This window comes from Hyperoodon ampullatus (assembly GCF_949752795.1).
Source record: "Hyperoodon ampullatus genome assembly, chromosome: 2".
NCBI lineage: Eukaryota > Metazoa > Chordata > Mammalia > Artiodactyla > Ziphiidae > Hyperoodon > Hyperoodon ampullatus.
The window spans coordinates 19,125,534-19,197,622 of record NC_136915.1 but is presented as its reverse complement, the minus strand read 5'-3'; the positions used below and the strand labels follow the sequence as shown (position 1 = coordinate 19,197,622).

Genomic DNA, 72,089 nt, shown 5'->3' with positions numbered 1-72,089 from the left:
CCTTGAGCCCGAGATGGCAGCCACCCTGCTCATGGCTGGGTCCCAGGTAAGCCGGGGGTGGCTTCTCGGACCCTGCCTGTGCTTACCCACCTCGTCCCTGCGTTTCTTTGCTCCGCGAATCTCTGTGGGAAATTCCCTGAGATTAGTAATTCGCTTGCTTCGGTATTCTGCTTCCAGAGACCCAGTATCAGGACAGTATAGCCACAAACAAGCATTTATTGAACACCTGCTGTTTGCCTTTAAATACTGGGGAGACAAAACATGCATGAGGCATGCCCTCCCTGCCTGCTCACAATCAGTAGGAAGACAGATGCATCCGGTTAACCGTGAAACTACATGATAAGAGCACTATTTTCTGTAGGAGCAACATGCTGTGGGAACCAAGAAGTGGGAGTATTAATTCTATCTGAGGTGTGGGAGGGAGGGAGGAGTGGAGCAGAGCAGCGAGATGGGGCGCATTGAAGAACGTCGGTGCTGGAACAGGGCCTTAAGGAACAGTAGGATTTCACTACCCTGAGAAAGATATTCCAAGAAAATAGGAACAGTGTGGGTAAAGGTATGGAATGATGTAGGTGCTAGTTGTATTCTGAGAAAAGTACTGCTAGAGGGTAAGGTTCGGAGTGGGGCAGGGATATCTGGCCATGGGACCAAAGCAATCAGCTCATAAATTGCTCTCTCCTTTGCCACATCTCTTTGTTGCTTGTTTATATCTCCTTTGGACTCTACATATCAGACCTAATACCTTTTGCCTCCTCAACAATTCTAGCCATGTCTCTAATTTCGAGAAGAAAAACTGGTACTAACCTCCTAGATACCAAGTATTGAGGAAGCAATGTGTGATTTCAGGCACCTGTGACATTTGAAGATATGGCCATGTATCTCACCCGGGAAGAATGGAGACCTCTGGACCCTACACAGAGGGACCTTTACAGGGATGTTATGCAGGAGAATTATGGAAATGTTGTCTCATTAGGTAAGGATTCTCTATCTTTCTCCACCCCACGTTTTTGAGACTGTCAAAAATGCCTTAGCTCTTTCAACACAACCTAGTTAGTTGATTCTTAAAGCTTTAATTGGATTTTGGCTTGAGTTGAGTCCTCAGGCAGATCTTTGAATGCGGGAATATCAAGGTCATATGGTCTAAAATGAAAAATCGTTCCTGCACATTTTAGAAACACTCAGATTTCTTGCGCCCTGAGTCATTTGCCATTCTCCAGCCTGTCTGTACAGATCACTGACCAAACAGGTCTGACATAATGGTGCTTGCCAGGATATAAATGCCCCTGTAAATGGTGCTTTTACTAGAAGATAAAGGGGTTCTGACCCAGGTTCATGGGAAGGCAAAAGCCACCTTTTTGTGTTTGCTTTGGCTTCAGAGCTGTAGCTTTGACTTAGGTCCTTTATTTATCCAGAGCAGGTACTTGTCTAGAGACGTTTCAGAGTTGATCATAGATTTTGAGTGTGTCAGATGATGTTGTTCCAGAAGAATCCTGAACTAAATGAGATCACAAATTCTATTAGAGAGGGAAGCTAATTTTTTTGATGGTCTGCAAACCTCTCTTTTCTCTTAGATATCCTTTGGTCTGGGTGTAACTAGAATAAACGATGTATTCTTGAGCTGAAAGTCTTTTGACTCACTTTGTCTCCTGTTAGGACTTGACAGAAGTTAGCAATCATGTATGGTTGACTAGGTCATCTGCCATTCATTAGGATTATTCCTTTTTATGAAATCTTTATTCCTATAGCTTTTAACAGACAAAAGGCAAACTGTGAAGGGTTTCCTCTTTAAATTGGGCTCCCTCTGATGTCCCAACTTTCTTGGATCCCTCCTTTCAAAATGCAGCCAGAAGTGAAGTTATCTACCCAGATCTATTGTAGTCAGTAACCCAAATATTCCATTCAATCCAACAAAAGCAAGAAATGAGAATCTTAAAGAAATGTGAATTTATATGTCAGTAGTCCAACCCAAGGAGCACATTTTGGAAGGATGGAAGCATGGAAGCACACACACACACACACACACACACACACACACAAAAATATATATATATATATATATATATATATATATATATATATATATATATATATATATTTCTTGCCCATATAAGTTTGGGAGTGAGTTAGATAATGTTTACAAGGCTTCTTTACCTCAAGACTCTTCAGAACCTTTAATGTGATATCAGGCATTTTTAATTTCTAAGAAGATGATGTTGTATGCACCATTTACCAAACTAATTTATCCCTGGACCCTTTTCTCCCAGCATACCTAGTAATCTCTTTCTGAAGAGTGTACCAAGAAACACAACTTGGAAAAAGCAGTGTCTGTTAGAAAGTTTCTTGTAGACAGTGACTTTGTATATTTTGATTTTCATTTAAAGTCTTTACCTAGTCAATGCCAAGAATATTCTGAGCCAGCCATCTCTTTTGCCTTCTCCAACCTTCCCACCTCTATTTTCATTAAAAGGCCACTGAGGGAATTCCCTGGCGGTCCCGTGGTTAGAACTCCGCACTTCCACTGCGCTGGGCCTGGGTTTGATCCCTGGTGGAGTTCCCCGCAAGCCACATAGCGCAGCCAAAAAAAAAAAAAAAGCCACTGAAAAGTAGCAAGTAACATTTGGCTGTCATTTTTCCTGTCAACCGAGACTTGATATAGATTGATAAAAATTTGTTTTTCTCCATGCTAACCCAGTAGGTTCTTAATAAATATTATATAATGGTAATGAAGAAGGCTTGACAAGTTAAGAACATACACATACACACACATTCATTCACATATAAAATATTTAGGCTCTTGGCTTTTAGAAATTCTAATTTAGAGTCTTTTATATTTTCTGTTTATGGTTTTCTTCTTTTGAAACACCAGGAACGTATACAATATTCATAAGGAACCATTAACTGTAGTGATACAGAGCATGAACTTTTATCAGACAGAACTGGATTTGAATCTTAGCTTCACCATTTATTACTGTATGACCTTTTGTGAGTCACTTCTGTGGGTCTTGAATCTCTCATTCATAAAGTAGAAATCATCATAATGCCTGGCTCTCAGGGTGGCTGAGGTAATTCACGTAAAGAACTTAGCACATGGGGCTTCCCTGGTGGAGCAGTGGTTGAGAATCTGCCTGCTAATGCAGGGGACACGGGTTCGCGCCCAGGTCTGGGATGATCCCACGTGCCGTGGAGCAACTAGGCCCGTGAGCCACAACTACTGAGCCTGCGCGTCTGGAGCCTGTGCTCCGCAACAAGAGAGGCCGTGATAGTGAGGCCTGCGCATCACGATGAAGAGTGGCCCCCGCTTGCCGCAACTAGAGAAAGCCCTTGCACAGAAACGAAGACCCAACACAGCCCAAAATAAATAAAAAAAGAACTTAGCATAGTGCCCAGCACACAGTAGATAATTTTTGTGTATGTTTACCAGTATTATTCTTCACCTTTTATTACAGATTTTGAAATCAGGAGTGAAAACGAGGTGAATCCAAAGCAAGAGATTAGTGAAGATGTGGAATTTGGGACTGCATCTGAAAGACCTGTTGGTAATACTGAGGACAGTCCTGAAAGTGAAGAGGCCTTTGAAAACAGGGATAGATCAGAAAGACAATGGGGAGATCTAACAGCAGAAGAGTGGGTAAGCTATCCTCTGCAACAAGTCACTGATCTGCTTGTCAACAAAGAAGTCCATACAAGCATCCGATATCATATATGTTCTCATTGTGGAAAGGCCTTTAGTCAGATCTCAGACCTTAATCGACATCAGAAAACCCACACCGGTGACAGACCCTATAAGTGTTATGAATGTGGAAAGGGCTTCAGTCGGAGTTCCCACCTTATTCAGCATCAAAGAACACACACTGGAGAGAGGCCCTATGACTGTAATGAGTGCGGGAAAAGTTTTGGAAGAAGCTCTCACCTCATTCAGCATCAGACAATCCACACTGGAGAAAAGCCCCACAAATGTAACGAGTGTGGAAAAAGTTTCTGCCGTCTCTCTCACTTAATCCAGCACCAAAGGACCCACAGTGGGGAAAAACCCTATGAATGTGAGGAGTGTGGGAAAAGCTTCAGCCGGAGCTCTCACCTAGCTCAGCACCAGAGGACCCACACAGGTGAGAAGCCTTACGAATGTAACGAATGTGGGAGAGGCTTCAGTGAGAGATCTGATCTGATCAAACACTATCGTGTCCACACGGGGGAAAGGCCCTACAAGTGTGATGAGTGTGGGAAGAATTTCAGTCAGAACTCCGACCTTGTGCGCCATCGCAGAGCCCACACAGGGGAAAAGCCGTACCACTGTAATGAATGTGGGGAGAATTTCAGCCGCATCTCACACTTGGTTCAGCACCAGAGAACCCATACTGGGGAAAAGCCATATGAATGTAACGCCTGTGGGAAAAGCTTCAGCCGGAGCTCTCATCTTATCACACACCAGAAAATTCACACTGGAGAGAAGCCCTATGAGTGCAACGAGTGTTGGCGAAGCTTTGGTGAAAGGTCAGACCTAATTAAACACCAGAGAACCCACACAGGAGAGAAACCCTATGAGTGTGTGCAGTGTGGAAAAGGTTTCACCCAGAGCTCCAACCTCATCACACATCAAAGAGTTCATACGGGAGAGAAGCCTTATGAATGTACCGAATGTGAGAAGAGTTTCAGCCGGAGCTCAGCTCTCATTAAACATAAGAGAGTTCACACTGACTAAGTCCTGTAATTACGACTGAGAAATGATTCATTTGAAGGTACAATTTTATTTGATATCAAAGAGCTCTCTCAAGACTGAGCTGCTTTTACTTTACTGAATTTCCGTGTTGTGGGCCACAGTTTAAAACATCAAAGAAGACAAGCCACTTGAAATTCTGATCCATGGCTTTGGGAATGGTATTCCTTCCTCCAAAATAGTGATTTTTATTCACCCAATATTAATGATTATTTCATCAAAATCAGCCCCACAAGTAACTGGAAATCTGAAGACCAGGTGCTAAATGCTGGTAAATGCTCAGGCCTGGAATTGGAGTAAATCTTTAAAAGTAATTTCTCCCATCCTTGGCCCAAAGAACTATGCTAGGGGAAATATTGACCTGTGATAGGGTGGTCACAGCTGCTTTGGTAAAAGACAACCAGAGACTTTGCCTGAATTGCCACACCTATTCACTCACCATGGTAGTTGGGCACACACATCTTCCCTTCAAAGGGCTTTCTCCTCGAGTTGCTCATGCGTTTGTATCTTTCTGTCTTCCTAAGAGCAGGATTCTGCATGATGAAGGCAATGATCATACCTTTTTGCCTCATTGTTTCTAATTAACTTTTTTAAAGCTTTCATGTTTGTGGAAGCTAACTGAAGATACAGATTAAAAGGAAAAATGAGACACAGGTTTGGGGACCAAGGACTCATCAACAGTGGTGACTTTAGCAAGAGATGCCCACTGTTATTGCCATTAATCAGAATTTATTAATATTCTTTGGGGATCACTGTAGGGAATATTGTAGGGAAAATATCTTCAAGGAAAGATAGGACCATAAGTGATGGTGGAGTGTAAGGAGCAAGTCGAATTGACCACTTCAGGGAAGGAAACACAGAGTCCCTTCCCAAGGAATGCAGGTCATTTCTCTGTTCTTTCCCCTCTACCCTTTAAGATCAATTCTCCCTATACTGCTAACTCTAGGATTTGATAAGGGCCACATCCCAGTGTTTATCTTAGCTTGCATAAGGGCATGTGTATGTACATGTAAAACGTGTAATCCTATTGTTTTTCCAATAGCAGAAACTGAATTCACACGGAATTAGCATGTTCTTGGGTGATATTGATCATGTGACAGAACTACAGACATAACTCCAATGTGAGAAATGTCCTTTTTTTCATTCTTTATGAAAAAAAATTGAAACACTAGTGCTGTAATGTGTACTGTCCTGTAAGATCTGTCTTTGTACAGAACCAAGCACTTGTTTATATGTATCAGTCAGTTGGAGATTATTACCAGACAAATAGGTTGATTGTCCTGTTCTCAGACTGAATTATCTTCTCTTTGGCCTAGTCACAGGGAATTAATAAAACTAGATAGGAATATGTTTCCATTCTCCCAGCCTACAGATTTAAGTGGTTAATGTAAGAGTTGACCCAATTTATGCCCAGTAGTGTCAGTTCTCCTTATCTCAGCCCAAATAGGAATTAAGGAATATCCCAAATGTTGATGCTTATCCAAGCATTTGGGGGTGGGAGTGGGAGGGAACTGATGCCCAGGAGATGGGACTAGAGTGAGGAATATATATTTTTTGAGCCTGCCCCACGTTTTTTCTACTGTATTGTGAGTGTTGTAACGTTTGAAAAACTTTTGCCATAGCTCTTTGGGACTTGGCGTTAAAGGAGCCAGTGGTCTCCCTTAGGTAGTGTACTATAGTGATTTATTATGACCCACAACCATGTGGGTCTGCATCCCTTGCAAATGACACAACCTCAAAAGTAACAATGAAAAACCACTCCACCAAGTAGGTGTCTTTATGTTGTCACTCTTATTTAAATACAAACTTGGGCAGGGAGCATGTTTTTTGTTCTATACAAAATCTAGCTGACTTTGGATATTCATATTTTAATTGTTGAATGACTTACATGTTCTTGATGACTAAACTCAAATGTCTTTTTCCCATATCAGTGTTGCTGGTGGTTTTAAAGAATATCAAAGTTCTCCTGTTGTTTCTGTGAGCCACTAGGGGCATCAGCTTCGGAGTGGCTGTAGAAGAAGACAGCATCTCCATGACCTAACTATTTCACCCCCTTTTCCTTCCCTACTCCCCTGCCCCGCCCCCAAGCTGTTCCTTCTGCTGCTTTTGGCTTCTGAGTGCCCCAGCCATCTCTCCAGACATGTACACTTCAGTTGGGAAGTTAAAAGGGCAAGGGCCGGACCAGCTCTGTCTCCTCTCTTCCTGCCAATTGTTGCCCATTTGCTGTGTTGAACTCTGTGTAAAGTTATGCCTCAGTCTCTCTTTGCTAAAGCTTTTTGCATGCCTTCTGCTCCCAAGTCTCTGGCTGCTTCTGCACACACCCTGGACACACTGTGCCTGTTTTCTATGGTTGTGGAGAGTGAGTGAACAAGTAAGTATGTACAGCAGTTTTCCTTATGGTATTTGTCACAGTTACCTTGTGTCTATCTATATCTGTATTATTCTAACAATATCCTGTAATTAAAAGTATAATTTTTAAAATCAAAAAGCTGAGAATTATTTTAGTAATCCAGCACCAATTCATAAAACGGCTTTTCATCAGATTTATTAAAATTGGGCACAATTGTTTTTATATTGATGCATTTGTACAGATGTTCTTGTGGGAATTTGGGAATACCGTGTCTTCACATTATTGGTGAACCCTCTGGATATTGCCATATTTTGGCAAGTGCAAAAACCTGGACAGTTCCCTATGAAGATTAGGCTGGTGGCAAAGCAACATGGAAATATTTGATATGGGTAACTCATTAGCTTTGGAGAAGGGAAACAGAAGCAAAAAAAAAAAATCCTAACGGAAAAATGAGAGGAGGCCATATTGCTTTAAGGAGATATTTTTGAGTATCTGTTAAGGATACTAAAACAATTTCTATTAAATTAGTATTAGGATCCCAGAACAGAGATACGTCTTAGAAACAAAGGCTCTATATTCATGACATGATTGTGCAGTCTGCCTAAGGCAGTGATTTTGTTCTACTAGGGTGTGGCCATGATTTTCAAATTACTTACATGTAATTTTATCTTACAAAAACATTTTTTTAAATGGAAGGCCAGTCTAGGCAGAGGTAGGGAGTGGAAGTGCTTTAAATCGGGGAAAAATACAAATACGAAAGAAAAGTTTTAATTAACCCTATGGCCAAGACTAGAAAAAGAAAGAGATTTTATCAAACCTTTTTTTTTTTTTTGGCTGCACCGCAAGGCTTGCGGGATCTTAGTTCCCCGACCAGGGATCGAACCCGTGCCCTCGGCAGTGAAAGCATGGAGTCCAAACCACTGGACCTCCAGAGAGTTCCTGTAAACATTTTTTAAAACTCCTTTTCTCCTTTCTACATGTTCAGCATTTTTTATTTCTGGGTAGGAAAGTAAGGAAAATGCTGGAGAAGGTCACCTGGAACCACTCCTTCAGGGCATTTAACATGTTAATGTTTCGCCATGATTGTAGTAGAGGCAGATTTCCTTCTTTGAATTTTCTCCAGGAGGCTAGCCCTTTGTTATGGCTGTGCTTCCAACCCATTAGAACCCCACTGAGTCTACTGAAATGATAATTTGTTAAATGGTTCCCTAGTGTTTCAAAGGTTAGTGTTCCTGCTGAAAAAGGAGTTCCTACGCCCTGGGAGAAATGCACCTCTTTGAAGCATTGGTTAGATACCTAACTCTGTGATGGAGTAGCCGACTGGGACCTGCTTATCTATAGGAGACTTCAAGATAAAAAGTTGTTAGTGTGGGACTTCCCTGGTGGTCCCATGGTTAAGACTTTGCCTTCCAATGCAGGGGGTGTGGGCCCGAGCCCTGGTCGGGGAACTAAGATCCCACGTGCCTCGTGGCCAAAACACCAAAACATAAAACAGGAGCAATATTGTAACAAATTCAATAAAGATTTTTAAAAATGGTCCACATCAAAAAGAAAAAAATCTTTAAAAAAAACATTGTAGAGCAGTTATACTCCAATAAAGATGTAAAAAAAAAATAGATGGAAGATAAGGAATCAGGAGCAGCCAGTTGAAATTACTTCAAACTTTTGGTGAAGATGAGAGATAAGACTGTATGAAAAGAAGTAAGGAATAAGTCCTGGAAATAAAGCAATGGAAAAGGTTTTCATTTAAGGACAGAGAACACTGTGATATGTGAATAGGCAAAGGGGAGAAAATTAGTGGAGAGGAAAGGACTGGAGAAAATAAAAAGTTGTTAGTGAAAAATGAGTAAAATGAATAGAAGAAAATTACCCTGTAATGACCTAAAACGGTTTCATGGTGAATCCCATTGTATGATCTGTTTTCCTAAATGCTTCATATTCGAAGTTTGTATCATTTTCAGCTTCTTCAAAGGTGCTTTTTTTCCCTCTGGCAGAGACTGAGGCTGATAACATCAAAATCTCACTTTGACTCTCACACCAGCCCCTGCGGCTGCCCTGTAGACGTCTCCACTTGGAAATTACCCAGGCAGACCCCAAACTGAATTTACCACTTTGTTCTATCACCGTCCCCCCTCACCTGCTTCTCATGTTATTTCCTAACTCAGTCATGGCCTAGTCATCCAAGCTAGAAACTTGCATATCATACTTGAAACCTTCTCCTTTAGCCACCTTCCCAAAATCAATCATGAAAATTAGTTGAATAATTAGTCTTATGACATACCACTTCCTAAATAGTTCTCAAATCTGTCTACCTGCTCTCTGTTCTGCCACCACTTATCATGTGACCTTGGGCAAGTTACTTAGCTTCTCTGTTCCTTGGATTGCCCATCTGTAAAATGGGGGTAATTATATCCATCTCACAGAGTTGCAAAGATTAAATAATGGGGCTCAGAATATTAACTGCAGTTATTCAGACCATCACCAAGCCACAGCCTGCTTACTGAAACAATCTCTTAATGAGTCTCATCTATTTTCAACCCCCTTCCATCTGTTCTCCCTTGCTGCAGCGAGAATGAGCTTTCTGAAGGGCAAATCCCTTCATGCCACTCTTCTGTGCAAAACTTTCTCATGCTTCCCATTGCCAGCAGCCTACAGTGTGATGTAGGTCATCAAGATCTGGCCTCTGCTGCCCTCGTCAGCTTCAGTTCTCTGCACTTTCCCTGTACTTGCAACGCTCTTCAAGCTGCATCTCTTTCTCTCCACTCTTCTGGTCAACTCCTCCTCATCTTTCAGGTCTCATACTTAACTTGTTCTAGGGATCCTTTCCCGATCCCATGAGACTGGATCAGGTGTTCCTGTTCAGTGTTCCCTGGGATTATCCCACCGAAAGCACTTTATTCATTTTGTAATTGCCTGTTCACTTTTTCATCTCCTCCATTAGACTTTGATATCCTTGAAGAAATCACTGTGTCTTGTTCATCATTGTATCTTCAGCCCCTAGCAAAATATTTGACTTAGAGTAGGCAGGCAACAAATATTTCTTGGATAAATGAGAGGAGAATATGTATAAACTTCATTCCCTTCATCAGGACTGGTGACTTCATTTCTGATTTGTCACTGCACAAGCTATTCGTAAAAGAAATTCTGTAGAAACGGTAGATATTCTCTCATTGCATATCTGGTGAGGCCTAATGAAAGAGGAAAAAGGCACCTAAAGGCAATGTGGCCCAACTAAGACACCCCCTCCCAAGGTAAAGCTGGGATAAAGTCACCGGCCCCTCATGCTCCAGTACTTCAATCATTGTCATCTTTGAAGAGTTATCTAGGATTAGACATCATGGCAACTTTGGTGACATGTTACAAGGCAAGCTCTCAATACAGGAAGCTTGGGCAGGATTCTAAGCTCCCAGCTGCAGGTTTGGCTGTTGGTCAACCTCTGAAATTCTCCAAGCTGAGCACATAAGCCAATAGTTGTTAATATTTTCAGGAGGATTCAGATTCCTTTGAGAATCTAATGAAAGTTTTGGATCTCTTGTTTGAGAGTTCTTTATTTATTTTGCTTAGAAGTCCTTTATCAGATATGATTTGCAAATATTTTTCCTAGTCTTTGGCTTTCCATTCCCTTAACAGTGCCTTTCAAAGAACCAACGTTTTGGGACTTCCCTCATGGCGCAGTGGTTCAGAATCCGCCTGCCAATGCAGGGGACATGGGTTTGAGCCCTGGTCCAGGAAGATCCCACATGCTGCAGAGCAACTAAGCCCGTGCGCCACAACTACGGAGCCTGCGCTCTAGAGCCCGTGAGCCACAACTACTGAGCCCACGTGCCACAGCTACTGAAGCCCGTGCACCTAGAGCCTATGCTCTGCAACAAGAGAAGCCACTGCAATGAGAAGCCTGCGCACCACAACGAAGAGTAGCCCCCACTCCCTGCAACTAGAGGAAGCCCATGCGCAGCAACAAAGACCCAACACAGCCAAAGATAAATAAATAAATACATTTATATTAAAAAAAACCCAAAGAACCAAAGTTTTAAATTTTGATGAAGTCCTGTTTTCTAATAGGATTTTTACCCAAGATTTCCTTTTCTAAATCTCCATATTGATAGTTCTTGAGTTACAAGACTTCAATCTTTGGTTTTTAGGCAAGGGAGGGAAGAAGAATGCTTTCTAGATTTCACCCTCATTTGGTTATGTCCACTCTATTGGAGTTTGGATTTTAGCCCAGGTAGTACTGCCATTATACCAGAGCAACAGGGCCACCTCCCTGAGCCCTGCACTTTAAAGTTGCACCTTTCCCCACTAGGCCAAGGGGATGTGCCCATCTAGAGCTCATACTCCCCCCCACTCCCCTTCTAGATCACAAACCTCAACTCTCTAGGACCTTGGAATTCTTTGCCCGGACAGCCCACTTCAAGCCTCTTCCCCAAGTTTGTTCTCTTGAGGGCAAACCAATCTCCATGTGTGTACCCATAGCCCTTGGTTTGGGAGGATGGACAGAGACTGGACCTGCAGCCACACGTGGACCTGAGGGCCCTCCTGGAATAGGACAAAGCCAGAACAGGAAAAGAAGGGGGCAAGCTTTCATCTGTTCCTGTTTTTTGTTTTTTGTTTTTGGCCATGCTGCATGTGGGATGTTAGTCTCCAGACCAGGGATCAAACCTGCACCCCTGCATTGGAAGCGTGGAGTCTTAAACACTGTACCACCAGGGAAGTCCCTTATTTGTACTCTTGCTCAACTCCTAGTCCTAGCCTCCAGGCATACTATCAACTGTTTTTTCGATTTTTTGTTTGTTTTTTTGGTTTTGTTTTTGGTTTTTTTGCGGTACGTGGGCCTCTCACTGTTGTGGCCTCTCCCGTTGCGGAGCACAGGCTCCGGACACACAGGCTCAGCGGCCATGGCTCACGGGCCCAGCCGCTCTGCGGCATGTGGGATCCTCCCGGACCGGGGCATGAACCCATGTCCCCTGTATTAGCAGGCGGACTCTCAAACACTGCGCCACCAGGGAAGCCCCTATCAACTGTTTTTACCAGTGACTTATAAGGAGTCAGAACCTATGATATCCAGATTCCTGAGGTGAGTAATTTGTTGGATGGACGAGTATGCTATGGATGGAACCAGAACACACAAAGAGGAGGAATCTGGGGTGGGTATAGAGAATAGAAGTTAATTAAGTCATTTAACAAAAATGTGTTGAGCACCAACAATGTACCTGGCATAGGAATTAATGAGGCAAAGACTCTGCCCTTGTTGAACTTGTATTCTGTGGGGGAGATGGACAATCCACAAAGGTATACATAACATCAGGTGGTAACAAGTACAATAAAGAAAAATAGAGTAAGGGAAGGGGAGTGAAGGGGGACTGCTATTTTAGACAGGATGGTCAAGACTCTCTAAAGGGGTGACATTAGAGCAGATTTCTGAAGAAGCTGTCAGGATATCTGGAGGAAAGTGTTCTAAGTACTTAATTTACCAAAGAGCAAATGTAAGGTGCTAGGCAGCGGTTGGCATACTGGAGGAACCAGACGGGTGGGTGGAGGTCAGGGAGGAAGGGGGCAAATGGTGGGAGATAAAAACCATCTTTAGAGACTTGTTGAGGAGTTTGAAGCACCTGTTACGTCCAAACACATGTTCATATGCCCAGCAGGTAGTTGAAAATATGAGTCCAGAGCTCAGGACCCCAAATGGGCTTGTAGATAAAGAAATGGGAATAGTGAATATGGAAATGAGCAGTGAAAACCATGCAAGTGAATGGAGTGGCCCTGATTGAGTGTGAGAACAGCATCAAGGTTGGAATCCTGGGAGCACCAATAGGTAATGATGGGCAGAGGAGAGGAGTATTACAGAACCCAGAGAAAAATCCGGAGAGGAGGGTCAGAGGGCAAAGGACGTGACACATTTCAAGATGTCCAAATGTAGCAGATGTCTAGTGAGATACTGTATTTGAAACTCTTTGTAAATGGAAAAACTCCATGCAAGCATAGGTATTATATTACTGTTAGTATTAATGATAATTAGAGAGGACTTTCCCCCTTCCTCTAATGGTTATTTTAACTTAAAGGTAATGAAGGTTTAGTTATACACACGTAGTCTATTTATAATCAATTCTTACTATTTTATTGCACTTTCAAAACAAACATAAGTAAGTTATACTGAGGGAGCAAGACTCACAATCCCTGTTAAATCTGATTTGTGTAACAGTATAACATGTATATTGGTATATGGGTAATAATCGTAGAATTCTACTGGATTTTGTTTAAAAGCTTACAGTAACACTTCCTAAGGTTTGTCACACATAACTCTTCTGTCTGCCTATAGGGAAGCCTTAAAATAATTAAAACTCAATGGACCAAATATTATGTTCAACAGTCTCCTAGAATTTGATTTCTGGAATTTAGGTGGCAGCTACTGCCACCGCCTGTGCCAGTCTCTTTAATGGCTGCAGAGTTCAGTGTTAGCGGGTAGATGCGCCAAGGTGCCGATGGTGAGTCTCCAGGGAATCCTGCTGTTGCTAAGTGGGAAAATGTGGTGTTAAATTCTTCCAAAAACCAAGTGTTCATCACTCTTAAATTGGACTTAACAAACCTAATTGAACTTGAAAGTTGATTTTTTTTTTTTTTTGCCACACCACGTGGTATGCGGGATCTTAGTTCCCCAACCAGGGATCAAACCCGTGCCCCCTGCAGTGGAAGCGCGGAGTCCTAATCACTGGACCACCAGGGAATTCCTGATTCTTGTTTTCTTTCTTTCTTTTTTAAAAAAATAAATTTGTTTGTTTTTGGCTGCATTGGGTCTCCTTTGCTGCGCGTGGGCTTTCTCTAGTTGCAGTGAGCGGGGGCTACTCTTCGTTCTGGTGGGCGGGCTTCTCATTTCGGTGGCTTCTCATTGTGGAGCACGGGCTCTAGGCTTGCAGGCTTCAGTTGTTGTGGCACATGGGCTCTAGAGCGCAGGCTCAGTAGTTGTGGCGCACGGGCTTAGTTGCTCCTCAGCATGTGGGATCTTCCCGTACCAGGGCTCGAACGCCTGTCCCCTGCATTGGCAGGCGGATTCTTAACCACTGCGCCACCAGGGAAGTCCAATTCTTGTTTTCCTGAGTTTGATTGAGGAAATGGAAGGTTGGAAAGGAGAGCTCATTTTGCTAAATTTCTTTTTCAGTTTCCCCCCACACACACACTTTTTCTGTATTCCCTCAACAGAACCCAAGGAGAGCAGAGAACTCATTTAAAAAAGAAGGACAAAAATAATTTCAAAATCAGAGACTACCAACTTCAGGTTTGGAAATATGAAGGCTTAAAAAGACAAAGGTTTAACTTTATTGGGTTTCATTCATCTCTTCTGGCTGTGTACCATGATTATGAGACTGGAATTTGGAGTTACATCAGAGTCTGAGTCTCAACTCTGACCTGGGAATTAGTTTCTTCATCTGCAAAAGGGAGATGATACCTTTTGGTACCTGCCTCATATATTGTGAGCATTAAATGAGATAGCATGGCAAATGCTTTAAAACGCTAACTAGTATCATGAAGTCTATGTAGGTATAATCTCCATGGGATGTTTTCTTTTCTAGCAAAGCTACCCAAACGGTTGTTGCTCCTCAATATTGAGACCTTGTGAGGCCACAGTTTTGTTCTTAGATACTGTCATTTCTCAGAACATGTTCAAACTGCATTGCAAAGCCAATTTGCAAAGCACATAAGGAAAATGTTCTCATTATCTTATATCACAGTTTGCTTTGGGCTCTAAATAGTATTTTCTAACTTATTCATCAGATTGACAATGATGGGTTTTTGACTGATAAAAATGTCTACCTCTACAAATGAAGAATCTGCCAACAATAAGACTTTAATTGAAAAGGAGCTTGATGAAGTAGCTCAAAACTCGGTTTGAGTCTTTGTTCACCTGTGTGGCTTTGAGCAAATGTTTTAACCTCCCTGAGCCTTGTTTCTTCAATAAAATGGGATAATATTACAAGCCTTTAACATTTCATGAGAGGATCAGCAACAGCATTTGTAAAACACTGGACACATAGTAAGAGCTCCATAAATGGTAGTGACTATTGTTTAAAACGTTGTGTCACTAAGATAAAGAAACACTCTTTCCATTTTAAAGCAGCTTGATGAATTTGAGAATTAGAAGGGAACTCATTGGGCCAGCTAGGATAATCTTCAAAAGAAAAAATGCAAAAATGATGATAAAGCAGGCACACAAAAATGATGATAAAGCAGGCCTTGGGGTAAGTTGACTACAAGCTATTGCAAGCCACCCATATGGCAATTTATTTTTTAAAAGAAGCATAATCCTAGGAGGTAAAAATGAGAGACAGTGTTCAGCTCTGGCCAGTCTTGATTGGAGCACTACCATTTTGGAAAATGGTAAATAAAGACATTTATTATTTATTTATTTATTTTATTTTTGGCTGCGTTGGGTCTTAGTTGCAGCATGCGGGATCTTTGCTGAGGCATGCAGGATCTTTCCTTGCAGCGCGGGCTTCTCTCTAGTTGTGGTGTGCAGGTTTCCTCTTCTCTAGTTGTGGCGCATGGGTTCCAGACCACGTGGGCTCTGTAGTTTACCTCACGCGGGCTCTAGTTGAGGCGTGTGAGCTCAGTAGTTGTCGCGTGCAAGCTTAATTGGCCCGCAGCATGTGGAATCTTAGTTCCCTGACCAGGGATCGAACCCACGTCCCCTGCATTGTAAGGCAGATCCTTTACCACTGGACCACCAGGGAAGTCCCTCTGTATTATTTCTTTTTTCCTTTCCCCTGTGTGTGACTTCGAACTGTGTCTGGGATGGCTTAACCTTGTTAGTAGCAAGTGAAGGCATTTTAAAGAGGCTGAATTGATGTAATCTTGTTTGGACTCTGAGGAACAGACTGTTTCTTTTAGAATCATGAAACAGACAAGCAAGATGAAGATTAATCTAAGGATCCAATAAAAAGGTTTGGTAATTTTAAACATTCTTTGTTAGTTCAGATTGTAAGTGGTAAAAGTCAAAGCTTCAGTTTGAATATTCTGGTGCCCTGTAATTGTTTTAAGAAGCAAAAGCATGTTGTTCATTGACATACCAGTCAGACCACAGATTTGGTCTGTCACGGTGCAGGGCTGTGGACTCGTCTTGCTGTGCTGTGTTACCTCATCTTAAAAGGTTAGAGATAGCTACCCACCACCAGTCCCTGCCATCAGGAAACCTGCACAAGCCTCTTAGATAGACTCATCCACCAGAGGGCAGACAGCAGAAGCAAGAAGAACTACAATCCTGCAGGCTGTGGAACAAAAACCACATTCACGAAAGATAGACAAGATGAAAAGGCAGAGGGCTATGTACCAGATGAAGGAACAAGATAAAACCCCAGAAAAACAACTAAATGAAGTGGAGATAGGCAACCTTCCAGAAAAAGAATTCAGAATAATGATAGTGAAAATAATCCAGAACCTCGGAAAAACAATGGAGGCAAAGATCAAGAAGGTGCAAGAAATGTTTAACAAAGACCTAGAAGAATTAAAGAACAAACAAACAGAGATGAACAATACAATAACTGAAATGAAAACTACACTAGAAGGAATCAATAGCAGAATAACTGAGACAGAAGAACGGATAAGTGACCTGGAAGACAGAATGGTGGAATTCACTGCTGCAGAACAGAATAAAGAAAAAAAAAATGAAAAGAAATGAAGGCAGCCTAAGAGACCTCTGGGACAACATCAAAACGCAACAACATTCACATTATAGGGGTCCCAGAAGGAGAAGAGAGAGAGAAAGGATCCGAGAAAATATTTGAAGAGATAATAGTCAAAAACTTCCCTAACATGGGAAAGGAAATAGCCACCCAAGTCCAGGAAGCACAGCGAGTCCCATACAGGATAAACCCAAGGAGAAACACGCTGAGACACATAGTAATCAAATTGGCAAAAATTAAAGACAAAGAAAAATTATTGAAAGCAGCAAGGGAAGAATGACAAATAACATACAAGGGAACTCCCATAAGGTTAACAGCTGATTTCTCAGCAGAAACTCTACAAGCCAGAAGGGAGTGGCATGACATATTTAAAGTGATGAAAGGGAAGAATCTACAACCAAGATTACTCTACCTGGCAAGGATCTCATTCAGATTCGATGGAGAAATCAAAAGCTTTACAGACAAGCAAAAGCTAAGAGAATTCAGCACCACCAAACCAGCTCTACAACAAATGCTAAAGGAACTTCTCTAAGTGGGAAACACAAGAGAAGAAAAGGACCTACAACAACAAACCCAAAACAATTAAGAAAATGGTCATAGGAACATACATATCCATAATTACCTTAAACGTCAATGGATTAAATGCTCCAACCAAAAGACACAGGCTTGCTGAATGGATACAAAAACAAGACCCATATATATACTGTCTACAAGAGACCCACTTCAGACCTAGGGACACATAGAGACTGAAAGTGAGGGGATGGAAAAAGATATTCCATGCAAATGGAAATCAAAAGAAAGCTGGAGTAGCAATACTCATATCAGATAAAATAGACTTTAAAATAAAGAATGTTACAAGAGACAAGGAAGGACAGTACATAATGATCAAGGGATCAATCCAAGAAGAAGATATAACAATTATAAATATACATGCACCCAACATAGGAACACCTCAATACATAAGGCAACTGCTAACAGCTGTAAAAGAGGAAATCAACAGTAACACAATAATAGTGGGGGACTTTAACACCTCACTTACACAAATGGACAGATCATCCAAAATGAAAATAAATAAGGAAACAGAGCTTTAAATGACACAATAGACCAGATAGATTTAGTTGATATTTATAGGACATTTCATCCAAAAACAGCAGATTACACTTTCTTCTCAAGTGCACATGGAACATTCTCCTGGATAGATCACATCTTGGGTCACAAATCAAGCCTCAGTAAATTTAAGAAAATTGAAATCATATCAAAAATCTTTTCTGACCACAACGCTATGAGATTAGAAATGAATTACAGGGGAAAAAAACATAAAAAACACAAACACACGGAGGCTAAACACTATGTTACTAAATAACCAAGAGATCACTGAAGAAATCAAAGAGGAAATCAAAAAATACCTAGCGACAAATGACAACAAAAACTATAAGACACTGATGAAAGAAATTAAAGATGATACCAACAGATGGAGAGATATACGATGTTCTTGGATTGGAAGAATCAATATTGTGAAAATGACTCTACTACCCAAAGCAATCTACAGATTCAATGCAATCCCTATCAAATTACCAATGGCACTTTTTACGGATCTAGAAAAAAAAATCTTAAAATCTGTATGGAGACACAAAAGACCCCGAATAGCCAAAGCAGTCTTGAGGGAAAAAAACGGAGCTGGAGGAATCAGACTCCCTGACTTCAGACTATACTACAGAGCTACAGTAATCAAGACAATATGGTACTGGCACAAAAACAGAAACATAGATCAATGGAACAAGATAGAAAGCCCAGAGGTAAATCCACGCACCTATTGTCAACTAATCTATGACAAAGGAGGCAAGGATATACAATGGAGAAAAGACAATCTCTTCAATAAGTGGTGCTGGGAAAACTGGACAGCTACATGTAAAAGAATGAAATTAGCATACTCCCTAACACCATACACAAAAATGAACTCAAAATGGATTAGAGACCTAAATGTAAGACTGGACACTATAAAACTCTTAGAGGAAAACATAGGAAGAACACTCTTTGACATAAATCACAGCAAGATCTTTTTTGATCCACCTGCTAGAGTAGTGGAAATAAAAACAAAAATAAACAAATGGGACCTAATGAAACTTAAAAGCTTTTGCACAGCAAAGGAAACCATAAACAAGATGAAAAGACAACCCTCAGAATGGGAGAAAATATTTGCAAACAAATCAACGGACAAAGGATTAATCTCCAAAATATATAAACAGCTCATGCAGCTCAATATTAAAAAAACAAACAACCCAATCCAAAAATGGGCAGAAGACCTAAATAGATATTTCTCCAAAGAAGACATACAGATGGCCAAGAAGCACATGAAAAGCTACTCAACATCACTAATTATTAGAGAACTGCAAATCAAAACTACAATGAGGTATCACCTCACCCCAGTTAGAATGGGCTTCATCAGAAAATCTACAAACAACAAATGCTGGAGAGGGTGTGGAGAAAAGGGAACCCTCTTGCACTCTTGGTGGGAATGTAAACTGATACAGCCACTATGGAGAACGGTATGGAGGTTCCTTAAAAAACTAAGAATAGAATTACCAGATGATCCAGCAATCCCACTACTGGGCATATACCCAGAGAAAACCACAATTCAAAAAGACACACGCACCCCAATGTTCACTGCAGCACTATTTACAATAGCCAGGTCATGGAAGCAGCCTAAATGCCCATCAACAGACGAATGGATAAAGAAGATGTGATACATATATACAATGGAATATTACTCAGCCATAAAAAGGAATGAAATTGGGTCATTTGTTGAGACGTGGATGGATCTAGATACTGTCATACAGAGTGAAGTAAGTCAGAAAGAGAAAAACAAATATCGTATATTAACGCATATATGTGGAAACTAGAAAAATGGTACAGATGAACCGGTTTGCAGGGCAGAAATTGAGACACAGATGTAGAGAATAAACGTATGGACACCAAGGGGGGAAAGCTGCAGGGGTGGTGGTGGTGGTGGTGTGATGAATTGGGCAATTGGGATTGACATGTATACACTGATGTGTATAAAATTGATGACTAATAAGAACCTGCTATATATATAAAAAAAAGAAAGAATGGCCAAAAAAATACCCAGATGAATAGAAAACACTAATCTACACATCTAAGAAGCTCAAAAACAAATTGGATACAAGATTTGTTTAAAATCCAAAATCATTTACTGTACTAATAAAGGGCAAAACCCACATGATCAATAGACAAAAAACATTTGGGAAAATCCAACATCCATTCTAAAAACTCTCAACAAATTAGGAATAAAACGGAACTTCTTCAAAGTAATAACATCTACTGGGACTTCTCTGGTGGTCCAGTGGCTAGGACTGAGCTCCCAATGCAGGGGGCCTGGGTTCAATCCCTGGTCAGGAAACTAGATCCCACATGTCGCAACTAAGACCCAGCACAGCCAAATTTAAAAAAAAAAAAAAAGGTTAAGAGATATAGCTGGAGCTCTCCCTAGCAACTCATTTTTATTATATCTATTTGTATACTTGTCCTGACTTGTCAGCTAGAATGTAAGCTCTCAGAGGACAGAGATTGTTTTATTCATTTTATATTTCCTACTTTCAACACAGTGATTTATATGTAGAGGGCGTACAACAAATATCTGTATAATACTGCATTCACGAATGCACACACACACACAGTTGTTTTTGAAATGCAAAGCTCAGATCACCATATTTTCCAAATCAAAAAAATCAAGATATATGGTCTGGAAAGGTGGAGTATACTTAGGAGGACCATATGGGTGAATATTTGAAATATTATCTCAGAAAATATTGGCTGATAGAGTCACTTTAATTACAGTATCCAGTCCAGGGGTTCTTATCCTGTGTTAAATGGACTTAAAAGAATCTCTGAATGGAATTCACTGGCCCTTCAACTTGGAAGGGAAAGAAATAACAACTTTATTTTCACTAATATACTGCCAAAATTAAGCATTTTTCCCCATTGTTAATGTAGGCAACAAACCAGAGAATTAGCAGTACTTTTCGCTCTGTCACCAATAGGAATCACAGATATTTTCATACACATTATAGTTGTGGGATTTCATGAAATATCTCCTCATTGCTTACATTTCAGTAGTTGTTTGACCTGCTTCACGATCTTGATATTTAATACTTAAAGAAAAAGATTACTATGTCACAAGAGTTTAAAAAATGTATTTCCTGATTGTATTTCAACATTTGTAATGCTATGTATTTTACTTTATTTTATGCATTTAAAAACCTAAAAGATCCATAGCTTTCACCAGACTGTCGAATGGCACAAAATAGGTTAAGAACCCTCGAGCTAGAAGCAGATTTATGTGAAGCTAATAAAGGTTAAGCTTCAAAGTCCCTTTACCATGCCCTTCCAAGACTCTGTTCCTAAATTTGTATTCATCATTTTATATTATTTTTCTAAAGGATCCCAGCATTTGTATAAGTTTCACACCCCATAATACAAAAGTTGGATTCACCGTGACGTTTAGCCCAGTACCGGGCACATAGGTTTTCCATAATTAATTTTTGGTTGATAGCTTCTGGGAAATTTAAACGATCCTCGAAGTTATCTGGAAATCTTGCAGACCACCGCTTGGCTTCCTCCACTTCCCGAGAGGGATGGGGCAGTGGAGATGAGGTCGGAAAGGAAGGGCCGTGGGATGAGATAGGTTTGGACTAAGGCAAGACAGGGAACAAACCAGTAGGGGGTGGAAGGTGAGAAATGTTTAGGAATAACGGGAATTAGTCTCCCTTGGGAATGAGCCCTTTTCCTTGCACGGCTCCTTTGGTTTCGTAGTTCTATGTATCTGACCTATCTACCTTGTGAATATTCATTAGCTCCAAACCCCGTGAGGAAAGGTCTCTGCTCTGTCATTTGTAGGTAACATTGCTCTTGAGAAACGCGATTTCCCTCACATTCTGAGCTGCTCCCAACGATGTGTGGAAGGGAGCCCGGGAGTCAGCTTTCCGAGCGTTCCAAGGGATGATTTTCTACACGAAGAAATTCTCCAACAAAACAGACGAGCCAAATCCTTAAACCGTGTTCTAACTAGAGCCCAAAAGACGACCTAGAGGGAGGCCGGACCGCGTGGCGGTGGGCGTGTCTGGGGCGAACGCCGGCGGCGGCGGCTCCCGGCGGGATTACCGGCGCTGTGGTGCCAGCCAAGGGGCGGGAGGGCCGCGGCAGAACAACCCGGTGCGGACGGTAGGGGGGGGCTCCGGAGGCGGCCTACTTTTTCGGCCTCGCGCCGGCTGCAGACGAAGAGGGAGGAGCCTCGGCACCCTGGGCTTGGAGCACGGCCGTCCGGCCTCCACCCGGGGCTTCGCCACAGACCCCTTTGTGTTCCTTCCCCCGCCCCGGAGGCTCCCCAGCCGGCGGCGCTGAGTTCCCTCATTGGCTCAGCCGACGGCTTCATCGATTGGCTCCCAAGTCGTCCGGCGTGGTGCGCCTCTTCTCGCTACTATTGGTCTTCTGAGCTGTTCCTCAGGCCGCCGCGCGCGGTGATTGCCCGGCCGCTCGGAGTCCCTGGAAGCAGTTCCGGGAAACCCCGCGTGCTGCCGGGATCGCGTCTCTGTCCATGAGGGGGGGAGGGGGTGGCGCGCGCGCCATTTCTACTCGTTTTCAAAGCGCCTCGCGCTGATTCTCACGGGCCCGGCCGTCGGCCCCAGCTCTGCCCTGGTGAGTTTCGCGCCGGCCCGCGGGGGGAGGGGCCGGGAGCCCCGATCCGACCCTACTGGGCCCGGCCGTGGCACTGCGCCTTGTCCCCAGTTTCGTTTTCGCTCCGAGGCCCCGGGGTGGGGGTGGGGATGGGCTGGTGGCGGTTTCAGCCTCGTCCGGCCGCTCAGTTGAGGGCCTGGCCCAGCCGAGGCGCCTCCTCGCCCTCGCTCATCCTCCCCCCGCCCCTCCAACCCCCGGCCCACGGTCCGGCCGGCCCGGCGCCCTCCGCGCAGGCTACCGGGCCGGGCGCGCTTTTCCCGCCTCCGCCCGCTGCTCCACGCGGCCGGGCCGGGCCGGGCCGGCGGCCTGGGACGCCCGCGGCCCCATAGCCTCTCCCCGCCGGAGCCGTCTCGCTCCCGTCTCTTCCGGCCTAGCCACGAGTGGGATGTGTTGCTGATCCGGACCGGCATGGGGAGGGGGTGGGCAGAGGGCGGGATACAAACCCCGGGTGACCTGAGCCGGGAGAAAACTTTTGTGTGAAGCAGAGGCCAAAAGGCTGGTTTGTGTAGGAAGCCTCCCTCCCCTCCCCCATTCTGCATGCTGCGAGTCGAGATTTGAAGGAAAAAATGACTACTAGAGGCCATGAAACTTAGCCTTGGAGCGGCGCCTGAGATACCTAATTCTAAGACTGTCATAGGCGCACTAAATTGGAAAGGCGATTCTTTTTCTTCTGCGGTAGAAACCGTAATTGCCAAAATTTAAAACTTGAAGCCACGGGGCTCTTGAAGGGTTCAGTCCTTTCACACTACCTGTTTCAGATTTTTGCTGTCCTCCGGAGGCTGAATTTATGTCTCATGAGTCAGTCGTAGGTTAAGGGCTTGACACTCCTAAGCCATGAGATAACCGTTAGTCTTCATTTCGTTGGTTCTTTTAAAGCCGGTCTCTTAAATGTGAAGAATTTTCACGAGATGTTCAGAAAAAATCAGGGAGGGGCTAGTGCCAGACTTCCCAAATCTCCCAGCAGCCCTTATTTAAATTTCTACTTTTCGCAAAAAAGTTTAGATCAAATGACTTAAGTCACATTAGTGTATTTGCTGCATCCAGAAATATGGTTTGGCTGTGTGGCATCGTATTGAATATACACAAGAGTTTTAAATGGTCTCATATGACATGAAAGTCTTTTTTTAAATGAGCACATTGTATTTGGCTTGAAGAGAGCTTTTTCCTTGATCCGAAAGATTTTATTTTCTGGACTCTAATAGTTGTACGTTTTTGTTGTTGTTAAAGTTTACAGACTTTTTTTGTAAATGTCAAACAATTTCAGAATCAACTTGTAGAGAGCCTTTGCAGTGAATGGTAGTCATAAATATTTCTGTCTTGTGCTTAATATGCAACTTGTCTTTTTGCTTTACACATACTTAAAAAAATACCACCTTAACAGATGTTCGTTGAACTTTTCTGTTAAAAATTTGCTTTCTTTCGGTGACTAATAGTATTCCAAGGTGCAATACTGCAGGGGTCTTGTGATACGGAGAACTTCTGAGTTCTGATGATCTTATGGTCGTATTTGGGGGTGGGGGAGCATGGAAAACTATGTTCACAAAGATGTTTTGGACTTTAGGATGCATCTTTATAGAAGTAGGTTGTATTAATCAGTAAACTGTTCATCTTAAACTGTAAGTAGTTTCTTGATCAGAAGTGCCAGTTTTGAATGGTTTTGTTTTTGCCAGTTCATCAGAATTTGAGGCTTGCCTTGAGAAGCATTTATCCATCCAGCGATTAACCACGGAGTCTGCGTCTGTATAGACATTAGAGGGCTACTAAGTCTTAATAATGTTTTGTAATCATAAGAAGTCATGATATTGTTTATCCCATTTTCAAAGTAACCCTTTCTGCATTTTCCTCTCTACCCCGTATTACCTCCTTCTTAGTCTTCCTCCCTTTTTCATTAACTTCAACTAAATATCGGTGGACTTTGAAATGAAGTTGTTTTAAGTCGGAAAACTGCACCTGGTGCATTTGCACAGTGTTTTGATAAGCAGTCTGGAGGTGTGGTTATCTTACGTATGGGTTTTAGTGCTTTTTAGGAAACTTGTATTTTCTTTATAGCGGACTAGGTATCTTGAGTTTCATCAAGAAAAGTAGGCTTTTCCTTGAAATCCACCTTCTTGTCCTTTATTTCAGTATTCGTTGCAATGTCTTTATTCTGGTGCTTATTACCTTCATCACATTATAATTCCACCACAGACAAATGCACTTTAACTTTAATTCCATCTTTTGAGGAGGTAGTATAGAGACTGGCCTTGTATGGTTTTATTATTTAATCTCTCTCTTCAGGGAGTTGATCCATTTCAGCATTACGTACAGGTTGAACACCCAAAATGATTTGGGTCGGTTAATCTGAGACATCTGACCTAAGTTTATCCTAATTAGGTAATGTTTGTTGAAACTATTTGGAAGAAATTAGTTATCCGTTCTAAAATATGTTTTTTAGATTTATTTTACTGATATGAAAAATTCAGTATACACTCATGATTTTTTTTTTTAAGAAGCAACCTTAACTATAGCTCACTTTTTATTTTATGTGGACTTAAAACAATCATTTAGCTTTTAAACCTGGTCATTTTTTCTTTTAAATCTGTGAATGGGAATAGCAAATTAATTTTAGAACAAAAATTAATGTCAAGTTGTGTTTTTTGTTTTGTTTTAAGTGAGGCGGAGAAAACCCAAATCACCAGAATGTTGAACTAGAGACAACAGGGCATTTATTTCACACCTATCTTGGATTTGAAGCAGAGCTAGGAAATTTGAAAGTCCTTGAACCTTAAGTTGTCTGTGGGTGTTCATTCTGTTTTTAAACCAAACTTTTTAAAACTGTGTAAGAATTGAGAGCTTGAGGGGCTTTTTAGGATTTTGTGGTGATTTGTTGATAAGCTCATCAGGACACAACAGCTGCTTTTGTTAATCAGTGATTCTACCTTAAGTAAATTCAAGCCTTTATTTAACCTAGTGTACATGAAGTTCCTTAAATAACACTTCCATGTACATTTTCCATGGTTTTACAGAATTATTATGCAAATTTAGGTCAGATACATCAGAAAAGACATCATAAAATAATATTTTGATAGAAGTTATTAGCAGCATGTATACAAATTAGTTTAGATAAATCATGCATTGTCCTACAAACTAGTTATTTCTGGCTTAATGTAATATAGCTCCTGAATTTTTTCCAGCAGCATAATAAAATGGCTAATCAGGTGAATGGTAATGCGGTACAGTTAAAAGAAGAGGAAGAACCAATGGATACTTCCAGTGTAACTCACACAGAACACTACAAGACACTGATAGAGGCAGGCCTCCCACAGAAGGTGGCAGAAAGACTTGATGAAATATTTCAGACAGGTATAATATACATTTCTTGTTTCTGACTGGTTATGAAAGTGAGGGCAAACCACTTTGAATTTTATAGACTTTTTTTAAGGTTAAATATTATTGTTTCTGATCTATATAGAGCTGAATGTTACTTTCCCTTCATTGAGGGCATATTGGGTTTGACTTTGATATCTTATTTCATTATTTCAAAGCCTTCTTAGTGTTGAATATGCAGTCTTAGTTGTTTCAGAACAGTACATCAATTTGTCTTAGATTTACCATCAATTAATATATATGTTTCAGCATATCAAATTTTACATTTTTTCTTAATCTAAATCAGTCATCATTTTGCTTTTACTTTTCTACTTTAGCTTCTTAAAGTGATTGTTAGTTAAAACAGCTTAGGTCTGATTAGGTGGCATAATAAGAGGATTAGTTAGACTGTATTGTCTGAAATGATAATAAATGTCAGACTCGTTGAGAGTTTGTGGCCTGTCTAGTTTCTAACAGACAGACATCCACAACTCTCAGTAATTTGGAAGTGTTTGGTTTGTAACAGCTGACTTTTTTTTTTTCTTTCTTTCTTTTTTTTTTAAATCTAGGAGTCCCATGGTTAAGTGCTTAAGGAAATTTGAACATTTTAATATGGTGGTTGTAAGTGGTTTGAAGTTCTAAAGAGGGAGAGAAATATATCCCCTTAGGAAGTGTTGTTCATAAATAAATGTGTCCTTCCCCTTTGGGGCCATAGATGGAAACTTTCTTCCTCTGTGTTTTGTGTGCCTATCCAGATTCTGGGAGAGAGAATTGAACTGTCTCACAAACGTGTCTTAAGTACCGTAGTAACAAATATCTGGGGTTTTTTTGTCCTTAAAACATTTTTTATTTTTAATCTGAGAAGCTCAAGATAATTTTAGACATTAAAATGACTTCTCAAAATGACTCCTGAGTGATGGTCCCATTTGAAAATCAGTCCTCAGGAACTTTCTGTGACATTCTGCCATAGAGAATTGGCAGTGATCTGCTTTGAGATACTCTCTTGTAGAGTGTTCTGTTACTGATAAGAGGCTGATGGTTTGGGTGTAGGGTTGGATTGACAGAATGGACTGATGGCGATCCTGAGTTGTGGCTTTGGGTGGTGATATGGAATATTCAAGTAAGGAAACTCCAATTATTTAGGCATGCTCATTTTGAGCTCTTAAAACAAATCATGGCAACATTTTTTTAAAAGTAACTTCGCAAGTGATAGTATTTATTATGGAGTAAAGTTCTTTTTGGCTTTACCAAAATGGAGTCACTTTTGATGTTATTTCATATGGATTTGGGGGTTTTAATCTGCCAAATATTTCCATTTTACTTTGGATCAATTCTGAAATATTGAGAAATATAAAATTTAACAGACTTAAGAAATTATACTTAAACTTAGTAAATGTTCTGTGTGCAGTTAAATATACTGTATATATATATAGAATGCAGTGCATATATTTTCTGTATAGTTTGCTTGTTAAGTCCACAGTAAAGTCCTTTTAATGCCATTTGCAAAAATTGTCATTGTTGACAGTGTTGTGAATGCCACAGCATCTTTTAAAATCTCATTGTGACACTTCTGAAGAACAAAAAAATGCCTTAAAATATGACTTTCAGAATTGATTAATCAAGCTGCACTGGCATTTATAGAAAAGTTTAAAATTATGCCTTTCCACATTCTGATTGCAGCAAAGTAGATGTTCAGATGAATTTCATTTTATCTTAGGTGTTAAGGAGGGAAAGCCTGTGACACTTTTTGGAGAGTGGAAAGAATTATTTAGTAAAAGAGGTTCTCTCTTATTTTTTTCCCCACTTCTTGTGTGGTTAGCAGTAACTCCAACAGTGCATGTAATTTGAAGGTTGCTCCTTGGGAAATACAGCGTGTTCTTGTCACCCTAACATAACTTGTTACATTAATGCTTAATCTGTAGTACAATGTGTACATCAGATTTAACTTCCGGAACTTAAACGTTTTGGGGAGTGGGAAATGGGGTTAGGATTTTTTTGGTTTTGGGGGGGATATGGGGATTGAAATTTATGTTTATAGGTGTTGACATTTTATCTTTTGTTTTCATATTTGTACTCTTGACCTTTCTGTATAGTATTTGTATAGCTGCCTATATACATACAGTTAAATGAAAATGTAGTTAGTGATAGTATTGAATATAACAATTCTTGATTAAACACTGATAGCACAGTTTAGATTATCCCCTTTGTTGCAATAATGTTACCCCTTTTCAATTTAATTTTTAGGATTGGTAGCTTATGTCGATCTTGATGAAAGAGCCATTGATGCTCTCAGGGAATTTAATGAAGAAGGAGCTCTGTCTGTACTACAGCAGTTCAAGGAAAGTGACTTATCACATGTTCAGGTAAGGTCATTATTCAGAAATGTCTTTGAACAACTAATGATCTGAGATTATTTTACTGTTACTTTTTTTCCCGTGGAGGAGTGGTATTTTTGTTTCTGACTACCTCTGCTTCTTTTAAAAAATTAGCTTAAAGAAAAAAAGATCTACATGGCAGAGAGTTTTCAGAAACACAGGCATAAAGGAAAAGTCTCTCACTCCTTTGTAATATTTTTGGGTTATGTGATCCTGTTTTATTATCTTGGAGGGAAATAATGTTGGTGGGAGGAATAGATTCAGGACACCTGGCAAAATAGCCCAGATACATTTAAATATCAACCAATGGAAGACTGTTTTGCCAGTGTAGCAGGTAAGCTCCCCGGAGGTCTTGTGTGTCTTAACTGCTGTCTGTTCCAGTCTGGCATGTAACAACCACTCTGCAAATATTTGTTGAGTGAATAAATGAGTAAATATTTTGTTAAAATTCTGGTCTCCTGAAATTTAAATTTAATTATGTATTTGATCCTTCATCAATTCATGGTGATTCTTTTTCATTGAATTACTTGGCTGTTCTAGAACAAAAGTGCATTTTTATGTGGAGTTATGAAGACCTACAGGCAAAGGGAGAAACAGGGGAGCAAGGTGCAAGAGTCTACAAAGGGACCCGATGAAGCAAAGATCAAGGTAAAACTTGACTTGGATAGTTGTAATGAAATTAAATTTAATTATGAGATCAAATGCTTCTTTTCATGTTTCCTAGAAACAGTTTTTTTTTTTTTTTTTTTTTTTTTTGCGATACGCGGGCCTCTCACTGTTCTGGCCTCTCCCGTTGCGGAGCACAGGCTCCGGACGCGCAGGCTCAGCGGCCATGGCTCACGGGCCCAGCCACTCCGCGGCATGTGGAATCTTCCCGGACCGGGGCACGAATCCGTGTCCCCTGCATCGGCAGGTGGACTCTCAACCACTGCCCCACCAGGGAAGCTCTGGAAACAGTTTTTATTGCACGTAAAAAAAAAAGAAAAAGAAAAACTAGTGTTTGGAAATGAGATAATTTAGGGGAAATTACGTAAGAAGAATTTTGGGGGCAGACATTTAATTGTATGTTTGGTGAAAATTCCTAAACATACTCTCCCTTATTCCTTGTTCTTTTGGCTATGAATGACATATTTATTGATACTTCCAATAATAGTTTTTTAGATTGATTCAATCATGTCTTTTCAGTTTCTTTCCAAGTATTTTGTGTCTTTTCTCTTGCTGAAGAGGTGTTTTAATAACTGCTTTCCTCCTTCTCAGTTTTTATTTACTTCAGTTTCTTTGTTTGTAAACTGGGAACAGTAATAGTACCTACCTCATGAAGTGTGAAGGTTAAAGGAATTAAGATACGTAAAGTGCTTAGTGTAATGCCTGGAATATAACGAGAACAGTATAACTATGAGCCATTATTATTATTACTATTATTATTTAGATAAACTGAAAGGTGAATATAGGGCTTTTAGTAAAAGAATTAAATGGGTATTGATGTTTTGCTGCAGTGATAGACTTTTGAGTTTGAAATAGTTAATTTATTTAACGTTGAAGTCTGTACAAGAAATATTTTAGACAAGAAATATAACATAGTTTTTATCATGTAACTAGCATATATAAAGCTCCTTTGTACCTTTTTTCCCTCATCTGTAAAATGGCGTAATCCCATTCTTATATCTTTTAACTAATAGATGAAAACTCTATATGCTGCTGTAATGGTTGTTTTTTTAAAAACTCATTGCTGTTCATTGGATAGATCTGTATTATTTCCCTAAAGCTGGCTATTTGCTCTTGAGAAGGTCCATACTATATATGTAATATGTGTATATTACATATTATACAAGTAATGTATAATATGTAATATGTTTTGTGTGTATTCTATATTACATGTATTTCTGTGGTTAAAATAGTCAAAGGTAGAAGAATGGAGAGTCTAAGGTAACTGGAATCCCGGGGTTCCTCCAGAGATATTTTTGAAAACTATTGAACTTGGTGATGTCTAAAGTCTCTTGCTGCTCTGACATGCTGTGATTTTAAAAACCTGAAGTGTAAAATTCTCCTTTCTAGGTAGATTCCATTTCTTTTTTTCCACGTGTCTTTGTTCTATAGGCCTTTCACACGAACACAAACCCTTAAGGGCAAAAGGACATTATCTTCTTCTCTATGATTCCTCTTAATACCTAATATAATGTTGTGAGGAAGGTTGGAAATCAGGAAACATAGTTTGTTTTTTGAAACCTGAGAGTATATTCATTTGGTAATTGCCAGATGTTTTGAGTCTGTGCCGTATGAGAAATGGTCTGGTTTTTATGGAGCTTATGGTGTAGTAGGAGTACAAAACAACAGGATTAAACAAAATAAAGGTTAAATTATTTGAGTACAGTAGAAAAACTAGGACGATGTGAGAAATAGTAAATTAGAGAAGTTGCATAAAAGAGCTAGGACTTCTGCTTTTTTTAAGGATAGAGAACTTTTTTTTGTTTGTTGTATTATGAATTTATTATTGTCAGTATGATATGGACACTCAAATCACTTTGATATCCTTTAACGCCAGCATCCTCACTGGAATTAATACAACCTTTCCGCAATGTTCTTTAAAGGGGATAGAGAACATTTCATTTGAAAAGAGTCACTGGATGTAAGTATGCTACGTAAAGGGAGGAAATAAGGAAAAAATCTAATTGACATAGAGGGGGTGCAAAATGAGGAATACTGTGGTACATAAGTATGAATAGGTAGCCTGGGGTCAGCTTATGTCGAAGTTTTAGTAATCCTTCCCCCTTTTTTCTGTTCTGATAACAAAAAAGTGATGTGTGCTTGGAGACTTAACTTGCCTGCAACTCTTTCCATTAAATGTATGGAAAGGAGAAGTAAAAGTCAACACGTGTGAGAGGAACCAGTGTGAACTTTGATTTTTTTCCCCAAACTAAAATACATAACCTAAGATGTTAGGGTACCTTTTGGAAAATATTTATATTTTGATTTGTGTGTGTATGATATTTAATATTCAACTATAAATAATTATGTATAATTATCTTTAGGCCTTGCTTGAGAGGACTGGTTATACCCTGGATGTAACCACAGGACAGAGGAAGTATGGTGGTCCTCCACCAGACAGTGTGTACTCTGGCATGCAACCTGGAATTGGAACAGAAGTAAGTGTTCTTCAGCTGTTTGCTGAAATCTTTCCAGTTTGTAAATAATTCTACCTATTGTATGATGGGGGAAAAATTGATGTTTTTCAAAGAGCTATTATTATTTTTTTGGATATCCATCTGTATTTTGCTGCCATCATAAGTAGGGATAATCATGTGACTGGTAGATACCCAAACACTTTGTAAAGGAATGTAGAGTTTTTGGAACTGGCTACTAAAACTGTGCAACTAACAACACACCATTTTAGGTCCTGGGGGTGAGGTTATCAAGGAGAAACAATTGCTTTATTCTGCTTTTGTTTTTGTTTTATGTCAGTAATTTTGAATGGTGCTTGTCCTCCCTCCTTGACCCTCCCCTTCATCACATAGAAGATACTCAGTGTTCACAGAGAGATTTATTGAAGGGAGTGGGTTGCACAAGGGAAGGATGTAGAATCAGATAAAAGGTTGAGCACATTGGTCTATACTTGAACAAAGAAGGAATCCGTCCTCCATCTGTGTTTTCATGAAGGTCTCTTCATGTACCTTTGTGCTAGCCTATTCTAATCCTTTAAATGGAAAAAACTGTGTGCCAAAAGGTAAGCCCTGTTACTGCACGGACCTTTTCTGTTTGGTGTCTATTTAGTGCCTAGCATAGTGCCAGGAGTATAGTAGGCACACAGTATTTGACAAATAATTGGTTATGGTTTTTTTTCTTTGAGTACTGTAATCCTGACTTCGTAACTTAAAATTTAAACTAGGTTAAATGATAATCTTACAGGATTTTCTTTAAAACAAAGTGATGGCAGTAGCTTCCTTAGGTGATGATGTCAGTTAAAATATTTAGGTGGTATTGTTATATATCTCCTACTTATATTAGAATTCTAAGAAATCTTAAAACTTTACTCAAACATTGTCAATGGCACCCTTCTAAAAGCTGAAACTTAACTTTTCAGGTAGCCAGAAGCAAAGATTATTATTTCTGGTTTGTGAATAGATAGATAAAGACATCACCATTTAACATAACACTTTAGATGTATATCAGAGCTAATTCTAATTATGTTCTCTGTATGTAGAATGTTCTCTGTATGTAGAATATTTTCTGTATGTAAATGTTTACAGTTATTGGTTCCCTGAACTTCTTTTATACATTACAATTAATGTTCTGTTTCTTAATATTTAACATTATGAAAAGGGCTCTAAGCATTTTTGTTTTTTGTGATACCTGTATCAGCTACATATGTTTGTTTTGAGTCTCAAAAAACTACTGTAAATTACTTAATGCTATATAATTATTGATAGAGTTGGGATTGGGACTGTAAACCATCTACATTCCTTACAGGAGCAAGTGTCATTGAAACAATATACAAGTGAATGATATCTTTAGCCTTTTACTCACTTTTGTCCTCTCATTAATCCCCCTCCACCATCCTTTATCTTTAATGTTCTATTTATGTTGTGACTCTTTAAAATCTACATTTATATTTTATTTTTAAACAATATGGAAATATAGTTCAGCTTTCTTACAGGGACTCCTACACCATATGTATTTTTTTCTAATGGTTTTAAATTTTGTTCCTGGCATCAGGATTTTTTTTTCTCTTACCTTAAGCCCTCATATAAAATGAATAAAAGTGGAATTGATGCTTTGCCTTTTTTCTTGTTCTTGAGGCAGCTTGAAACACTTCCAAGAGGAGAATACATTTTGAAAAAGTTATCTGTAGTATACCATGTGATATCCTTATCAATTATTGCTACATTTTCTTAGTTTTGTTTCTTTGACTAATTATAAAATCCTTAGGAGTAAAAATTATTTGTATCATATGGTTCTGTTCTTCACAATGTTGAATATAGCCTGGTGTAAAATTAGTTGGTTGTATCTATCTCATAATTATAGAAATAAACTTTTTTTATTAGATTGGTTTCTTTAATGAGCTCTTTAATGGAAACTTGTTTTATCTTTGCTTTATGTAGATAAGGAAGGAGTTTGCTAGTACTTTAAGATTTTACTGGAAGTATTTGAACAATTTAATAGAGTAAACTTTTGAGTATCCGATTAGAAACAAATAGTATGCTAATTGTAAAATATGTATACATTCTCTTATATTGCACTCCCTCTTTAGCAGAAAGATGCATTTTTCTGTATGTTAGATATCATTACATACAGCAGAAAGATGCATTTTTCTGTATGTTAGATATCATTACATACAGCAGATATGGTTGCAGCAAAAATCCCTATATGAGATCACCAGCCTAAGCCACTCTTGTCAAGCAGTTTGTTGCAATAAGAGTGCAGTGTAAAAGTTTGGATTTCTCCCTTAAGTTTAGATTTCATGAGATTTGGCCTATATGTTTTGAAAATTAAAGTTTTTAACATACTGGGTTGATGATAGGTTTAGTACATAATTGGTTTTAATTAGTGTCATATGGATGCTCTAAGGTTTGGGTTTTTGTTCTTTTTTGGTTCATTACAGTTACTAAAAATTATTATTAGCTCTTTCTTTTAATGTTTTATTTTATTTATTTATTTATTTTTATTTTTGGCTGCGTCGGGTCTTCGTTGCGGCACTCGGGCTCTTTGTTGCAGTGCGCGGGCTTCTCTCTAGTTGTGGCATGGGGTTTTCTGTCTCTAGTTGTGGTGAGCGGGCTCCAGAGTGTGTGAACTCTGTAGTTTGCGGCACTTGGGCTCTCTAGTTGAGGCGTGTGGGCTTAGTTGCTCCACAACATGTGAGATCTTAGTTTCCCGACCAGGTATCTAACCCATGTACCCTGCATTGGAAGGTGGATTCTTAACCACTGGACCACCAGGGAAGTCCCCCCAAATTATTATCAGCTCTTGACTGAGGAAGTTGAAATTAGGGTCAGTACATGAGACTGACATTATTAAAATTAAGCTATGAGAAGACTACGAGGTTTTATCTTTGGATAAAATCTACTGTAAAGGGCTTCCCTGGTGGGGCATTGGTTAAGAATCTGCCTGCCAGTGCAGGGGACACAGGTTCAAGCCCTGGTCCGGGAAGATTCCACATGCTGTGGAGCAACTCTAGAGCCCAAGAGCCACAACTACTGAAGCCTGCGTGCCTAGAGCCCGTGTTCCGCAACAAGAGAAGCCACCACAATAAGCCCGCGCACCGCAACGAAGAGTAGCCCCTGCTCACCACAACTAAAGAAAGCCCAAGCACAGCAACGAAGACCCAGTGCAGCCATAAATAAATAAATAAATAAATAAAAATCTACTGTGAATTAACCCTATAAGTGAGTACTCATTAATGGACATAGTTGCTAAGCATTGACCTTGAAATGAGAAATACACAAGAATGATAAGTATCAATTTTGAAATGCGTTTTTTTTTTTAGTGTGCCTTGGCTCTCAGGCTTAGTCTGGTTATAATACCTTTGTATCCTTTTTTTTTCCTTTTTCTTCCAGTTTTATTGAGAAATACTTGACATACAGCACTATATAAACTTAAGGTGTACAGCATAATGGTTTCACTTACATACATCATGAAATGATGACCACACTAAGTTTAGTGGGCGTCCATCATCTCATAAAATTAAAGAAATAGAAAAAAATAGTGATTTTTCCTTGTGATGAGAACTCTTAGGATTTACTCTCTTAGCAACTTTCTTATATAACATACAGCCGTGCTAATTATATTATGTTGTACATTATATCCCTAGTACTTATAACTGGAAGTTTGTACCTTTCGACTACCTTCATCTAGTTCATCCTCTCCTCAACCCTGCCTCTGGTAACCACAGATTAATCTCTTTTTCTATGAGTTTGTTTGTTTGTTTTTGAAGTACAGTTGACTTTCAACACTGTGTTAGTTCCAGGTGCACAACACAGTAATTTGATATTTCTGTAGTTTCAAAATGATTACCATGATAAATCTAGTTACCATGTGTCACACTATCTTTCTATTCTTCAGCTGGTATTGTAAAACTGTTTTAATTTGTTTCCATTGACAAATGTAATCTCTATGGAGATCATGTCTATGTAATAAACTCTTGTTTAAAGAGCATAGCACTGATGATCTGTTGAGGAATTCAAAGGAAATGGTAGATTGGGATCTAACTCTGGTGTATTAGCTAGTTGAAGTGTTAAAGAACCAGTGTATTTAACAGACCTGTAAGTATATGACTTTGTAGCATCTGAATTGAATTACATATAAAGAAAAGCTGCTGTGTTTGCAAAATAGCGAATAGGAGCTGGATAATGGAACCACCCTAGTAGATAATCAAAAGACACTGTTGAGGGACTTCTCTGGTGGTCCAGTGATAAAGAATCCGCCTTCCAATGCAGGGGACGTGGGTTCGATCTCTTTTTGGGGAACTAAGATCCCACATGCAATGGGGCAACTAAGCCCGCATGCCACAACAAAGAGCCCGTGCCACAACGAAAGATCCCGGACCCCTCAATGAAGACCCCCCACGTGCTACAACTAGGACCCTATGCAGCCCCCTCCCCCCCCCAAAAAAGACACTGTTGAGCTGCATGGTTACTTCTGTTGATTCTTTCCAGAGTCTCAGAGGGCTTCCTCTATTACTGTTGAAATAATGAGTGGATAGATGATAGACAGCCAAAACTTTCAAAGCCTTAATGCCTAGTGAGTAAAGGAAGAACTGTTGTTAGGGTATTCGCTAGATTCTGTTGGTCCTGGAGGGGGAGGATTAACCTGATTGAGTGGTTACTCTGAACAGCTCATATGGAGCCAGAATGGCTCAACAAGTTAATAAAAGGAAAACATTTATGTTACATTTTAGTTAGTTAAAAATAGAGCTTAAAAACTTTAAAAAGAGTGATCTTAGTTTTTGAATACTATTTATTTTCAGCCTTTTTAAGTTCTTTTAATGTCCTAAGGTAAATTGATCTTGAAATGAGACCATCTCCTATTTCTCAAACAAATCAGTATTTTTGGCATGTTTCTTCATGGACCCCAGTGATTATAATATTGGGCACTTTGTTAACCATAGGTTTGTGGATGTTTCTTTTATTTATTTATTTATATTTTTAATTTTAATTTTTTGTTTTGTTTTGGCCGTGCCACGGGGCATGTGGGATCTTAGTTCCCCGACCAGGGATCACACCCATGCCCCCTGCAGTAAAAGCATGGAGTCCTAACCACTGGGCCACCAGGGGATTCCCTGATGTTTCTTTTAAAATAGAACAGTATTCTTATGGAAAAGCTATACGTTGGACTTCCAACATTCAAATGATAATTTAGAGTATGAGGAGCTTGCTGTTACGAATTCTTTCTGTAAGGTAATCATTAAGTTGCTTTTCCTGAAAATACAGATTTTTTTCATTTTAGGTATGCTTAATGAAGCAAACCTGAATGGTTCTAAAAATATAGACATGTGTCATGAAAGAAGTATAATAATCTGACACTTAGCTTCCTCACTTAGGTATGTTCAACTGTTGTTTTTTTTAAATTTATTTTTGGCTGCGTTGGGTCTTTGTTGCTGCCCACGGGCTTTCCCTAGTTGGGGTGAGCGGGGGCTAATCTTTGTTGCGGTGCATGGGCTTCTCATTGCGGTGGCTTCTCTTGTTGCGGAGCGTGGGCTCTAGGCACGTGGGCTTCAGTCGTTGTGGCTCATGGGATCTAGAGCTCAGGCTCAGTAGTTGTGGCACACGGGTTTAGTTGCTCCGCGGCATGTGGGGTCTTCCTGGACCAGGGCTCGAACCCATGTCTCCTGCATTGGGAGGCAGATTCTTAACCACTGCGCCACCAGGGAAGCCCCTCAACTGTATTTTCATAGTGCCACTGCATGTGCTTTCTTTGCTTTTGCCTGTATTTGTAATGGGTAGGGAGAAAATATGGATGGTGAATGATGTAATTATGAAGCACAACTGCATTATGTTAATAGAAACAATATAAAGCAGAATTTTCTTCCCAGAACAGTTTTTAAATACTCAAATACAGATACTCTCAAATTTAAAAATATTCAAACCAGGCTAGGCCTAGTGTGGCCAGAGAACCTAGCCACAACAAAAAATACATTTCAAAATTAATACCAATTACTCTTGTGTATTTTTTGTTTCAGGATACCTTTTATCAGTAGCTTTTTTTTTTTTTTTTAAGTGTTGTGCCCTGTTAATGAATGCTGATTTATAGAGTTGATAATGTTGTAAGGTGATATGGCTGAAGCTAGTGAGAAGTGGTCAGATTCTGGATAATTTGAAAGCATATCTAACAGGATTTATTGATGAGTTGGATATGGAGATATGAGAGAAAGGAACCAAAGATGACTTTAAGACTCATGACCTGAGTGGCTAGAAGGATGGAATTGCCATTTGTTGAAATGAGGAAGGCTATAGAGAAGAGCAAATTAGCAGGATTGAAAGATAGTAGTTCAGTTCTGGACATGTTACGAGTTATATGTCTCTTAGACATCCAGATGGAGCTGTTGAGTGAGCAGTTGCTTAGATCATGCAGTTCATAGGAGAATTCTGACTGGAGATTATAAATGTGGGAGGCATAAGCATCTAGATGGGTTTAAAAAATATATATATATATTTATTTATTTATTTATTTATTTATTTATTTATTTTTGGCTGCCTTGGGTCTTAGTTGTGGCATGCAGGCTTCTTTCTAGTTGTGGCGTGCAGGCTCCAGAGTGTGTGGGCTCTGTAATTCCGGCACGCAGGCTCTCTGGTTGTGGCACACAGGCTCTAGAGCGTGCGGGCTCAGTAGTTGCAGCACGGGCTTAGTTGCCCTGCAGCATGTGGGATCTTAGTTCCCCGACCAGGGATCGAGCCTGCATCCCCTGCATTGGAAGGCAGATTCTTAACCACTGGACCACCAGTGCAGTCTCTAGATGGTATTTTAAAACCATGAGTTTGGGTGTGTCACCAAGGAAGTGTGTGTAGCTAGAGAAAAGGTCTAAGATCTGATTCCTGCAGCCCTTCAACATTTAGAGTTTGGGGAGACAAGAAGGAACTAGCAAAGGGGACTGAGAAGAAAGAGCCAATGAGGTAAGAAAAACCAGGAGTGGGGTGTCCCAGAAGTCAAGTGAAGAAAGTTTTCATAGAAGGAAGAATGGTTTATTATATCAAACTTCCCAAGTAAGATGAGGACTAAGAATTGACATTTGATTGTGACAGCATTGATGGCATTAATGACTTCGACTGGAATGGTGGTAAAAGCCAGATTTGGAGAAGATTCAAGAGACTAAGGAGATGAGAAATTTGAGGCAGCAAGTATATATGGCTCTTTTGAGCAATTTTGCTACAAAGGGTAGCAGAGAAACGGGGCAATAGCTAGAAGGTGTTATAATCAAGATTTATTTTTTATTTATTTATTTTTTTGCGGTACGCGGGCCTCTTACTGTTGTGGCCTCTTCCGTTGCGGAGCACAGGCTCCGGACATGCAGGCTCGGCAGCCATGGCTCACGGGCCCAGCCACTCCGCGGCATGTGGGATCTTCCCGGACCAGGGCACGAACCCGTGTCCCCTGCCTCGGCAGGCGGACTCTCAACCACTGCGCCACCAGGGAAGCCCCTATTTTTTATTTTAATTTAAATTTTAAGGGAGAAATTATAACATACTATGTGCTGATAGGAATGATCCATGTATAAAGGGGGAAATTGATGATAAAATTGTTGCCGGACCAAGGGTCCTTGAGTAAGAAAGAAAGGATGGGATCTAGTGTGTAAGTTACAGTATGAGGTAGATGTTCATTCGTATATTCATTCAAAGATGAGCAGCTGTTGTGTCCCTGGCACTGTGTTCAGTGCTGGGAATAAAATGAGGATCAAGATGTGGGCTCTCTGCTCACGTGGAAATTGAACCCTCTTGCTGATGTTATTCCCAGGTAAGGATCTTGAGACTCACTGATAGAGAAACTTGCTCAAGGTAAATAAAATGTAGATTTGAATCCCACATAACGAAAAACTCACTGTTTCTCAAATTCTCCCTACCTTTAAGCTGTCACCCTACTACAGCAAGCCACCATCATCCCTTGCCGTATTAAGCTGACTGGTCAGCCTGTTTTTCCATACAGTCCACTTTCTATCCAGCTGCCAGAATATTCCTTTTTTTTCTTTTTCTTAAATTAATTAATTTTATTTTTGGCTGCGTTGGGTCTTGGTTGCTGTGCGTGGGCTTTTCTCTAGTTGCGGCGAGCGGGGGCTACTCTTCGTTGCGGTGCGTGGGCTTCTCACTGCGATGGCTTCTCTTGCTGTGGAGCATGGGCTCTAGGTGCGCAGGCTTCAGTAGTTGTGGCTTGCGGGCTGTAGAGCGCAGGCTCAGTAGTTGTGGTGCACAGGCTTTGTTGCTCCTCGGCATGTGGGATCTTCCCTGACCAGGGCTCGAACCCATGTCCCCTGCATTAGCAGGCGGATTCTTAACCACTGCGCCACCAAAGAGGCCCCAGAATATTCCTTTTAGAACATAAGTAATACCCAGTTGTTTGTCTACTCAAATCCTCTGTTTTCCTAAGAAATAAAACTCAAACTTCTAACCATGGTTTAACTTAATCTGGCCCCTGTTCTCTCTTTCCCATCACTGTCTCCTGTGTGGACATTTTATTTTATTTTAATTTTTAAAAATAAATAAGTATTTATTTATTTGGTTGCACCAGGTCTTAGTTGCAGCTGGTGGGCTCCTTAGGTGTGGCATGCAAACTCTTAGTTGCAGCATGCATGTGAGATCTAGTTCCCTGACCAGGGATCAAACCTGGACCCCCTGCATTGGGAGCGCGGAGTCTTACCCAGTGCGCAACCAGGGAAGTCCCAGATCTTTTATTTTAATCACTGGCCTATTTGCTGTTCTTCAGATATGTCAGTTGTACTCCCCATCGTTTTGTACTTGTTCCATCACCTTGGAATGCTCTTTCCTCAGATTTTTACTTTATTTTCTCTCTTAGGTCTCAGTTCAAATTCACCTTTTCAGGGAGGCCCTTCTATTAAAATACAACCTCTTCGGGCTTCCCTGGTGGCGCAGTGGTTGAGAGTCCGCCTGCCGATGCAGGGGACACGGGTTCGTGCCCCAGTCCGGGAAGATCCCACATGCTGCGGAGCGGCTAGGCCCGTGAGCCACGGCCACTGAGCCTGCGCGTCCGGAGCCTGTGCTCCGCAACGGGAGAGGCCACAACAGTGAGAGGCCCGCATACCGCAAAAAAAAAAAAAAAAAAAAAAAAATACAACCTCTTATTCCTTTATGCCTTTTCTTTGCTTTTTTAAAAAAATATTTATTTATTTATTTGGCTGCGCCAGGTCTTAGTTGGGGCTCGCAGGAACTTTTTTTTTTTTAGTTGCGGCATGTGGGATCTTCTGGTTGTGGCATGCGAACTCTTAGTTGCGACATGCATGCGAGATCTAGTTCCCTGACCAGGGATCGAACCCGGGCCCCCTGCATTGGGAATATGGAGTCTTAGCCACTGAACCACCAGCGAAGTCCCCCTTTTCTTTGCTTTTATTTTTTAAATTTTTAAAAAATAAATTTATTTTATTTATTTTTGGCTGCGTTGGGTCTTCATTGCTGTGTGTGGGCTTTCTCTAGTTTTGGTGGGTGGGGGCTGCTCTTCATTGCGGTGTGTAGGCTTCTCATTGCGGTGGCTTCTCTTGTAGTGGAGCGTGGGCTCTAGGTGCGCGGGCTTCAGTAGTTGTGGCATGCGGGCTTAGTAGCTGTGGCGCACGGGCTTAGTTGCTCTGTGGCACGTGGGATCTTCCCAGACCAGGGCTCGAACCCATGTCCCCTGCATTGGCAGGCAGATTCTTAACCACTGCACCACCAGGGAAGTCCCTTTGCTTTTATTTTACTTAGCCTTTACACCTCCTGAAATCATATTGTTTATCTTTAAAAATTTTTTTTGTCTGTCAGTAGAATACAGGCTTCATTAATGCCTAGCCCTTTCTGTGGTGTTCACTCTTATCTCTAGAATGTAGAAAAATACATGGCTTATGAGTCCATGTCTCGTGAAAGGTCTGGACAAGTTCTCTGAATAGAAAGGGAGCCAGTTATCTGTATAGGGTAGCATTATACATTGGAGCGACTTCAGCTTATATTTAAAAAATAAATTGGAGGGCTCCCCTGGTGGCGCAGTGGTTGAGAGTCCGCCTGCCGATGCAGGGGACATGGGTTTGTGCCCCGGTCCAGGAAGATCCCACATGGCGCAGAGCGGCTGGGCCCGTGAGCCATGGCCGCTTGAGCCTGCACGTCTGCAACGGGAGAGGCCACAACAGTGGGAGGCCCGCGTACAGCAAAAAAAAAAAAAAAAAAAAAAATTGGATATGGATGGGAATGGGAGGGATTAAAAATATCTGAGGTTTTTATTTATGAGAGTATTATTTCCTCAGTTATCTTGGGGTGGAGGGGGGAGCAGAAATTACGTTCTCCCAAGAGAAATGTGGGGAAAATCAGAGGAGCCGACTGACAAGGGTGGGTTTTAGTCATTTTGATTTTTGGATAAAGGAAACGTTTGTTACAAATATACCTTTATTGTAAAATATTTAGAAAATATAATAAGGAGAATAAAATTAGAGTAGTTTTTTTCATGTATTGATAACAACTTTTAATATTCTGATACATAGTCATTCTTATCTATACATACATTTATAATCAAAAAACAGAAATTGGCGTTGCTGAACTTACTGATGATTTGGGATAAAATCAGGACTATCAGAGGAAATGTTTAGTAGGTAGTTGGAGATCTAGAATTAGGTCTTGGGATGTATGGGATGTATTGGGAGATGACTGTAGAGTTGTAGCCTTTGGGAATGGATATGATCCTTACGAGTGAAGAAAATACAGTGAATTATGGGAAATAGGGCCATAACTTTGGGAAACATGCAGATTATTATTAGATGGATAGACGAATCACCATGGAAAGGATAGAGGAGTAGTTAAAGATTAAGACCAGGTTAGTGGAGAATTCTGAAAGCTTAAGGGAAGAGAATTTTCAGAAGATAACATCACCAGTGTTAATGCTTGTTGAGAAGGCAAGGATGATGAGACTGAGGAAAGAAAGACTTCTGAATTTGGTCCTTAGAAGTCCATTAGTGACGTTAGGGCATACAGTTTAGTGATAGAAGAAGAAGCCAATTTTTAGAGAGTTAAAGAGAGCGTAGATGCAAGTACTTTTCAGAGTGAGCTTTTATTAGAAAGATGGTTCTGTAGGGATGTCACTCAGATGATGCCTGATGTCTTATTTATACTTCTCATAGCTGCACAGTACTAAGCATACAGTAGATGTGTTGAATAACTGCATGAGTGAAATAAAACAGATATGGGCCATGTGTTCAAAGCATTTAAAAGTGAAAGGAAAGATACAGGCTAAAAAAGGGGGTTTTTTGTTTGTATTTTGTTTTGTTATGGGAGATTTGGCATGTTTGAAGCTGGAGGAACCACTGGGAAGGAGAGAATGCACTGAGCAAAATAGGACAGTTGAAGAGATGAAGATTTGTGATTATTTCCAGAAGAAGGTAGTGAGAAGAAATGGGCTTACTTATTAGGGTTAAGGAGCTAACCTTTTTTTGGAAGGGAGGTGAATTTCTGAGGTATAAAGGAAAGAAGTGAAAATAGATGTTGAGAAAGGTTTTTAAGACTGAGAGGAAAGAATGTTAGGAAACCAGTGGCTTTGCAGGTGATCTCCTTAGAATGAGGTTTAGTGAACGAGGATTGGAGACTTTAAGGAGGTAGACAAATGAGAATAGCTGTCGTGTGAGAATTGTGCTAGAGATTTAGAAGAAGACCTCAAGTTTTACCAGGTAGCAGTGAAGGTGAATCTGATTATTTTGAAAAGGATTGTCTTAAGATAGCACAACTGTAGTAGAGCTTATTAACACCAGAAACTTAATCTCCAGTAATAATATTGGCATCTTTTGGATTGCTATTATTATTACTTCATTAATCAGGTCATTTCAGAATATGAAATGTTGATGTAGATGAGTTTCACTAGAAAATTCATCTCATGCAAACACTAATTTACTCTTTAAGACTTTGTGTGTGGATTGCAAATGTTTTAACATAAAATATTATTTTCAATGTTGTTGACATGGTGGAAATTTGAAGAAAATTGTAGTCTGATATTAAATACTGAGAGGGTTTCTGATTGTTTTATTCTAATTTATCATTCTTATATAACTTAATCCTGCTTACTATATAATTCTAAATAAGTGCACAAAATCTTCAAATGTTGAAAAAATTTTTTCATACTTACTTAAAATGTAATATCCTGATAGAGAAAGGGATAGATTGAAGCACTGGAGTTTTTTTTTTTTTTTTTAAGCCACGCAGCATGTGGGATCTTAGTTCCCTGACCAGGGATTGAACCCGCGCCCCCTGCATTGGAAGGGCCGAGTCTTAACCACAGGGGAGTCCCAGCACTGGAGTTCTAAGTAGTAAAGAATTAGGAGTTGAGGATAAAATATGAGGAAGACCTCATCAATCTTTTTGTTCAATTATTGTTTTTATAAAAATGCAGAGGTATTTCCATGAAGATTTATACATGCCTTTTATTCTGTTTTTTTGTGAGAAAAAGACAAATTATAAAAATTCAAAATTTAGAGCTGTTACCACAGATTTTGCACACTTTTATTAATCATTTTCCATTTTTCAATATAGAATATTGTTCTGTGTTGATGCCCTGTAAGTCATTATAATAAAAACTAAGGTTAGCTTTGCAAGATTCAAATTGTCCCCATTTTTCCTTAACCATCTTTCTGTCCCCACCCCTTAAAAAAAAAGGCAACTAGGCTTTGTGGCTCTAAAATCAAATGCTTACATTGGGATTCTAACACAGAGGTTTTATTTCAGGTCTTTGTAGGTAAAATACCAAGAGATTTATATGAGGATGAGTTGGTGCCCCTTTTTGAAAAGGCTGGTCCCATTTGGGATCTACGTCTTATGATGGATCCACTGTCTGGTCAGAACAGAGGGTATGCATTTATCACCTTCTGTGGAAAGGAAGCTGCACAGGAAGCTGTTAAACTGGTATGTGATAAGCAAATGCCCACTGTCTAGCAAGTCATTATTTGAGAGAAATACCTCAATTGAAAACATTTGCAGTTAACATTGTTTCACTTTCTTTAGTTTTTGCTTTGAAAGTTTTTATATTGACTGAGTTGGTATGTCACCGTTGGCTATTTTTTTCTGATTATAAAAGTAAAAAAGAAATGAAAGTACCCAAGAAATAAGGTATTAGAGAAAGTCTCCCATAATTCTAAGAAGTTATTTATTAGAGTGATTAGTATCTAAAGTTTCATTGAATATTTGGCTTCTGCAGGTCTCTCTTTTGATCTTAGACAAAAATGTCAATTCTTGCTGTTAAACTTTAGGGTAGGATTCTTAAAGTGTGATGAAGTCTGGGATGGGTTCTGGGGAACATAACTGGGCAACAGTGACTTTTAGGACACAATTCAGGAAATGGCTGTGAATCTCTCTTGTTTTTGCCATAGCCTAATCATACAGTTTATTTTCTAAGTATATTCTTGTTCTTTGCTATCTTTTTGTTTCCAAGCCCTCCAGTTCTCTCTGTCTTTAATCTTTCTCTCTTTTTCTACTGTTTTATAACCAATCTAGTAATTTCCTTTCTGTAGGGCCTTTTACCCTTTGTACTTATTCCAGAGTAGTAGTAGTAGTAGTAACAGATATGCCAATTAAGTATATCTTTGTTCCTATTCTGTTAAGATACAACCCTCTCAGTAACCCAAAATAGCAATATCGTTGTTCCTTGGCATATTCTTTTGCCAGACAGCTAAAGGCCTCACTTAGTCTAGTTCTAGTTCTTCTAGAATGGTAATCTCTTTCACCAAGGCTTTTGGTTTTATTAGTTGCCTCAAAATTAGTTCTACTTCTAGCTTGACCCAGATTTTAGTTTTTATTACGGACTTTTCCTTCTAGTTTGTTTATTCAGTACCGAGAAGTTTTCAAAGCTTTATTTCCTTGTTTCTGCCAACATATGGATGATTTTTTTTAATTACATATTTTTTAGTAAACTAATAGGTAAGTAATGTTAAGCCATTAAAAAGCTAAAGTTTATCAAGGAAATCATCACCATAGCCATTTAAATGAAACATTTTTTATTCCTGTCATTTCATATAATTTTATAAGTATTGTGTTCGATATGTAGTTTCAGATGTTGGAATTCTGTGTTTTATGTAAAATGTGAAATTCTAAATTTCTTTACATTGATTAAACATAGCAGGTATTCTTTATATATTGTTATTTTGCCTGTGGCTTACCTATATCTAATTTCATCTCCAAGGGCAGATGAATGATCAGTCTCAGGTATTTTTTCTGAAATTCTCTGGGAGAAAATCTTCAGATAGATAATACTGAGATATGAAATCAGATCTTTTTAAAGATAAAGTGAATAGCAGTGAAGGTTAAAACTAAAACGAGAGGCTGTAACAGGTTTAAAAATACACATTTTATGTTATGGCAAGCATGAGGGAACTCAGTGAGTTCATGAGGCAGGGAGTGTTTGACCTTAAATTGTTCAGTTTTTTAGCTTGAGATCAGTTGTTCTGAGTTTGGGGTGGTTGTGGGGTGTCTGGTTCTTTTCTTCCTTTCAGTGTGACAGCTATGAAATTCGCCCTGGTAAACACCTTGGAGTGTGCATTTCTGTGGCAAACAACAGGCTTTTTGTTGGATCAATTCCGAAGAATAAGACTAAAGAAAACATTCTGGAAGAATTCAGTAAAGTCACAGGTAAAACAAAAATGTATTTAGAAATTAGTTTTGGGAAATCTGTGGTACTATTTATAGGTGCAGAAAAACGAGGTGTATCTTAATCTAAGAATTCACATGTCTATTCAGTGTCTAAATTGCCTCCTTTCTTCTTTTTAGTGGTTTGGACTAAGCAGCTTCCCTTGTAGCCTCAATTTCTTGGAATGTCCTCTTTACTTTGCCTTAATTGAACCCTAGCTTTTGACACAGTCTTTGCCCTGTAGCCCTCAAGTGAAGGAAGGCTTTTCCCCCTTGACGCTCACTGTGCTTTAGGGCTGAGGGGATGAGAGTTCTTAATCCTCCTTCTTCCTCTTACCTTGTCTAGATCAGATTTTTCCAGATTTCCAATTTTAAATCCATGGAAGTGATTGAAAAGAACATTTTATATCACAGATTTATATACATTTATATATAACTGAAACAAAATTTAACAAAATTATATTTTCGCTTACTGCATATGATTTAGTCTGACATTTCCTGTTCCATTTCATTGTTTTAAATGCTAATGGAGATCCACTAATGCTAGCTGCATTTAAAAAAACACTTTTAGACCATTACTGCTCCATCCCATATAAAAACCATTATTTCTTTACATTTTTGTCATCCACACATATACTACAGATAAACAATCCTTTCTCCCTCCTTCAAGCTGTCACCTGTTGCTCTTCTGGTTTCAGTCTTGGATTAATTGAAGATTTTTTCTGGTTCACAGTCTTTCTCTTCTGCCCGAAATTGACTTATTGTTAGTACTTTTAACATCTATGTGGATGAACCATCCAATGCTGTAACCTCCTAGTTTTATGACTGCCTCATCTCTGGTCCTTCACTTCAGCTCTCCCACATTCAAATCACATTCTGGATCTTGCTGCTGGGAGTAAAATCTAAGCACTCTTAAGGATATGGATGGTATTTAAAAGTAGGGACCACCTAGAAAGAACATATCTGGAAAGATGAGGGTACAGAGGTACACCGGTTTTAAGCAGTTACTTTTATTCTTGGTAAAAATAGTAACTTTTAAAAAGTTAGATTCAAGGATGATTTTTGGTCATGATTAGTTGTTGAGTGTTCTCTTGGATTTATATTATAATTTGGTTTTTAAGTTCCTTGGTAGTATTTTCATAAATTTTAAGCTCACGTTATATCAAACACTCTAAAACATTGTTGTATGTCAGAATACAGTAGTTGGACTTGTTTATGGCTGTACCTTCAGGATCCCTAAAATTAAAAGGGAACATAAAATACTATCCCTAGCTCCATATCTAATAATGCTGATTTAATTGTCTACTAGGTAATTAGCAAATCATTTTGAGGCTTCTTCGGTTATTTTTTGCTCTTCGGCAAGTGGATTTAGGTCTGCCTAATCGCTAAATGTGTGGTGGATGCTTTTGGCTTATATATCTGGCTGTTGGTTTAACAGAGGGTTTGGTGGACGTTATTCTCTATCATCAACCCGATGACAAAAAGAAGAATCGGGGGTTCTGCTTCCTTGAGTATGAGGATCACAAGTCAGCAGCACAAGCCAGACGCCGGCTGATGAGTGGAAAAGTAAAAGTATGGGGAAATGTAGTTACAGTTGAATGGGCTGACCCTGTGGAAGAACCAGATCCAGAAGTCATGGCTAAGGTAAATGCAATTGCTTGGGTTGGGGGTGCAGTTGTCATTTAAATTTTGTACTCAGAATAATGCTGGAATATTTCAAATTTTACAGTAAATACAAATTGTAGCCCTTGATCTTAACTATTTAGACACCAAATTTAACAGTCTGTCTTGGTATCCAGCAATTTCCATTAACCATTCCTTTTTCTGCAGATTAAATGTGTAAAAGGAACTGAAATGAAATCCCTTCAATTAAGTGTTTGTTTAGTCCTAGGCACTATGAGAGATACAAAGGTAAAAAAGTTAAGAAAAGAAAAAAGACAAGGTCTTACTGAATAAAGAGAGAAGTAATGTTCTGGTGATTATGAGTTATAATCTTCATTGACCATACTATGACTTTTATTACATGGCCATGAATTATATTTTATTGAGATTTATAGTTTACTTTCCTTTTTCTTTTTTTAAAGCTTTTCTTTTTTAATGATCAAGCTCCCTTAGAGTACTGTCTCCATGAAGACAGGCAAAGGGTTATCACGTTCGCTGTTATACAGTAGTGGCAAAATATGCATGGCAAGTCCTGTAGCGGGCCCTCACTTTCCTCCTAAGTCCTGTACTTTCATTGCCAGGATCTTTGCCTGGTAAAGGATGGTTCCAAGAGTTCTGGTTCTTAGGCTTTCCTCTGGGAGACTCCTGGGGTTGAAGGGACACATCTGAAGTTGCATCTCTGCTGCCTTTAGTGAGTTTTCGAGTATTTTGGTGTATGTCTCTTTCCTTTTCGGAGGCAGCAACTCTATGGATGGTGATAAATGAGTGGTTGGATTATTCTGGACTGAGAAGTCTTCTCCTCAGGCTTTTTATTCCAGATTCTGAGGAGACAGTCCTCACTCTTGATTAGTTTGGAGGAGAGCCCTGGTTTATACTAGCATGGTAAAAGTTTTTGTAAGCAGAAGCATTTTTGGATTAAGCAAAGAAGGTTCATTGAGAATGAACTGGAGAGACTCAGATGTGTCGCTCACTCTTTTTCTCATATTCTTTGAGTAGATAGGTGTCAAGGAAAGGGACTGGGAATCTAAAGAGCCCTGCTTTTTAATTTTTATTTATTACTAGCTTGATTTTAATTCCACTTGTTTCTTCTCCTAATACAATTGTGACTTTGAGCAAACTGACTGAATTTGGATGTTATCTATTTTATTGGAGTTGGATAAATCTCTTTACAAGATCTCTTACAACTTTGAATCTACCTTGTAGAAACTGACTGTAGCCTGTATTGCATTTCCTATAAAAACATTTTTAAAATAGCTTATAGATTGAGAGGGGAATAACATCCCCAGAATATCTAAATTATAGCTAGTAATTTGCTTATTTGACCACTTTTCACATACCTCTGCTAACCTTTCAGATTGAAATTCATCCTAAATCTTTTTATAAGATTAGAAAAACCTCATGATTTTATTCTAGTAACTGTTCTTCCTGGATCAAAAACAAGTTTCAGAGTGAAAAGGAAGCCTCTATAAACTTGAACAATACCGATTTGAATAAACTTGATTGAATAATGCTCCTTCATTGTTTTCTATTCCGGGGTTGGGCAAGGGGGAGTATACCCAATAGTGTAAAGCTTCTGCTGTTGATTCACTGTATCAGTGTTATCATTCATTGAAGATTTGTTTGCCAAGTGGGGTCATTTTTGTAATCAACCAGAACCAAAGAGCCTAAACGTATCTTTCTCTTTTTTTTTAATTTTAATTTTTATATTTGATTATAGTTTGATTTACAGTGTTATGTTAGTTTCAGCTGTACATAAATATATCTTCCTTAAAGGGACCTTTTTCCTATTGAATGTTTTAAATACAGTTTCAACTAGTAATTTTTATATAGGATGCTTTGCTTTCATCTCAGAAAAGAATAAAAGATCCATGTTGAGTTTAAAAAAAAGGGTAAATAAACCAGTTGGAGGCCTAATATAGAATTAGACTTCAGTATGACAACATTGAGAAAGATGGAGGGTGTAATGATAGAGGTGGAAAACTTTCCTCCCTTGAATTAATATCTTCTCCCCAAATCCTTTTTACTCAGATAGCCCTTTATCTGAGGCGACAGTTTGTTCAGTAGGTGTGTTAATTTTTTTTTTTGAATGAGTAATCTATTTCCTTAGTTCACAAATCAAAATTATACATAGAAATTCATCCTAAATCCTAAGTCGGAAGTCCTACTTCCACCTCTAGCCCCATCTACCGTGTCCTCCTTGTCCCTTGTAGACATCCAGTGTTAATGGTCTCTGGTTTGTCCTTTTAGTGCTTCCTTGGACAAACACAGGCAAATATTGGTATATATTCTTTCCTTCCCTACTTCTTACACAAATGGTTACTGGTAGGTGTATTAATGATCTATGTTTGCTTTATTCACTGTCATATTTCATCTCATCTCATATATTTCAGCTCTAAGGAAGTATACCGTTATTTTATGTACCACTAAGAAATTATAAAATGCTGCCAATTAAACTATGACAAGTGCTTATCTGTCACATTGACTGTAAATTGGATCCCTATTTGGAGGTATAAAAATGGGGAAAAAAATCTTAGCAACATGTATCCTCGCATTTTTTTCAAAGTAGCTCTTAGAGCTCTTCTTAATTTTTTGACTACATAATTTTCCATTTTGTAGATGTATCATAGTATATTCAACCAGCTGGGCATTGGATGTTTCTAATCTTTTGTTATTATAGTACTCCAATGAGTAAGTTTATATCATTTCAGTTATTTCAAGTGCAAATATATCTGTAGGATAGATTCTTGAGGATAGAATTGTGGGCCAAAGGGTAAATGCATCTGTAATTATTAAGATATTGACCATATTCTCTGTAGGAGGTGTACTTGTATTCTGCTCCCCACCAGCAGAATACAACAGGCTGATGTTCCTCATCCTTGTCAAAAGAGGATAGGATCAAACTTCTGGGTTTTGCCAAATCTCATAACAAATGGTACCTCAAAGCTGTTATGAGTTGCTTCTCTTTACTATGCATGCGTGAGTTTACGTTTTTTATACATTTAAGGACCATGTGTGTTTCTTTGTATGAACCATGTATTCATGAATTTTGCCTATCTTTCCATTCATTTTGTTTTTCTGTTGATCTTTTTCTTATTTTCTGGGGCTCTGATATGAAAGAGATTAACTCTTTGTGATATAAGTTATTTTTTGACTTTGCTTACGGTATTTTTCTACTGTGTAGAAGTCATTTCTTTTCAGTAGTTGAATTTTTCAGTCCTTCGTAGTTTATAGATTTTAAGTCACAAAGCCTTCTCCAAGTGCAGTGTTACATAAAGGAATTGCCTTTATTTTCTTCTAATGCTTTCAGCATCCCCCCCTTTAAAATTTTTTATCTATTTGGACTTTATCCCCGTGTATAGTGTGAGGTATGGATCCAATTTTCATCTTTATTCAGATTAACACTACACTGATTAAATGATTTAAGCATTGAATTGATAGAGTTTGTTATGTCTAGTCTCTAAATTTTGTTCTTATTTTTTTCCTGGCTCTTCCTGCTTGTTTATTTTTTCATATGAACTTTAGAATCAGCACATCCAGTTCTGAGGGGTAAAAACAAAAACTTGTTGTTTTAGGGGGACTTAAGGACCATATTAAATTTGTAAATTAACGTAGTAATATATTTTGGTTCCTTGAAGGTCCTGTTCACAGTATTAGTTACTTTTAATGACATGGCAGGAGAAGGAACTGATAATTTATATAAATTGTTAACTAACAGAATCGTTTTCTTGGTACTTTTCATACTATCATAGCACTTTTTTTTTTTATTGAAGTATAGTTGATTTACAATGTTTTGCCAGTCTCTGCTGTACAGCAGAGTGACTCGGTTATACACATATATACAATTTTTTAAACATTCTTTTGTATTATGGTTTATCACAGGATATTGAATATAGTTCCCTGTGCTATACAGTAGGACCTTGTTTATCCATTCTAAATCTAATAGTTTGCATCCACCAACCCCAAACTCCCAGTCCATCCCTTCCCCCCCGCCCCCCGTCCCCAGCCCTTGGCAACCACAAGTCTGTTCTTCACGTCTATATCACAGCACTTTTTTTTTTTTAACACTTCCATAAATTGCCATTTATTTTCTTTATAATCTTAGCATTTTAGCAGATTTACAATACTGCATTTTTGAACAGTTTTGTATACTTTCTTTTTTTTTAGCATTAATCTGTATACCATTTACTTTACTAAAAGTAGTGTACAGAAATACAGTAGCACAGTATCATTAGCCTCCAAGTTACAATATACTTCTTTTTTTTCACACACACACACACACACACTGTATTTTATTTTTACAAGCGATAAATAAACTGACACCAAGCACTGTAAATGGATGATCACAACAAAAGCAACAATGATTGCAATTACCAAAAACGAAACACACTCATACTGTGTCATAATATTGACATTCAGTCCAGTAATCCTCCACTGTAACAGCTCCTTTACTTTGCAGTGAAAATTGATTTGTATATTTTTTGCCTCTGAGTCCTTGTGGGATTTTTTTTTTTAATTCAAACAGAAAGTCACAAAAATTATAATCATCCTCATCAGTTCGCTCAGTCCCATGTAATTAATTTTTTTTCATCTTGATCTTTTGTTAACACTTTTATGAATTCATCAGTTTTCCATTAGAGTTCTGAAAATGCTTATTTATTCAGTTCAGCAGTATAGTCAGTTACCAGATCACAACACTTTAAACACTTAATGTTTTAGAGAAGAAAAGCCTATGCCATGAAGATAAGAAGAAATACTTTAATACAGGACTTCAGCTAAAATTAAGTAGCCAATGCCAATTTGTATATTTGTTATATTAGGTGAAAGTTTTATTTGTGAGAAACTTGGCTACTACAGTGACAGAAGAAATATTGGAAAAGTCATTTTCTGAATTCGGAAAACTTGAAAGAGTGAAGAAGTTGAAAGATTATGCGTTTGTTCATTTCGAAGACAGAGGAGCAGCTGTTAAGGTAGAAAATTTAAAATTTTGTTTTTTGATACTTGAATTTTGTTGAAACTTGCTAAACACATAAAGTGACTTTAAAAGCAAATAAAATTGTTTTCAGCTTTTACCGAACTCTGGAACTTTCTTTTAATAATCTCTGTGAAGTGGTAGTAGTATAACAGGTAAGACTCCATATTTCAAAGCCTGATTATTACTAACTGGGTTTGTGATCTCAGGCAAGTTATTTTTAATCTCTGTATTATTTTTGTAAGCCTAAGGTTTGATAGCATGATACCTTGAAAATGTTACAAGGAATAGTAATTAGCTGGTGTAAATACTAAAATGGTAATGAGTGTATCGTAACTACTTTGTTTACCTTGGTTTGTGGACCTGTGGAACTGAGCAGTGTACATGGGTTCATACCTAGTACAACACATTTAATTCAGTAGCTGTGCTCTGAGGGAATGGTTAGTTCTTCATAGTTTTGCCTTTCTTTAGTCATTTTAGAATCCTCATAGTATTGACTGTGTTTTGCCAGTTTCAGTAGTTGTTAGAAATATTTCTTGCATGGAATAGTTAATTTATTTGTTGATGATAGTATTGGAAAGTGTGAAAAAAGTCTTTTCATACGGTGTCTAGAACATATAACCCGAATACTCTGCTGCTTTCTGATGATAATGGATCAGCACCATCCTTAGTGGGTGAAATTTCAGGTTTCTTCTTCCTCTTGTTCCTCTCTCCTTTCTGGGGGAAGGTGGGGGAGGGGTAGAGGGGAGGGGGATGACAAAACAAAAGACAAGACAAAATAAAAGCTTTTTTATGTAATTGGGGAGATAGATCCGAAATCCTTGGTGACTCAGGCCTGGTTCTTTTTCTACATGTTCTGTCGGTTAAAGTGATGCCACCTCTAATATGAGCAGTTTTTGTTTCCTGCTCAGAGTACTGCTTTAAAATGTGCTTTGTAGAATCTTTGACTAGTTAGAATTTATTGGTTTGCTTTTTGATGGAAGCTAATTACAAGATTTCTAGCTCAGTAACTGGAAATCAGAGGATGGCCAGAGGGGATAGTAGACAGATGCTCCATTCTTTTGTTTATACCAGGAAGCTTTTATAGACTCATTTAGTTGCTTTAGTTGAAGCAGCCAAAAGCTAAGGTGTGGTAAAGGGGAAAAACTAGTTAGAGGAAGATACTGATTTAATCTTTGTCTAGATACTTGTAAAGCACTAAACGTTCTTTATGGATAGAGCATTTTATTATGTATATCCAGAGAGGAAAAGGTTGTATAGGGAACAGAAAAGCTGTGGTGAGGAGGTGATACTTTGTTACTGAGTTACCTGAACCCTGAACCCTATGGCAGAGGCTATTAGGTGGAACTACATAAATAAAAAACTAGAGCCTAGAATACTTTTGATTACTGCTTTCCAGGTGAGTACTTGAATCTTCATTAGTTCAGACCTTTGCTAGGCTTTGTGCTTTTAACTATTCAGGCAAAGTATGTTCCAGGTTAAGCATTGTGGGGGGGTGGGGACCTAGGCTTTTTTTGGTCAGTATCTTATTGAATTTCACTGATAACCTCATTTATGTTTCAAATCCTTAAAATTTTTATAGAGCAACAGTTTAAGACCTACATGTTGAATGCCACATGTTTGTTTAAAAATTTGAATCCTGAAAAGTTTGTTACTACTGGCACTTTCTCCAGATGTGAATTTTTGCGGCTTTGGTTTGGCTAAGCTTGGAAGTTATTTGGAATTAAGTTTTTGGATTTAAGTAGCAGCAACAGGCAGCTCTCTGGCAATCTTTTATCTTTTTTAAAATTTTTATTTTATTTATTTATTTATTCATTGATTTAATTTTTGGCTGCATTGGGTCTTCGCTGCATGCGGGTTTTCTCTGGTTGCTGAGAGTGGGGGCTACTCTTCGTTGTGGTGCATGGGCTTCTCATTGTGGTGGCTTCTCTTGTTGCGGAGCACAGGCTCTAGGCGCGTGGGCTTCAGTAGTTGGGGCACGCGGGCTCTAGAGCGCAGGCTCAGTAGTTGTGGTGCACGGGCTTAGTTGCTCCGCGGCATGTGGGATCTTCCCTGACCAGGGCTCAAACCCATGTGCCCTGCATTGGCAGGCGGATTCTTAACCACTGCGCCACCAGGGAAGCCCCAATCTTTTATCTTTTTTTTTTTTTTTTTTTGCGGTACGTGGGCCTCTCACTGTTGTGGCCTCTCCCGTTGCGGAGCACAGGCTCCGGACGCGCAGGCTCAGCGGCCATGGCTCACGGGCCCAGCTGCTCCGCGGCATGTGGGATCTTCCCGGACCAGGGCACGAACCCGTGTCCCCTGCATCGGCAGGCAGACTCTCAACCACTGCGCCACCAGGGAAGCCCTATCTTTTTAAGTATAATGGTAGGACATCAGTTTTGTTCTCAACATAATTTACACATAAGAAAGTGAGATTGAGGGGAACAAGTACTTTCTTTGTGTATTTTTTTTAACTTGGTGGGTATATGCATCTTGCAAATTAAAATAGTTGCGAAGTAAATTGCTTATCAAGTGTATTAATGGCACAGATATGTTTGTTATGTTTAAAGTACTGTTATGTGTAAAGTAAATTTATTTCCTAATTTTGTATAGGCCATGGATGAAATGAATGGCAAAGAAATAGAAGGGGAAGAAATTGAAATAGTCCTAGCCAAGCCACCAGACAAGAAAAGGAAAGAGCGTCAAGCTGCTAGACAGGCCTCCAGAAGCACTGCGTGAGTCTACATTTTAGTAAATACATCTTTGAACAGAGAATAAGTTGATAACAGAGATCAGGTAATTTAAAAAGTCAGGAAGAGTGTTGAAGCAAACTAATTTGTTTTTTCTTTTCTCCCTTCCCTCCATTGCTAGGTATGAAGATTATTACTATCACCCTCCTCCTCGTATGCCACCTCCAATTAGAGGTCGGGGTCGTGGTGGGGGGAGAGGTGGATATGGCTACCCTCCAGATTACTATGGCTATGAAGATTACTATGATGATTACTATGGTTATGATTATCACGACTATCGTGGAGGCTATGAAGATCCCTACTACGGCTATGATGATGGCTATGCAGTAAGAGGAAGAGGAGGAGGAAGGGGAGGGCGAGGTGCTCCACCACCACCAAGGGGGCGGGGAGCACCACCTCCAAGAGGTAGAGCTGGCTATTCACAAAGGGGGGCACCTTTGGGACCACCAAGAGGCTCTAGGGGTGGCAGAGGGGGTCCTGCACAACAGCAGAGAGGCCGTGGTTCCCGTGGATCTCGGGGCAACCGTGGGGGCAATGTAGGAGGCAAGAGAAAGGCAGATGGGTACAACCAACCTGATTCCAAGCGCCGTCAGACCAACAACCAACAGAACTGGGGTTCCCAGCCCATCGCTCAACAGCCGCTTCAGCAAGGTGGTGACTATTCTGGTAACTATGGTTACAATAATGACAACCAGGAATTTTATCAGGATACTTATGGGCAACAGTGGAAATAGACAAGTGAGGGCTTGAAAATGATACTGGCAAGATACGATTGGCTCTAGATCTACATCCTTCAAAAAAAAAATTGGCTTATCTGTTTCATCTTTTAAGTAGCAATTTGCTGCCATTTGTATTGGGCTGAAGAAATCACTATTGTGTATATACTCAAGTCTTTTTATTTTTTCCTCTTTTCATAAATGCTCTTGGACATTATTGGGCTTGCAGAGTTCCCTTATTCTGGGAGTTACAATGCTTTTATCCTTTCAGGCTTCATTTTAGCTTCAAAACAAGCTGAGCACACTGTTAAATCATGATTTTGCAGAACCTTTGATTTTGGACAGCTTCATTTTTTGGATTTGGGATAGATTACCTAGCAGTATGGAGTATGCTGTAAATAAAAATACAAGCTAGTGCTTTGTCTTAGTAGTTTTAAGAAATTAAAGCAAACAAATTTAAGTTTTCTTGTATTGAAAATAACCTATGATTGTATGTTTTGCATTCCTAGAAGTAGGTCAACTGTGTTTTTAAATTGTTATAACTTCACACCTTTTTGAAATCTGCCCTACAAAATTTGTTTGGCTTAAACGTCAAAGCCGTGACAATTTGTTCTTTGATGTGATTGTATTTCCAATTTCTTGTTCATGTAAGATTTCAATAAAACTCAAAAATCTATTCAAAACATTACCTATTTCAAATTCAATTGTGTCCTAAAACATTATTTTATTCGTAATCCTTGCAAGGAATATTGTTTTCAAACTATAACTGCCTATGTGAGTGATCAAATTCATGCAGAATTTCTTGTCTATTCCAGTATGTATCGTGGATATCAGACTGAGAATTAGACTAAATTCTAGTATTTATTCCAAATAGCACTGCACCTGATTGATGTTCTCTCATAGTCTTTTCTAATTTGGCAATTTTATCCTTTATTTTTATTAAAAACAGGTTCAAAGGCTTTTGAACATTCTTGCAGGCATTGGATAATTTGCGTTAAATAAAATGGGGTTGGGGAAGCAGACTGCAATTTATTTTGACCCACATTCTTTCTATAAAGGATAATTTGTTGTCTGAAGACCTTAATTGCTGGAGTGAATGTACATAACAGGAAAAGATGTTAGTACTGTGGCGTCAATTGCTCTGCGGACTAAACTTCATGTAAACTTTTATACATGATTGTGACTACCACTTCAGTTACTGGTTTAGGAATATAATTTCCTATTGCTATGTAAATTTACTCTGAGAAACACTCATGCCTTATTAAGAGAGGCTTAAAAATATCCAGTGGTCCTACTTCTGACTTACTGTTAATACCTCTTATTGTAATTTTTTTTACTACTCGAATGGCTAAAGTTTTATTGGCCAAGTCATAGCATCTATTTCCATTTCCTTCAGAAATTCTGATTTATTGTAAGTACTTTTTTTTGCTTGAGAATAAAAGGAACAAAAGAATCTGACCCTAACAGTGCAGAAAACTCTATCACTTTCAAATTACCAATAAAATTTTCCCTTCTATTCTATTCTTAGGTGAATCTAAAATGTTTTTAAATTATAAAAATAAGCCATTGGAGAATAATTAAAATGGGCACACCTTTATTTTGTGTTTTGTTCTTGTTTGGTGTCTTTTATGACAGAAGAATTAGATTTCAAAATTATAAGCCACTTAATTCCTTGTGAGCTCAGGTAGATCATATTTTGGGTTTCATGGCTTCTCTTTTGACTTGGAGGAGAAAAACGAATATTTGCTGATGAAAGTCAATATATTTGATTTCTCTTTAAAAGTACACTTATTACATAGTACAGTAAGTTAACAGACCTTGTTAATATTCCTTTTATGTTTTAGAAGCTAATAAAGGAATTACATGTAATTGCTGTGTATAGTAGTGTCAAGTTAACATGGGTATCTATTTGATGAAGCTTAGATCTGGTTGTTTTTCTTATGCCCATGTATGCAAGTAAAGACACCAAACATTCTTTAAATTCTGCCTTTAAACTTTGAAAGTACAATTTGAAGCTATAACTATAAATCTAAATTAAACTTAAGTAAAACCTTGATTTTTCTTGGAAAGAAGAGAGGATCTAGAAATAAAATTTGAATTGTTTGTATTTCTTACAACTTAGATGTTGCCAGCTACAAAGTTCTTAGGAACAAAATTAGGAATGGGAATAGAAGTGATTCTGAAAAAGTAATTTATGTGCTTCCCCCGCCCATCCTAAAATATAAACCCTAGCAAGAACATAAGAATCAAACCTAGGTTCCATGTCAAAATCCTTTTCTTTAATTACAAATTATATTTCGCTCTCACCAATTAAAAATATATCTATAGAGGTGTCTCTCTAATATTGCCTTATAGGTTTTTTAACAGACAGACAAAACTTTATAAGCATTAAATCTCACTCTATAGAGCTTTTCCCTTGTTGATGTCTTGTAAGCTATTCTGAGAAAATAGCTTCAGAGCTTAAATTTTCACAGAAGTAAATTTAACAATCTAAGTAATATACAAACCTGAAAAATGTCCGTTGAGGAGATTTTTATTCTAGATTTGCATGAGATTTTTTCTTAAATAGGCACAAATTATAAGTTCTGGGAAATCTGATTTCCGACTCTCCTGCCATCTTTTTTGTTCCCCAACCTAATTCATTTGGTTTTCTTTCTGAGCCTGCTACAGTAACATGTGTGTTGGGAAAGATTTTTACTTTATCTTGAGGATGACCTCTTCTTTGTAGGTACCCTCCTGAGATTGACATATATATACCCCCTCCCCATAATGAAATACTAATTTTTATTTGATCACTCATTTATAGCAGTTGCTTAAATGTATGTATTTATATGATGGTGTTTTAATTTTTTAAAAGCAAAAAAGTTCTAATAAGTAGCCAGATTTTTAATAATTCCAAGTTTATTTGATCAATTCATGTGGAAATTGAGGTACTATGGTTCTGTAGGTAGTTTTTTTAAACGAGTTCAGCATAATTGTTTTTCAGTTATTCTAGTTACTGGGGTTATTCTGCATAAGAAAGCCCAATGCTTTCTGTTAGTAGATAATTTTTCTCTCATTTGACTTTGAAATGTGATTTAGGAGTTGAACCCTCTTTTTAAAAAGGTCAGCATGCATCGAAATAAATTATATATATTAAATTCCAGAAGAGAAGGGATGTAAAATTCCATTCCTAGCATAAAGCCATATAATATTCTTGAAACTCATTGCATCATTTGCCTCCTGCCCATTTGGATAATCATACCTACGTTTTATTAATTGTGTACTATTTGTAAAACCAAACCCTTCCAGTAAATACTTGCTATAAGGCTATCACTTATCAATTAAAAAGACTTCTGAAGATGTTAAAATTTACCATTTTTATTTTTCCAAAGAGAATTTTATTATATTGAACTATCCAGTAGTCTTAAAACCAACCAAAGTATATAGAAGAATTGTTAATGTTATTGTTGTCCTTTATTATGTGAAGCCACTTAAGTGAGCAGCTAAGAAAAAGCCTTATAGAAAGAGTGCACTGGATTTATAAGTGTGTTTATGTTTCTCTGAGAATGGGAGCTTCTGTTAACTTAGTTGTTCTAAGACAGTGGATTGGGTGACTGACTAGAGAATCCAGAATGACAAATCCATTGACCAGGCATGTTTACTTTTGCATTAGAAGTTTGTTGATTAGTTTTTATTTTTGAAATGCAAACACTAAACTTTAAAAGTATTGCATATTTAATGTATTGGTCAGTAATTTAATATAAATATTTAATTGGAAGTGATCATTATTAATCTTTCTAGGAAAGTTCTTTTTCCTTTTAAATATATATACATATATACTTTTTATTTAGAGGTTACCAGAAGCTCTGGGTTTTTTGTTTTGTTTCTGTTTTTTAATCATTTTCAGATGTTATCCAGAAATCTGCAAGTGTACTTTTCCTGTTTTAACTCCTTCCTTTTATCACCTGACTATCAGGGAAGCGAGGTTGAGGCTGCCCTGACCTGACATGTCATGATGTCGACTTGCTAGGTGGGGTTCGCTGGGGACGATAACCAGTGGAATTATTGGTAAGAACTTTTTTTTTCCTATTTTTTTTTTTTTTTTTTTTGTCAGTAGTGGGTCATTAAGTTTGGGAGAATGCCCATATTCTGTAAGTGGGCATTTATGTCAGCCTTGTAGAAAAATAAGACTTTAATATTAGGTAATTCGGTTCTTAATAGGAACATATAATAAGTACTTCATACTCTTTATTCTCAAATTTGTAGATTAGCAGGAAAGGCCTGCAAGTATGAAGTAATGAAATATTCAGGGTATATTTTAAGTGGTCAAGATAGACTCTAAATAAATCTCTTGGAGAAACAGTAAATTTGCTTTATTTTATGTGATTTCAATCCGTCTAATATTTTCCTTATATTTACATTTTTATGGGGTAGATGAGCATATAATGCATCTTTAAAAATATTTATTGCACACGAATGTTAGTAAAAAAAATAGGAAGGTGAGGCTTCCCTGGTGGCGCAGTGGTTGAGAGTCCGCCTGCCGATGCAGGCCTGGGACGCAGGTTCGTGCCCCGGTCCGTGAGGATCCCATGTGCTGCGGAGCGGCTGGGCCTGTGGGCCATGGCCGCTGAGCCTGTGCGTCCAGAGCCTGTGCTCCACAACGGGAGAGGCCACGGCAGTGAGAGAGGCCCGCGTACTGCAAAAATAAATAAATAAATAAATAAATAAAATAGGAAGGTGTTAATAGAATGGAAGGTTTAAACACTAGGGTAAATTATTTTTTAAAGTCCTCCAAAAGAGATACTAACGTTATAAAATGAAATTTAAAAGTTTTAGCAATTTGACAAACAAGAGTGGGCTCAATTTAAAAGTTCATTGATATGATGACTTTAGGTCAAGAGGAAATAACGTAATTGAAATATTAGGACCTTGAATATAGCAGTAACACAAATCTATCAACTTGTGTTTCGTCTGAAACCCAGGACAGCTGATGGGATTAGTAGATATTGATAGAATTAGAGTAGATTTTTAGGTCATTACTGAAGAGCAAAATTTCATACTCAGGGGATTCTATGATGGTAAAGTATAAATTGAGGAAATTAAATGTAATAATTAGGCATTTCTGACTATTTACCACATAAAAAGTAATTGTAGTATAACATAAGCACTGGTTAAAAGTAATTATGAATTTTCATGCCTAGAACCTCCTCAGTATTCTTATGCCTTCTTTGTTGGTTGGGCGTATCAGTCTAGGGAGAATCTCCTAGGTATTAATGGGCTAGTCAGTGTCATGAATGTAAACCTTTATCTGTAAGCTTGCTATAGAGTAGCTGTATATTACTACAATGAAATTATACTTTAAGAACTGCAGTGATTGTATCATTGTGTTAAAGTACTTGTTTCTCTTCTGACACATTTTATGCATGTATCAGTGATAGAAATGATTGGGGTGTCGAACTTTTAGATTGCACTTAATACCATGTTATCCTAGGGAAGTTTTATAATTAGCAATAGGAACACTCAAGTAGTGCTGAGGGGTTCATATAACTTAAGGAAAATGCAGTGCAAACTTGCTGGCTTTTATACACTAACAATAAAATACATTTCATGGGACCAAAAAAGAAGGAAGCATATGGGGGAAAACTTGAATTCCTCAAATATAAAAAAGGGCTTTCATTTTCTGTAGTAACTTTGTCAGGATCCCATGAACATTGCGTATCTTGATGTCTCATTTATGATGGTTGGACAAAGGGGACTTCTCTAGCCTGTTCAGTAACACAGATAGAATTGTACTTTAATGAGTCTTATTATGATGTTTAGTACTGTTATAAGGCTATTTCTATAATTGAGCTGAAAGCTCCTGCAAACATTACATTGCTGATACGCATACAGTAACATGAGAATATTAAAATAGGAACATTTGCAAGACAATTTAATCAGCAGTTTAATAAAAATTAATGCTTTTGGTACAGTGTTGAGGTACCATAACTGTGTTGGAATATTTGTACAATGTTAAATATTTTTAATAAAATCTAACATGTTCAAAGTGTTGTGTTGGTGATTTTGGGTGGGGTGTGATGGGTTCAACTGTGCAAAAAAGATTCAGTAGTACTGTACTTGAGACTTCTGTAGTCCAATGGAGTTCTGTTCCTCAAATTTAGTACTAGATATTGGGCACCTGTTCAAGTGAGGGTAGTGAAGGAGTGGGATAGTGAAAATAAAAGTACCGAATGAACTCTAGTGGGTTTGTTAGAGTATCAGGAAGTAGCTTTACTGGGGTTAGAACTGGGTCTACAGGTGTCAGATGGGATTGTTGTCTTTGGCATAATAGGCTACTTATAAAGCTTCTCTGATGAAATTGTGGCATATCCACATTGGAAATGATCCTAGAAAACATAGAGTTGGGCAAAGGGAAACACTTGTACAGTGCTTTCAGTAGGCATTTTATTCTCCCAGTGTCCTTGACCCCTTGACATGACATTTCAGCAAGTGAAGGAGAAGTGAGGGAATATTTGAGAAAGGCTATGTTGGAAGATGTAGGTGCATCACTGGTAAATATCTCCAGTGTGTAAGAAATACCATATAGAGGGCTCTCTGTTTCATACTGATCCCATTGTCTTAAAGATAGCCCTAATCTAGTAGTATTTCTTGTGACTTCTTTTCCTTGAAGGTGTACTTAGTTCTTTACCAGTCAAAAAGGTAGAAGCTCTGCAACTCAGAATGGAAATTTACTGGAAGTACTGTGCTCATTCCTCTGAATACTGTACCATTAATAACAATAAGGATTTAGGAGGAAAGTGACCTAATGATTTGTAAATAAATCGAGTAAGAAACCATTCAGAAGGAGTAGTAATACATTCTGCCTTGTCTCTTTTAAATGAAGACTGTTAAGTAAATGTGAGCTATGGGGAAGAGAAAGTGTACCCTATTGTTTGAGAAAGAGTAGACAAAATTCTTTGGTCAATATTTTCCAGAAAGAGTTTACTGTTTTTATTTTCCTTTTCCCCCAAATCAAGAGGTCACTCACTGAGACAGTAAGGAATGTTCTGACAGCAAAAGTATCTAAACTTGGACAACTTTAGGAGTTGGCAGAGCTGGGGATGGGGGCGGATTGGGGCAAGGGTGGTGCAGCTCACTGGTTTATGGTGTATGTTTTCCAAAAATAGAAGGAGGTTGATTTTTGATGATCATTTTAGGCTTAGGCTCTATTGGTGTCTTTTGGCTCTACCTAAAGCCCTAGATTTATTTATTTTTAGAAATAAGATTTTATAAAGTATTTTCCCTATGGAGTATATTTTATTCACATAGGGGAATATCTTCCTATTGCTATGAACTGTTTATTTAGACTTGAAATCTGTGACTGAAATCACAGTCATGTACAGACATTTCCTCAAAAAACTAATAAGCAGGAGTAGTGTTTTATTCACCTGTTTACTTAAAATTCCCTAAGGGTGACTTTAGGCCTAGCTGTCCATTTATTAAGAGGACAGGAGGTTAAATTAGTCATAAAGTTGTACAACTTAGTCATGCCTTTTAAAATAATGTGAGGTTTGATCACTTAAAAGTTTTTTCCCACAGGGTTAAAGGTGAGGACCAATATTGTTAAGTATAGTAACATTGGTGAAAAAGGAGCTCAGCCTCAGTTTTCAAACATGTAAAGGGGAAGATATTTCCTTAAATATGAAAATATTGCATAATTAGAGATCTCATGTACTATATTGAGCACTTTTTAATAGAACCTGGAGACAGAGACATCTATACAGGTGGTTCTTGGGGTGTTAGTTTCAAGCTTCCGCCAGGAATCCTTTAAATCTGCAAATTTCAGTTGCCTGGGTTTTTAAGTAGATTAAGCAGAGGTTAGTATATTCTAAAAGGCCATTACTGTTTATCAGCTAAATCACTATTTTGAAATTTTGTGGGAAAAAAAGTGAAAAATATCATCAAGACAAATCTTGTTTTTATTTGAACCTATTGATTATAATGGTATGTGTTTATATATTTTGTTATTGTTCAAGTACCTCAGCTGCTTTGGTCAGAACGACTTGGGCATACTTCTGGCAAGTTAGGTACAACTAAATATTTTGGTTAGATGGTACATGTTTAGCATTGGCTTATCATATTGAAACTTTCTTTCCATGCTTCCTGTTAAGAAGTATAACCTTATCAGATTAATAATATTTAAGTATCATCTATGTAGAGTTGGTGTGGAAAACAGTTTGATCTATTTAAATATAACCAACAATAAATATTGTTATTGAAATGTCTTTTTAAATCCTGAAGAGTAATGTAAGTATGCTTGTTAGTTGTAATGTCATTTTTATTTGACTTTTCAAAGGTGGGAAAAAGATAAATGAGACCGTTTGTTGCATTTATCAAAATAATTTTGCAAGAACTTCTGGTGATTATTTTAACTTTTTAGTTAAACTGTTTAGGTCACAGTTCACCATTCAACAGTGTTTCTCAAACTTTAATGTGGATGGGAATCCCTGGGGATTTTTTAAAAATGCAGATTCTGATTCAATAATTTGAGACGGAGCAAGAATCTTCACTTCTAATGTGCTCGTAGGTGATGTCAGTGTCCCTAATTACACTTTGAATAAATAGCATGGTCATAGATTATATCACATTTGGGGGGTTTTTAGAGAGTAGACCTTAGTAGAAAAGATACCAACAACAGATGTTTACAGTGATTTGTAGGATGGTTGGTCTAGGTGGATCTAGTTGGAGATTAAATGGCCACCACAAATGTTAATTGTGTTTAGATCCTAAGGAAAGGTTAAGAGCATAATCTGCAAGAAAATGAAATGAGTTTTGAAAATCAGGCATTAATAGTTTTAGGGAACTGATGGAAAATAAGAAGGAAAAAGCAAAAAAGACTAGGTGGCTGAGGAAGTGTCATGGCATGTTTATTTAGGAATTACATCAGAAAGCAGATACAAAAAGTCATAAAAGATAAAATAAAAATAACTTCTGACAGCTCAGAAAGGAAAGGCTAATAGGTAACAAAAAATAGCCATGTGGTATTATTTTTCTTGAAATGTCTGAGTTAAAAAAAAAAAGTTAACATTCATTAATCAGATCAAAGTAAGCCTTTGGTGGTGAAAAATTAAAGCAGATTAAGGAAGAAAATCATTAAAGATGACTTTAAAAATAATTTTTATGGATTAAGGTCAACAGATGGGAAATGTAAAGAATAGAAATGGCAGGTATCCATACCAAAAACGGTATCCATTTTTATACAAAGAGGGACTAGGATGTAGTCCCTGGGAACTGATAAAATATCTTACTTTCAACTCTAAAACTTTATTTTGAAAAATAAAAAAATATTATAGTTGAAGTATGGAAAAGAAATATTCTGCTGTTTCCTTATGCCAAGCATTTTTTTTAATGGTAGGTTAATAATACTAACTATTGTGTGAGTATTGTGTTACCAGGCACTGTGCTAAAGGAATCACTTTATATTTTGTCTATCATGTAATCAACAACCCTTTAAGGTAGGTGGTATTGTCCCTACTTTAAATATGAGGAACTCAGAGATTGAGATTTAAGTAATATTTTTTGCATAGCTAGTGGTTCTATAAAGTGGTGAAGCCAGGATTCAAACCCTGTTCTGCCTGAGTATACACTCAAAACTACTAGGTTAGGAATAGGCCTAATAAGTCAGGTTAGACTTAAATGTTTAATTTTATGTTTACTTTAAAGCTCTTTAACTTATGCCTAAAATAAAGTCAAACTAATTTGAATTTAGAGTAGCTTTGATCCTTGAACAACACAGGGTTTACAGGGACCAGCCCTCCTTGTAGTGGAAAACTCACATATAGTTTACAGTTGGCCCTCCTTATGCACAGTTCCTCTGTATGCCATTCCACGTTCTCGGATTCAACCAACCGCAGATCATATAGTACTGTATAGTATTTACTATTGAAAAAAAAATCACATGTAAGTGGACCAATACAGTTCAAACCTGTATTGTTCAAGGGTCAATTGTAAAGTCCTAGATTAAAATGGATTGCTAAAGGGAGTGTGTTTGTGTGTTGTGTGATGTTGATAGTTCAGTTGCCATTTGTTTTGTTTTTCTTCCATTATTCATTTATAAAAGTTTAGGCCAAACTATCATATTGGATTTTGGCCTCCAGAAAAGCCATTTTTAACTAAGCAAACTTACAGTTGATTTGGAAAGGGAATGCCACTTTCTGATTGACTTAAAAAAAATTTTTTTTTTACTTAAAATTTTTAAATTTCACTTATTTTATTCACAAAATCCAAATTAATCTTCATCCCTGAGTTTGGCCTATACTAGCGTTTAAAGTATTGGGTTTTTTTAAATTCTTTTAATTTTTAAAAAATTTTTGGCTGTGTTGGGTCTTCGTTGCTGTGCATGTGGGCTTTTTTCCTCTAGTTGCGGCGAGCAGGGGCTACACTTCGTTGCGGTGCGTGGGCTTCTCATTGTGATGGCTCTCTTGTTGCAGAGCACTGGCTCTAGGCGCAGGCTTCAGTAGTTGTGGCTCGGCTCAGTAGTTGTGGCTCGCGGCCTCCAGAGCGTAGGCTCAGTAGTTGTGGCACACGGGCGTAGTTGATCCGGCAGCATGTGGGATCTTCCCGGACCAGGGCTTGAACCCATGTCCCCTGAATTGGCAGGCGTATTCTTAACCACTGCTCCAGCAGGGAAGTCCTAAGTATTTTTTTAAATGTTGTTGTATTAAGCCATCCCCATCATCTATCTAACATTTGGTTTTTTCAAGGACATGGTAGAAAAGTTTGTTAAAGGCCTTCACTTAAACCAAACCTCAGTGAGTGTGTGTGTGCGCGCGCACGCGCACACGCAAGATACAGAATTAACACATAAAAGGAGCCAGTATAGTCAGCTGTAAAATTGGTCATGTAGAGAACCTATTTTCCTTCCCTGATGCAGAAAGAAAGGTGGTCTGTAAAAAAAAAATTTTAAATAAAAAAAATTATGGCTTTAGATTATTCAGGGTTTTCTCTGCAGTTCTATTTCATGAAAATCTGAGCTATATAAAAATGGTATATAGGTAAACAGATACCAATATTTTTGTTAAAAGCCTATTAATTCTTAAGGACTATAATGTCTTGCTTCTAGAATTCTATGTAATTTGGTCCATTGCTTAAAATAATTTGGTATTTCAGAATAGATTCAGGGATTCCCAGTACTCAGCAGTCCTGAGTTTAAGTCACCATGATGGTAATGTGATGCTATAAGGGATTAGCTGAAGACTTTATTTATGATACCTGAACTTAAGTCATTTCTTTGAGTTTATAACTGACCAGTTGATCTGGCTCTAAGAAAACTAGCTCTCTCCTTAACAGAATTTTCACATGATTAGTTTTGTTTGGTGTAGACTAAATGTTTCCCAGAAGGAGATTATTAATGATTTGAAATATTACATATTAATAAAGGATCTGGCCAATATTTTCTGAAAAGTCACTATCATTGCTGTTTTAAAAGTAATATTTTTATATAAGCTTTAGCGTTGCTTTATATTTAAATCTGCAAAGTAGGTCAAAGCAATGATGAGTGCTTCTTAAAATTTACCCGAAGATTCTGTCTGGGGCAGAATATTTAACTCTGTAGATGTATAGTATAGTAGTCTTGAAGAAAAGTTTGACTAACTGTATTCCAGCAGCTGAACATTGACATGAATTCTCAGCATATAATTTATATGATCTTGCTTACCAATAAATATTTGGGAAAAATGTTTAAATAGTTTTAATAAATAGCAAAGTCAAATTGAGGCTTCATCATGACATGTGGTGTTGAAAATTATTAACTTTACTCTTATTTTTATTAATGTAACATGTCTTTCACCTTAACAAGATTGCAAAATATGCAGTTGCTTTCTAAATAGTGTGGGCTTTCAGTATGACAGTAAGAACTACCAAAAATTCCCTATACTGGATTTTGTCCTTGAGAAGTATTATAACAGTAATTAACTTTTCTTTTTCTTTTCAGAAAGTACAGTAACATCTTGATCAACCTGTTAATGCGTAGGAAGGGATATAATCAAATAGATTCATCTTGTACATTATCAACCAAATCTAGATAATCAACTAAAAGTCAGTTATTTATTGAAAAGGTTAACAAGTCTAGTCTTTACCTAACATTGATAATTGATATGTTGTCCTTCATTTTACAACCATTGAGTGTTTTACATTTCAGGAGTTAGAAATACAAAATAGTAAGTCATCATTATCCTCAAAGAATTTAGAAAAGATTCCAGGAGGCAATAATAGATTTATAAATAGTAGGGATCATCAAACCAAATCTTCCAGAAAGAACACCATTGGAAATTTGAAAGGGGTTCCGTGCTCATAATAAAATATTCAGCTTATAATTGGAATACATGAATAATGTGTATGATTTGGATTACTCCTAGAGAGAAGAGCTTGTAAAATGTATATATCATGAATTTTTAAACTAAAATTGTTTAGTATCCACTGGATATGATCAAAGTAACTTGATTTTAGGAATTTTCACTGTAGAGTTCAAATTTTAAAATGTAAAGATGGAGTGACCATATGAATTTGAAAGAACAAATGTGAAGGTAGGTTTCCTTATATTTGTATCTATTTTTCCCTTACCGAAAACTGAGCCTTTAAGTGAGAAATCCCTGGTCAGGGTTGAAATAATGGGCAGTTCTCTGAAATATTTCTTACCTCCCTGAAGATAAATAGACATACAGATGTTGCTTTGTTCAAATGGAGTAGATTTACTAAAAATAATTTTTTTCTCCATTCCCTGTAATTCATAAGGCCCCTCATGAGGTCAAGCTGTTTCAGACTCCATGATGTCTTAACAAAACTGGTTAGTGTCTAATAATACACACTGTTATTTCTGTTTTTCACCTATGAACATTTTCTCTTTTAAGAAGTTGTAAGACCTATAATTGCTAGCCAGAACTTTTAGTCAGTAAGAGAGAACTGAGGTTAACACGTTGAAGTGGTTATAATTTCAGTCAAAAACCAACTTGGCAGAAGAACTAATACTGAATGCTTCCAATGGGCTGTCATTGTCTTAAGTAAGTGTAAATGTGAAAACTGAGAGAGACATTTTGGTCCAAGGTCCTCCTGACTAGAAGTGGCCAATCCTGAATTGACCCCAGGTTGGTCTGATACCAGAGCTCGCATTTTAACCACCACTCTGTACTGCCTTCTGGGTTTTACTTACTGTGTGCAGTCTTATCTGGTAAATGTCATTAGGCTTCTTTGAAATATTGAATAACTGGGGTATTACTAACTAGTTGGTTAGACTATTAAGTTTCCCCAGCTCAGAACTATAGGTGGGGCCAAAGACTAGTTTCATAGAAATGACAGCATAAGAATTATTTTGTGTTGTGATGGTAAGACTAATGATAGCCTCTGAATAGCTGAGAAGCTTCCCTTTTGTAAATAAATATTGCTATCAGTGTAGCCTTCATTAATTGAAGGCTTCTTAAACCTATTTATGGTTAACTACTCTCTTTAAAAAATTTTTTTTGTATTTGTGGCTTTTGTCACAAGTCTACTAATCATCTTGTGATTTGAGGTTTCTTTTTACCAATTTTAAAATATTTCCTAGTTAGTGTTTCAGGATTTGTGTTAAATTACTTTGAATAAAATGGAGCCAGACTGTGGTATCTTATCTGCAACCACTATGATTTTACATGGAATTCAATTTTATCATCTTAATTTTCTTTCCAGATTGGAGTTCTTACTCTTTGAAGGTAAAAGCTACTTTATTTTTGTAAACACTTCTCAGCTGCCCTGTTTTGTACGTTCCCTGGCTTTCTTTCATGTCTTTGAAGTGGCTGCTGGAAGGTCATGAAGTATGGGTGCATATATAACCTGGCTTTGTGTAGTGTTGATTATCTTTTTTTTTTTTAACATCTTTCTGATTACCTGCAATTGTTATCTTTCTGTTTGTGTGTGTTTTAGAAGTAGGGCATTATTGTTTAACTCATGGTTTGCCTAGGCTAGGGTCATAGACTGAAGATAGAGCAGAACCAGAACTTACTGCCTTATTGTTTTCCACTCACTTTGATTCCTGGAGAAAGAAGCCTATATGTAGTATGCATAAGCAAAGTTGAATGGCATCCTGATTGCCTGTGAACTTCAGGAAAATCAGTTCTCAGATAGTAACTGATATGTATATGTATATACATATATGCATATGTGGCTGGTGAATAAACAGTTTCGCAATATCAGAGTTGGCACTTGTGACCTGGAAGGTACTAATCAAAGTCAGGCTGGCTCTAGTTATACTTAGCACCAAGACCAGGTTCAGAATTCCAAGTAGGTATCTGACAAACCAAGGTGCCCTGGGTTGCTTTGAGGTTCCATCCAGCTGTGTCCTGTCTAGGAGATTCATAATTACAGATCATTTTAATTGCTGCTCAGTTAAAGCCAGCATTGCTAATGACAGCAATGATCTTCAGCCCATTTCAGTTGCCCTTTTTCCCAGTCATTATCCTTGATCGTCTTGTTATTTTTGACACAATTGAGTAAACCTTCAAAGCTTTTCTGGCTTTTGCTGGCTGTGGTCCACAATATGTGTATTTCCTTGTCCCTTGTAATGCCCTCTTCCTGTGTCTTTTGTCCCTCTTTAGGGACTTCAGCCACTATTAAGTCTACTGAATTTTATATCTCTAACCCCACTCTTTCAGTCTCTAATCTCATATGTACCTCCAGATCACATGAAACTTGATAATGCTGAAAAATAGTTACCAGTCATTTAACAAACGTTTAGTGAGTACATGTGTTCCTGGCACTGGGGATACAAGGAGCAGCATGTGGCAAAGGGAACAAAACCTTACAGACATAGTCATGAAAGAATTACGTGTTTTGGGAGCACATTTTGATCCTGTGGGTTGCAATCTTAATAATTCTCCTGTTGGATTTTCTGATAAGTCATACTGATTCTTCTACAACGTCTTTTCCTTACTTTCTCTAGTTAATCTACTATCCTAGGGTGGGAGTTCTTAACCTTGCAGGAAAATGACTTGGAACCAGTGTAGGAAAAAATATCAGACCAACCATAAGAACTGACAGTTGTGGGACTTCCCTGGCGGTCCAGTGGTTAAGACTCCTCACTTCCAATGCAGGGAGCGCGGGTTGGATTCCTGGTTGGGAAACTAAGATCCCACATGCCGCACTCCACACGATGCGGCTGAAAAAAGAACTAACAGTTGTACTTCACTACTTCTGTTGATTGGAAATTTTGTATTAAAAGATTCTAGGAATTCAGCAATACTTTTTAAGTGAATTATTAATTAAAACAACATTTACATTCAGATTTAGACTATACTTTTAGAGAGCCACCTTTATGCTAAATAATGTACTAGGGTCTGAAAATACACTGTGGGTATAAGGCAGTCTTCTCCCATTATGGAACTAATGTTCTATTAAGGGAGAAAATTCACATTAAGTTGGCTTGATGTACCCCCAAATCTAAGACTTACAGGTTAGGAGGCATTGCTGTGTGTCTTGCACAATTTCTAGATTATTACAACTCTTCTCCTAATTTTCCTACCTGATCTCTCACTATTCTATTTGTCCTATACAGTTGCCATAATAATTGTCACACGAATACCAATATTCCCATCACATCATGGTGTCAGATCTGAATTCTTGAAATTTGAGACCTTTTATATACTTCCCAGGCATCTTTCCTTTCCAACCTTTTATTCCTTTCCCATTCTGACATTCTAGTTAAACCTTTACTGTTAACCTTAGGAGAAAGTTAGACTGCCTTTGTCCACCTTGCTTTAACTCATTACTTCCTAGCAATTACTTTGGCGATTATTCCGTTTTCTAAAGAGACATGGATTGCAATGTGATATCATTCATGAAATTAGAGGAATATATGGTTGTACTATGAAAATTGCTATATACAAAATGGTTTCTAGACTCCAACCAGTGGCCCACATCTGGGAGCACTTGGAATCACTTAAGTGGCAATTTGACAACAAAATTGTACTGAAACTTTTATCTAGATGCAGTGGGTAACAAAATCTAAGTAGAAAATGCAGAAGGGTTAGATTTAGTCAATATG

General features: G+C 38.3%; 1 protein-coding gene across 1 annotated transcript; it reads left to right on the top strand.

Annotated features, from left to right (window-relative positions):
* Positions 1-25,671: 25,671 nt before the first annotated feature.
* Positions 25,672-56,077, top strand: HNRNPR (heterogeneous nuclear ribonucleoprotein R; the record flags this gene model as incomplete). The annotated part of the gene is given in 12 exon segments (XM_079698162.1): positions 25,672-25,828; positions 28,076-28,194; positions 28,747-28,854; positions 31,236-31,349; positions 41,630-41,680; positions 41,682-41,711; positions 44,088-44,264; positions 45,848-45,983; positions 47,419-47,624; positions 52,460-52,609; positions 55,207-55,328; positions 55,465-56,077. Coding segments are annotated over 12 exon segments (1,983 nt in total).
* Positions 56,078-72,089: the final 16,012 nt, after the last annotated feature.